Source organism: Oryza glaberrima, chromosome 5, assembly GCF_000147395.1.
Source record: "Oryza glaberrima chromosome 5, OglaRS2, whole genome shotgun sequence".
NCBI classification, from domain to species: Eukaryota; Viridiplantae; Streptophyta; class Magnoliopsida; order Poales; family Poaceae; genus Oryza; species Oryza glaberrima.
Genome location: NC_068330.1, coordinates 4,922,300 through 4,994,388, shown reverse-complemented (window position 1 = coordinate 4,994,388; position 72,089 = coordinate 4,922,300). Strand labels below are relative to the sequence as shown.

Sequence of the window (72,089 nt, the reverse complement as noted above, 5' to 3'; positions counted from 1 at the left end):
AATCATATTAAATAAAAAGGTACTCCCTCCGTCCCAAAATATAAGTATTTTTGGACTCTGACACGGTCTCCGAGATGTTACCTTGACCAACAATATCTATGAAACTAAGATTTTTTTAAATAAAAAGAGTTGCATATTATGATAGTTTATTTAATGATAAATCTAGTAACATCAATTTTACATGATTGATCTTTTTTGTTCTTTTGCTATTAATAATCAAAGTTAAAAATGTTTGGCTTGTCACTATGCTAAAATGCTTATATTTTTGGATGGAGGGGTATGGGATACATTGGTACTAGGGTGTACGTGAGATTGTAATAATGAAACAGGAAATAGAGATTTTTATACTAGTTCAAGCCCCTGAGATGGGTAATAGCCCTAGTTCAGCTTATATATGTGGCTCTGAGATATATCACACCAATTACAAAGAGGGAGCAAGCTAGCTAATTTAGCCTATCAATTAGTATTCGTCGAGAACTAACCCAGCGACTTGCAAACGATCGGCGGCTATAGCTATATAGGCTTTCTCCTAGTTGATCTTCAATGTGGCTTATGGTTATGGCTTGTAATTAAATGCCCTCGCCTCCTGGGGTCATTGTGTTTACATGGACAGACAACCCCTTATTCAAGTAGAACTCGAAGAATCCACGTGAGATATGGACAAATAAGATTTTGTAGTCCCTAGGTCAGAGTCTGACGTCTTTCCTTACCGGGGAAAGAGTTTTCATCTTTATCTGCAATATTCTCATATCTGGGTATAACTTTCCATATAATGTTAGGTATATATGTGGTATTTCTGCTGACTACAAATCAAGTTTTGGATGCATATCAGATCTGTAACAATGACACAACTTGGCTCGCGAGACATATGAGCTCGACTCAACAAAGCTCACGAGATTATAATGGGCTCGGACTCAGCTCATCAAGAGCTTGAGCCGAGGTCAAGCTCGTTAGCCTTGAGCTTTATGACAGCCCTATTTAGAACATAGGATTAGTTTTTAATTTCCTTGATCTCTAGTTCTCGACTTCGAAATTAACTGATTTTATTTTGTAAAATTTCTGTAAAAATCCTTTGAAATAGTTCGTTCCAACCAGTTCGTCACGTCGAAACACATGGCAGTTTCTCTCCATCTAAATTTCTCATCACATCATGATCAATATCGATATATTGAACTCTTCCATCCTTGCATCAGGTTTCCTTATTGTTTTCTAACCACGTGACTACCGCGAAAATCCATTATATTTTAAAAACTGTAAAGAAACTTATCTCACGAGATAATCGCGATAACTATAAGCTGCAAGCACACATTCTTCTTCAGCTCTTCTTCCAGTTTTGCACCTTGAGACAAAGTTGACATGAAATAAATACGATTTCGTGGAAAATAGTAGATTTTAAGAAGGATCACCAGTTGGCAACGCAAATTTAATATATAATAAAGGACACATGATCACGTGTGAATACTTAATTAATTACCAACCCCCAAATCGACTGCATGTCTAAATTAACAATTAATGTAACGCCTATGGGATCCAGTCGACAGGGGTGCAGGCATACGTACTGCATGCCGGATTTTCTTTTATGTAGTAATTTATTTATTTATTAGAAACACAGTGGGTTGGTCCTATTGTTTATATACACGTGGGATGTTCAAACCATCTTTAAAAGGGAAAAAATAGATGTATTATTACTCCTGCCTGCCTCGTTGATACGCTTATAAATCGGATGGTAAAAAATGGGGGCGTTGTTTCACTACGTATAGGAAATGATTTCATCACTTCGATCAAATATTTCAACTCATTTTATAAAATATTTTAAAGAAATATAACATAAAAGAAAAGAACACTGAGTATAATCCCTGCAACCTCTCTATAAGAGTCGCAACAACTGAATAATATTATTCAAAAAAAAAATCATAAGAACCAAACCTTAAAATATGAGAGAGTCAAAAACTACATACATATATACATATATATATATATATATATATATATATATATATTAAGATCATTTTCAAATCATTTTCACTATGAGAATATGCAATGTATGCACGCTCCCACCTCACTATGAGACGGTAGACTCTGAGAGGAGATCTATACATGTATGTCTTGTTTAGTGTGTAGTGATAAGAGTGCCTGATTTTTTTGGCTGTCCGGAGTGTCTGATGTTTTAAAGTTCCATTAATACATGTAGCCTTCTCACATTATAATTGTTCTACCAATTAATTTGGCAGCTGTAGCTGAGGCAAAAACCAATCAGCCCCTTTGGAGTAACTTATATGATTTCACTGAATTGTTGTTTCTTTTTTAGGTGTATTTCTTCGTTGCTGCATGCAAGGTTTGGAGAGTATGCTTTTTTTGTATATATCGATATGGTCTTTGAAATATAACCTTGATAGCTTATAATTGTAAAACATTTAAACAACCCGACAAAAAATGATATTTAGTCAAATTCGCTCATATGATTTTTAGTCAAAATACTCAAAAAGATATTGATATTCAATCTTTCAAGATTGACTTAATTTTTGTGACCGAAAGGAGTATTTCAAGGACCTCTTTCTTAATAATAAAAAAATCATCATGGCCTTTGATTAAAAAAAGCTACAACTAATTATATAAAGTTATAGATTGATGTAGGGACGGCCTCCTACATCGATCAATCAACAGTGTTAAGGAACATTCCAAGTGCAAATTAAATTATGTCTTTCTCGTTACTATATCAGTCCCAAAATATAAGGAATTTCTCTCTCATATCTAAAACTGTTGTGATATGAACTATCTTAGATTTTTTACATTTTTCTACCCCTTTTGAAAATTTATTTTATAAATGGACATTTTTTTCTCAGTGCTAGGGATATTGGAGTCAAGGTTCAATGTCCTCGGTGCCAATGACACCTGACGCCGACATCCTCGCCCTTCGTGGTAACTACGTCGCTATCATGAAGGGATCAATGTCAAAGAGACTAGCACCGGGAATCTATTTGTAAAATAAATTTTATAAAAAGTTCAAATGTATTTTTTTCTATTAATAGGCCATTGGCGCGTGACCCCTTTACATCTCGGTTGCTAGGGAACGAGGGTTTCAATGCCATTGCCATTGACACCGAGATGTTAGATCTCGGCGCTGTTAGGTGTATTCCTTAAATAAATTTATATATTTTATAAAATAAACTCTCATAAAAGAGCCGCAATATTGTAAAAAAAATCCAAAGTAAACTACCTCAGAAACTCCATGCACCATACGAGGACTGGCCACTGGCCACATCAGCTCAAATGGCCACAGGGAGAGAAGAAAGCCAAGTCAGAGACGTAGAGGCAGTAGAGCCGTACATGTCAAGTTGGAATAGTTGAAGGAAGCAAATCGATCTCGTCAGACACGACACAGAGCCCACAGGAAAGTTTGTAGTATACACATTTGCTTTCTGCAATAATCTTCGATCACAACAAGGACGACAAATTCAGTAGAGTTGGTGTCCAGTACTCCAGTAGATATGTACTCCCTCCGTTTCTTATTTTTCTAGTATTTAAAACAATTTTGTACACATTCCAAATATAAAGATTTCTAGTATTCAAATTCTATAAGCAATGTAAGTGTTTTTCAGATACTTATTTCAATACACAATAATCGAAGCGTTTTCAGCCAATTATGTTAGGTACATGAAATTCAAAATTTAAAAATTGACTAATGAGATAACTGAAAAGAAAATATTTTTCCTATATATCTTAATCTTAACTAATTGTATTAGGTGTTTAGGAGGGAGTATATAGCCTCGGCTGTTTTGTTTCACCTGGTAATAGGAAAAATAAATTTACCTTTAGTTTGTTACTGGAGTTTGTATCCAGTAGGGTAGCCTCCAAATTAATACTACAGCTATACTTGGAAATTAAGATAGTACACTGTGTATATGGCACCTAGTACAGCATTAAGCAGCTTTAAATGGCCGGAGAAATAATTTTGTGGAGATATGGATTTATTATGAATAGCTCTCTCTTAGCTTACTGTTGAAATTTGAGTGAAGTGAAGTTGAAGCTTGAATAAATATATGATCACGAAAGCAAAAAAGCATTACCCCCAAAAAAAAAGAGAAGCAAAAACCATGTTTTTCTAGTCGAACGATCGATACAGAGGTCAGGAGTTGTACTTTAATTACTTGTCTATGAATACCTGGCTGTGTAGAGAAGACTTGCAAAGTGCGAAATAATTGGATATCTATATCCTTTTTCTTTAAGAACTTGGGCGGTATATCAGAATGGACGGATCTTATTGTAGGCCCAATTTCTGTGTAATGAAAAGGAATAAGCCCATTTGACATCCCTTATCTTTTCGTCGAGTTTGAGATCCCTAAACAGCAATACCATCTTGGCAAAACCGTCCAAGTCAGGTAACATGGCAATATGGATGATTGTTTTCGCTAACATGGCATCCTTGTCAGAAAAATAAAATCAAAAAACATGTGGGGCCCATATGTAATTGAACTTCCACATCTCCCCACCTATTGTCTCTCCTTCCCACTCCACCTCTCCCCTCTCTTCCCTAGGTGCTTGCCGACGGAGAGAGGAGCGACAACTGATGGACGGAGGGTCTAATTTAACCTGGTTTTGTAAGTTGGGTTTCAAGATTCCTGGTATTGTAGTTTAGGGATGTCGATTAAACTCGACTTTAAGATGAGGGACAACAAGTGAACTTATTCCTAATGAAAAAGAGCCACTGTATCACTATCCCGGCCCAGCATTCATTTGGGCCTCCATGACAAATGCTTGGCAAATTAGTGGAGAGGATCAGCTCTTGGCCCTTGTCATGAAAATCAGTAAAGGCAAAATGGAAAAATGTTTTGGACACATGTGAAGAAACTGTGTCGGTTAATGCTCATAAAGTGTGCACAGTTCGTAGCATGGTACTACCGTACTAGTGCTGCGATCTTATCATCTCTTTTTCACATGGAACAGCCACGTTCTATTTCCCAAACCAAAAAAAATACATATACTATAGTATGTGCTTTGATTGCAAGTAAAGACCACATAGTAGCTTGACTTATTCATAGCTAGGACAAAATACTCACTGTGTGCATTCAACTATTTTGATCTGGCGTATGTGATGTTGCAATATACAACATGGCAAACTGTCCAATTCCCACTGTAACCTTGACTGAACATGACATAATTACATGACAAATTGCCTCTCTTTGGAGCACGCAAGGTTCCATAAGTTGGTGTAAATGCAGAGCCAATGTTTGTGGCTTTCTTGCAAGGTCAGATATACAGATGGTTATTCTTGCTGGGAGGTACATGTGCAGTAGTTCTACATTTGTACTACTGCCCAGCTTCAGTTCACCTTGAAATGAGGAATAATAGGGAATCCAATGAGATTGTCTGGCTGCAGTACACAAATTTGATGTCTTTTCTTGTCCAAACTGCAGACTTTGGAGCGACTGGATGAGCAGGGGACATACATATTTCTCTGGATCACTGTCTCATGCATTTTCTCACAACATATTTCAACACTGGGTAAATCTGAATCCTGAAAGTTGGAGCAATGTATTGAATATTCTAGGAAAAACCATTGATGTCAACATGCCTTGTGTAGTTTTTCGTTATTTTCGTCGAATGAAAAAGTAAAGCAGGCTATGGTGATTGATATTATACACCTATCCGACTGAAAGTTCTCGTCCTGCACAATTTTGTTTAATTTCTGTCAGTACTCAGAAAATGAAGTACTGACAGTACAGATACCACCAAATGGTGCAGAATTATGTCGCTGAATGTCTATCTTCGTTTCCTTTGCAATCATCCAAGAACATGAACCATATCCCCACTTGCCATCTGTTTTAGATTTTGATATCCCTCCTACTTAATATCTCTGTTCCTTTCCATCTTCTATAGTTGGTCATAATTCAGAACCAAGAAAAACCTTGTTTTATAGCAATCTTCAAAGAACATCTTGTGGCTTACCAAGAAGCTGGTCTGCTGGTGATGGCACCTGAATTATCATTAGTGTATGTTCATTCATCTGTGCTCAGGTACATATTATGCTTTGCCTTGAAGCGCAGAAGTAGGTAAAAAAAATCCTAGTTTTTTTTTTTTGAACGGAAAAAATATCCTAGTTAGAGCAATAGGCTGATTGTCAGGGCATACACTACTTGGTTCTTGACTCTTTTTTTTTTTCTTTGATGAATCCTAGTTTTGCTTTTATTTTTAAGCCAAAATTTCACATCTGTAACGGCTCCATGTTCTGAGCTGCAACAGATGAGTCTCCACATTTGTAACTGTGGGTTGTAACGACTGCTCTAACCATTATAGATGTGGGTTTTGAACCATTATAGATGTAGGGTTCTGTGCTAGTGTTCACTTGCAATACAATTGCAATTGCATTCCTGAAATCATATTTTCTTGTTAGAGAATGAAATGAAATTCATTTCAGCTTTTGTTTTAAGGAAACTACAACCAATTATTGAAGAGGTTGCAGGTTGAAGGACTCCGAATTCCCGTAATCAGCTAAAATTCAAAAAATATGGGCATCCAAATCAGTCATAGGATTATTTGAACCAGGTGGGTAATTGGAATGTTCCTTTATTGTTCTTCTATCCTCATGCTTTTTCCCGAATGTGGACTAGGCAGAATAACACAGTATCTAACCTAACCGATTTGATACTGATCTACTGTCCATGGAGAAGGAATGTAAGGCATAGGTGCACTTACTTTTGATGGTTCTGAATTTTCGTCCAGTCCAGGCATAAGTACTATTTTTGCTGGTCATAGTTGGTCAATACCTGGAATAGGTTTGGAAATTTCAGGTTTTCAAATAATAATTAGATTATCAAGTAGCTTTGCAGACGATTTCCGGTCATATAAACAACTTGTTAAATTTTATTTATCAGTTAAAAAACAAATATGGGTTTGAATTCACGAAAGCAATACAAACTTCTCACCCATTCCCAAACGGTCAGATTAGGTTGTCCAACAAACTCTAATTCTGTCCACTGATTTTTTTTTTTCAGTTTATGTCTCAGTCTAATGTTTTATCAGCAGCTGACATCCTTGATGTAATCCTCTCTATTTGAAACAGAGTTGCACCTCCACTTCCTATTTTCTACATGAAAAATCTTTCTATGATTGGTCAAGTGCTGTTGCTATTTCTCTGCTGATAAACATCAGTGATGAATCTTGATACTGACTCTTATTTATTTTTTTCAAGAAACATCCAGAAAATAAATATATGTGCCCTGCTTCTCACTGTTCCATTATCATCCTAGAATAATCATACCCTCTCTCTTTCTCCAAATGATGGTCACTTTGATAAAAAAAACAGGCCCCATATTTAACACATGCTTAACCTATAGCAACCTGATTGATTTACAAGTTTTTTTTCGGTCAATTTGTACTAAATACACGTTACCAAGGAGCATATCCTGTTGCAATCATCTGACTCTCTGTGATTGAAACCTTGTCTCTGAAATGCTTAAGGGCACAGCAATAAGTATTGAACAAATGTGTGATTCATGGATACATACGGTGTACTGAAAGTGACACCAAGCAAGAATTAGTATCATGGGCTCCAAAGACACCTGTGCTCATTCTGTTGGTTCTCTACACATGTTTTAGAATAAATAAATAAAATTAGGCCATATTTGCACTGAAATGTCTGCCATAGGGAGGTGATGCCAAGATGTCCATTTCATTCAGACAGGAGTGCTAGATGATTTCCCAAGTAGCCCCTACCACATTTTATTGCCCTCTTTATTAAGCCCTCTAGCTAGCTATAACACCTTACACACACCAAGATTAATTATCTATCCACAGGGACAGAGAAGAAGAAGAAGAAGAAGACTATCATCTTGAGCTTATTCTTCCATTTGCTCCATCTTGAAATCATCAGTAACCATGGCTAGGAAGTGCTCTAGCTGTGGGAACAATGGCCACAATTCCAGGACTTGCAGTGGCCAAAGAGTTCTTGATCACAGCATCAGCAGCAGCAACAGTGGTAGTACTACTGCTGCTGCTGCTACTGCCTGTGGTGGCTTGAGGTTGTTTGGGGTGCAGCTGCAGGTAGGAGGAGGCTCATCTCCTCTGAAGAAGTGCCTCAGCATGGAGTGCTTGGCATCACCAGCATACTATGGAGCTTCTGCCTCGCCGTCGGTTTCGTCGTCGTCATCTTCGCTTGTTTCGATTGAGGAGAACACTGAGAGGGTCTCCAATGGGTACCTCTCTGATGGGCTCATGGGAAGGGTTCAGGAGAGGAAGAAAGGTGAGCCTGAATAATCATCAGCTTGTGTTCTTAGTAGCTTCCTCATGGTTTTGATCGAGTAGGGCTAATTACAATTTACACCACAGATGTGATTTTTTTGTGTTACAACATTATCTTTGATGGTTTGCAAGTCCAGACTACTTATCTTTAGTTCTTTACCTTTGATTTCTCTCGTTATTCACTGAATTTTGCACTTATCAAATGATTGATTGTTGCCACTTGTCATTATCAGTTGCTTCAGGTTTACTGAATATTTAAGTTGACTCTTAAAAGATCAGTTCAACATAGGAGTTGCTTGGCATTTCAACAAGTGTATGATGATCTGTAACTTCTGAATCTCAGGAGTTCCATGGACTGAGGAAGAACACCGGATGTTCCTCGCCGGCCTTGACAAGCTCGGAAAAGGCGACTGGCGGGGCATTTCTCGGCACTTCGTCACTACCCGGACTCCAACGCAGGTCGCCAGCCATGCCCAGAAGTACTTCCTGAGGCAGAACAGTATGACACAGAAGAAGAGGAGGTCCAGCCTCTTTGATGTGGTACATGACAGCTCAATTCTCAGATATCTCATCACATGTGTCACCTTTTGTTCCATGACACTGTATCTGTCATGTAATATGACCACCCTGTCATGTGCAAACTCTTCAGGTTGAAGGTAGCAAGAGGGCAGCAGCAATGCCCATTTCAGGATCTGCATCTGAACTGCAGATCCCCGGCATGTCGATCGGTGTCGGCGTGGTGAAGGAGGAGGTTGTCCTGCCTCCATGTCTGAACCTGATGAGTAACAGTTCATCAGCATCACAGCACTCACCTTCCCTGACATTGCTGGCAAATCCTCAGGTGCAGCTCCAGATGCCTGACCTGGAGCTAAAGATGTCCACATCCCGGTTATCTGACCAATCCGGTCCGTCGCCGAGCACGCCTTTCTTCGGGACCATCAGAGTTACCTGATCTTCATCTTCAGTGCTCCTCATAAAAGTGGAGTTCAGAAAAGGATGTTTTGGAGATCATGTACCTCAATCAGAAAGTTAGGTGTTACTGTAATGTTAGAATGACAATCAGTGATCAGCCCATGCACAAAATAAGATAAGAAAAGCAAAGAAGAAATGGTTTTTATCATATCATACCATACTTTTGCAATCACCTTATAGCTTTATGTTGACACAAAGGCATGGCAAGGGTGGTTGCTGGTTTGGATTTTCAGAGCCTGGAGAAGGTGAAAGATGAGCTCACAATATTCAGTTTGCAGTGGGCAATGACAAGGACAGGCAAAAACCTCAGCTACCAAAAATTTCTTCTTTCCTTTTATTCACTGCATACACACACATGATCATCTCCTTGTACAGCACATGAGGTTAATTAGCTATGCATGCATGCATGGAACCAATTACAAAAATGTCTAAATTAATTGGTTTTTCTAGTACAAGTTAATTTCTTCTCTTTTTCTGAAAGTGAGGTTCTTGTTCAGGTTGTGATCGATGTTTACCTGTCGTTTGGTGTGCTGCCAATAAAGATCTATTAATCATTAATCCCCATGTTTTGTCATTACACATGCAAGGAGCTCATTGATCACATACACACCTAACTGACTAATGCAGAGGTCAGGAGATGTAACAGTGGATGTCATTTTCAGAAGAGATTGGATCAGATTTGGGTGAAACATCTTGACAGGCCACTTTTAGTACAGAACTAACAGATGGCAGGCATCAGTTACTTGCGTAATGAAGCAAGGATAAATTATGCAAGTTGAGGGGACATATTCTCTTTAAATTGCATGACCATGATCCTGCTCCAAACCTAATAAAGCAGGTTTTGACACTAACAAACATGATGGCACCATCATGAGGGGAGTAAAGCAAGCATCGAGGAGAAGATTGGGATAAAAAACAGACAGGGTATAATATATACTTCCTTTCATATTATAAGTCGTTTGACTTTTTTTCCTAATCAAACTTTGTCAAGTTTGACCAAATTTATAGAAAAGTTTAGCAACATATAAAATATTAAATTAGTTTCGTTAAATCTAACATTGAATATATTTTGATAATATGTTGTTTTGTGTTGAAAGTACTATTATAATTTTTTATAAACTTGATCAAAACTAAAGAAGTTTGATTAGGATAAAAGTCAAATGACTTATAATATGAAACGAAGGTAGTAATACTCATGCAAAAAAAAAAAAGAAAGCATAGGCAGAAGGAGAAAGCATGACTTCTGTTTACTGAATTTAACATTTGAATCACTCACTGGATCCCTGTGCATCAATAAAAGATGAAGAAAATTGTTATCATAAAAATGTGATTGAGGAAGAAACCTGTTTTTTCTGCACTGTCATCTTATCTTTTGATCAGTTCAATTCGTGGTGGATATGAGAGGATAGGATTCTGAATGATTTAGTAAGTTGAAGAAAAAGTAATCTGAACATTATGAGGGAGATGAGCCCACACATCTGGAGACAAACAGCAATTCCGAACTACTATGACTACAAAAATTAGGGAGTAAAATTAAGATAGAATTAAATATGTGAGCTAGGTTTATCATGCGGTCAGTCATGGGTTACCTCATTTTTGGTCTAGCTTTATAAAGTCAAGCATCTCGCTTTAGTTGCTGAGCATTCCAAATCCAGGACAGGTACCAAATTAAGATTGGGAAAATTCTTTATTTATCATTCAATATTACCATTTTTCTACACTGATTTGATTGTTACCGTATTTTCTTTTTCATCGAGGATTGGCATGCCCCACCATATATACCATTGGTACAAGTATTTTTCCTCCTTTTGTGCTATCCATGTCACAGGATTTTTTTAGTTTTTAGTCTTTTCGAAAACTTGTTTTACAAATAATGTCCTCGGCGTAAGTGTCATTGATGGCTTAGTGCCACTCCCTTCACATCAGTGTCTTAGCTTCCGCGGGAGAAGGGGCACAACACCAATGTCATTCGTGCCGTCCTATTGGACCATGAATGGCGCCAATAACACTGGCGTTAAGAAATGGGTTCATTCTTGAAATAACTTTTTTCAAGGATCTATTTATAAAAAATAGTTCTAAAATATAAAAGATCCAGATCCATGTCATATATATATGCCGTTGTACTAAACTACCCTTCATCTTCCTCTACTTTCTTCTTCGACCAATCTTATCTAGCAATGTCTCTCCTTTTTCTGTTTTATTTTTTCTTACTATAGAGCCTTTGATTTGAAAATTTGAACAAAAATAGCAAGTATTGAGGGCAATCTAGAACCTTCCGTTTAAATTTGCCCACTAAGGTTTGTTTGGTTAGCCTCTTTCCTAAGGAGATTGGAGTAGATTTTGGGAGAATCGATTCCACACCTATTAATCCCCTCTAATTTCTCCCAATCTCTATATGAAAGGGATTAACCGAACATGCCCTCTGAAAATAGTTTTGGTCTCGAAGTAGAATAATAGAGAGGAAGAGTTGCAAAGCATCGACGTGATAGAGTTATGGAAGGACTTAGTGCTTAGGTCAAGCACAACGGAGCCCTCTAGAGACATGTGTTTTGGAGGTTGGACGCTAATGTAAACAAACCACAAGTAGCTGGGAATACATAGATCCACTGCCCACTCCTCCATCCAGTCTTGAAATTCATGTCTCAATGAGCAAAGGATTTGCTTTCCATACTTTCGATTATAAACTGAAGCATTTTAAAATTTTAGATTATGATTTTTAAGAATGGGACATATCCGGTGAAAACGAGCTAAGTGTTGGAAACTCGTGAAAATTATATCTAAAAGTTTTGTAAATTCATGAAAAAATACTAGAGATAGGTGTAGATATGAAATACATTCTCACCAAATCTCAAGTTCAAACTCAACTCCATTTAGGAGTAAAAAAACAAATTTCATATGAATAGTAATAGGACACTATTCACCAGAAATTTGTCTTTTTTGTTTCTCTTAAACGAAGTTGAGTTTGGAGTTGAGATTTGGTGAGAATGTATTTCATATCTACACCTATCTCTAGTTTTTTTTATGAATTTATAAAACTTTTAGATATGATTTTCACGAGTTTCCAACACTTAGTTCGTTTTCATTGGATATGTCCTCTTTTAAGAATAATATTATGTCACTTTTGTTACACGCAATCTTTTCTTTCCTTGATAATGGAAAACACATTTTTTTTATTAATGTAAGTTGGCAAATGATGAAGAAACCCCATAAAAATCAAATTTTAAAAAATCAAAATCAATAGAGTTTAGCCCAATAGGGGTCCAAGTATCCTGCAGGACATCAGTGCCATGTTAGATAAGGTTACAAGTGACCTGATAAGACGGTTGCCACCATGTTGTAGGCTCCTTAGCCTCCTCACCTATGCCATTCTTGAGGTTGTAATATCCATTCAACCTATCTTCTGATGTAAATAGTTTGTGTAAATAGTTGGTGTTGTCGAGACACTTTATATGGGACTAACATGGGGATATGCATCTTTTTTAAAAAAAATTACACAGCACAACGCATGCATCTCCATTTAACAATAATTATTCGACAAATATACAATAACGATGGGACCAAGAGGAAGTGGACAAACAAATAGAGAACGATAAAAACCATTGGACTCCTTGGCCTATGACACTGACATAGCCCAAGGGAAATATTGTCATTTTATTATTTATGTATAAAATAGACTTGTAAAAATTGCATTTTTAATGTATAAAATAGACTTGTAATGGTTGCATTTATTTTATAAGAAAACACAATAACACACACGTACACCCTATCCCTTATAAGCACCTCTCACCAGGGCACCTAGCTGTCGACTTGTAAATAATTAGCCGTAAATATGAACCGATGTCAGCTAGGTATATAGGTTTCACCATAAAACATCTAACAGTTAAACTACACTCACCTCGCGTAATGGTTGCATTTTCACTCCACGGTAACATGCCAAATAAGTTGCACGTGGTGATGTGGCAAATACCATGCATACATTTTTAATTAGATGTCATATAAAAGACGGTCCTATTTCTATTTCTAGTGCCATATATCAAAACAGGGTAATATTGAGTGGAAACTAAATATTCTTTTTCTCAATTCGTAATGGTTGCATTTTCACTCCACGGTAACATGCCAAATAAGTTGCACGTGGTGATGTGACAAATACCATATACAAATTTTTAATTGGATGTCATATAAGAGACGGACCTATTTCTAGTGTCATATATCAAAACAGGGTAATATTGAGTGGAAACTAAATATTCTTTTTCTCAATTGAATTTGGGAGACATTTGATGAATATCTTAGAACTTCTCAATATTTATCGCAGGGACGTACGTTGTGCAGGTAGGAAAGAGGCCTAGCTAGAAAGGCCCATTCATGGGCTGTGCTGGGCTCTCATGTCATACACGGCAGTGATTTTCCTTTCCTTTTTCTTTTCTTATTTTTTTAGAAACACATAAACGTGCGCATACTCACCCCTATGAGCACCTCAGTTCATCATCTACTATTAAAAAATACTTAATCATAAATATAAGCATCCGTGTTAAGTCTAGAATTTAAACTCAGTTGGATCCGTTTCACCACAAGAAATCTGTTGATCGAGTTACGTCCTTACCAATGGTTTTGGAATTTCCAGACGGCACATGATTGTCTGCATGGCACATGAATATTAGAGTACTTTTGTCTTGTTTTTTTTTTCTGCAGCAATCGGGTTGATGTCTTAAGACGTACTACCGAATAAAAACACCGATTCACTACCGACGAATAATAAGGTGTGACATATGTACTAACTAAGGTTAAATTCTGTTGTCTTTGAACTAATTAAAGTTTAAATTGTTGACGGTATATTTCAGTGTTACAAAACTAAAAACGTGAGCTTTCGATGTTATATAACCAATTTTGCCAATTAATAATACGCATATGCGGTACGCTTCCATCATAAATTAAGATTTATTTTTGACATTTCATAAATTAGGCTTCGATTATGTTACACCCTGAACCAATTAACTCGGATGCATGGTCATGTATTATTGTCATGGAGTGTTATCTCGTAATCAAAATCAAAGTAACCATAAATAAAGCGTGAAATCATCAAAATTTTCTTTTTATATGTTAGGGGTCACATTCACGATATGTCGTAGTGTATGTGTTCTTACATTTATCGTGTAATAGAAAAAATGAGAATACTTGATCAGTTGTTCTCGTGGACCTACTAGCTCTCATCATAATAAGCACATACACTCGTTCAACCCAGATCTTTCGATCTCAATAATCTAAAGGCTTGCATTCAGGTATGGCATATTTGCGAAAAAACGCTCGCCGTTGCGGAAATTTCACAGAAGAACCCTTCCAAGGTTCTCTTCTCACGTCTTCTCACATGACCCTGATGACTTTTATCTTCCATGCACTAGCCTTTCTCAACCTCATGTAATAACATGTAAACATGTACCTTGCATTAGTTATATCTACTATACAATGATATTTGGAAAATTGTCTTTACAAATGTTAAAACGTCTTCACAAAATGTCTTTGTATACAAGACAAATTTTAAAGCGCTGAAAAGATACCAATACAACATAAATTTAACAAAATATTACAAAATATTTTTAAAGTGTTTTTACTATAAAAGTATACTAGGCAATTTTAAAAGTGCTTCTAAAAATTGTCACTCGACTATAGAAAACTGCTTCTATAAATTTGCCAAAGTACAAGCTCTATATAAGATTTTTGTTGCAGTGAAAACTGTCAAGACACAGGAAAAGAAAATTCGAGGGTTTATTCAAGAAATTACCGATGAGTAAGCAGGTTGTTTCTTCAAAAGAAATGCCCTACACAAGTCCAGCACTTTAGATTGAGATCTGGTGGTCTAGAGTAATTGAGTGCATAGGATACGTTGCCCTTATCATATATACCGATATAAGACCTATATGTACATAGCATATCCCTGATTTTAATGAGTACATAAAAGATGGATGGATGTGTGCATAGAATATGTTACCCTCATCATATACCGATGTAAGACCTATATGGATGTGGCACATCTCTGATCTCACTGAAATCCTATAAAAAGCCCGCATACATATATTGTAATATTTGTAGGTATCAGGATTTTAACCCTGACAAGTGGAGTTATACACCCACGACTCCACCACCACGCCACACCACACCACTTGTGCTTTCCTAATACCTATACATTGCCACGACATATCCATGCATCGATCATCCCAACCATATTACAGTAGCATATTCATTGCCAGCCACATAAACTAAATAGGCCTCCCATGCATGCAGCTGAAGATGGTGATGTGATCATATATGAGTTAATTCCCAGCCACACATTATTAGAGGATTGATAACCCCTCTCACCAACCAAACTAATTAATCATTCTTTGCATGCATATATAGCGGCTAAGCTGGCCTCTCCGGCGGCGACCTGGCGCCTCGCGGGGCGCCGGTGGCCGTCGTTCGATCGGCCCCTTCCACACATCCGCTGCATCTAGATCTAGTCCTGGGCCGGCGATCTGCAGATCGATTTGCTAGGTAGGTTGGTAGCTAGGTAGCCAGATCAGTTTCGTTCCGTGCTAAGAATCAATTTTAGTTTATAAGAATCCAAACATTTTCAATATGACAACTATTAGGTAATTAACTAGGAGAATAATTCAAGCTATTCTAAATTTTACTAATAAAGTGACTGAAAGGGAACCTTTCCCTGTTACCTTAATCTTTACTTAAACCATCCTACAAATGTTTAGAGTAGCTAAGAGAGAACATAGAGCTCTATGCACATCCATATATATCACATACTGATCGAAAACTATACCCTCCATCCTAAAAAAAAATCTAATTCTTAGTTTGAATCTTGACATAAAAATAACCAATTCTGTGTTTGAATCTGAAAAGGATTGATTTTTTTTTTTTTGGGACGGAGGAGTATCTATAGTGTACTTTCCTTTGTATAACTGCCGGCCGGTTGAAACATCGATCGATCGGTAGACGTGTCCCTCGATTAATGAGCTTGATAATAACGTATACTTAGCTAGCTATAACTAACTACGTACATGTGCATCTCCTGTGTAAGAATCTCAACAAAAAAAAAACCGCATGCTGGTGCATCCATCGATATGGCTTCTATCATCAGGCGCCGCGTGTGCATGCAAATTAGGAGTACTAGCTAGCTAAGAGCACCCGTAATATTTATCTATAAGCTCTCTACAAGAGATCCATATCAGCATATTTTTCTACTTGGAAGAGATTAAATGAAGAGAGAGAGAGCAAAGCTATCTACTAACCTGGAGATAATCTATAGAGAAAAATGAGGCAATAGATTAGAGAGCTATAGATACACATGTAGACATACCATTAAAGTGGTTTACTATTAATCTAGCCTATTGCTGAGATGTACATGTTTTATAGATAGTACCTTACTTTACCATTATGGGTGCTCTAAGCTTAACAGACAAGAGCGCACTAGCTACCTTAAAACTGATATGGATAGATCGTGATCTGATCCGTCGTACATACGTGTCCCAAGAACTTAATTATGTTCACCCATGTGACATTGTGACACGGCAGGGACAAGCCATCCTATACTTATCTTTGAAACATGCTACAAACACATGCGCTCATAACACTGCGCACACTTACCCCTATTAGCTAGTCTAGCTAATTAGCTGAAAGGGTATAGAAAGTAACCCAGATTATAATTTCTTTAAATATAAAGAGCCAGCTAGATTAGACTTTATAGATTAATAGATATTTTAGTTCTTCAAATATAACTCTGTTTAAGGAGCACAGGTGCTTAAAAAAAAGAGCACAGATGACGTGGTACATGTTAGTAGATGCTAAAGTCATGGATTCAGGGTTCCACTTGAAATCCATTATTGTGCTCACGAATATATATAATATTAGTGAGACTACCTACTATGTGTTTGATTGTGATATGTGCTCGGGTGTATCTTCCATACACAGAGAATTGCGAAACATAATAATTGTAATTTTGCAAGCGTAAAATAGAAGATTGTAGAAGATATTAAAAAAAATACAAGAATAATCATTTGATGCCGTATAAAATACAGAATCGGATGAGAGAAATGGACACAATGAAACTTTTTTTATATAGGTTGAAGCTCTTGATAACTTTTCCTCGAAATCTCTATAAAATTATTGAATTTCAAAAGAAATGATGATTCAATCCGTTGTTTTTAAGGTCTTTATAGTATTTTTCCGATATATTAAAATCCTCAAAAAATCTTATGTATTTTACCAGTTATAAATTAAAGGCCTAAATCTGTTTTTCCTTGTCCGATTTATATGACAGCTCGTATGCCCTTAGAAGAAAAGAAACGGGTGATCTCACTTTGTTTCAAACCCCGAAATAATATGAGCAAATTTGCTGTGTACCCCTGAAAACTCACTCAATCATTTTCATACCCTTGAAATTTACCAAATCCCTTCTATACCCCTGAAATTTCAATTTGATCCCTTCCATGTCCCTACCGTTACATTTTCCATCATTTCACTATTACGTTTGGTTGCAAATGTCCTTTTTGCCCTTGATGCTTTAGGTTTAAATATAAGCTTCAAAAACAATTAAAAATTTTGTTTGAGTGTACAGTATGTGCATTTTATAAAACTAAAGAGACTAAATAATTAGTGCAAAATATTTTGACATAAATTTTGAAAATAAAATAAATGTAATAAATTAAAATTTTTATTTGAAATTTTAATAGGACAAAGGATTTTTTTTATCGGGAGCATTCATTAAAAGAATGTTGTGAACATTGGTAGTTCTATTTTTATATGAATGCTCCTCATTTTTATGACTTTTTTTTTAAAAAATAAATATGTATTTTTTATTTCATTATCTAACAATATTTTTTGGGATAAATAATGCATCGAACAACAAACTCATAACTATAACAGTCTCATGCGAGAAGCTTTTATATTTTTAATAATGTAATTCATGAATTTCTTTGTTCATCCAAGGGTAAAATGGTCATTTTTATAGAAAATAGACGGTCAACTGACGAGAGGGGTATGAAAGGGATCAAAATCAAATTTTAGAGGTATACAAAGAAGTAAGCAAAATTCAGAAGTATAAAAGGGATTAGGTAAAATTTAAGGGGTATACAAGGGATTTTCTCAAATAATATAGTAATCGATAAGTAATTAATGCCGTAGATCAATGAAGATCTTTCCTTTCAACTCCTTGATCCTCGGATCGATTATGATTAGTCAAAAGTTGTGTACGAAAGCTATTAGTTAAAAACCTTAATTAGGAATGATCATGATCCATCTTCCACGTGTACGTCCGTACTCCTATAAACTAGTAACCCTAGTTCTTCCTTTCCAAATATTTGGAAGTATAAACCAAAACGATGGCGACATCTGTCACCAATGAGGAGAGGATCTTTCGGTCGTCTTCCTCGTCACTGATGCCTTCATCACCGCCATTGTCGCGCATGCATGTGCTTGCATATTTGCTTATTATGCTGCGTCGTCATCACCTAATTAATTAACTTAGCTTTTGATAGCCATTGCCCATTGCATACCACCGAAGAAACCTAACCTTGTACAGTAAACATTGCTCACTTTCGGAAAATGTTCTCGTGATCGATGCAATATATATACCTCTTAATTGATTTCGTTCAGACTCGTTTGACGGTCGAAGGTAATTAATTAATTGTTAAGCCAAGAAGTTGATTGGAAGAAATAATTGAAGACATGTTAAAATTAATCATAGCTACTACTCCGTCCCAAAAAGAATCCACGTGTCCAGATTCGTTGTTAGGATTAGGTTTTTTTTGGACGGAGGGCCGGAGGGGGATGGAAATATCGAAGTTATGCAGTACTGCAAGCACTTATAAAGTATTTCTATGAAGATTATATTAATTAATAAGATCATTGAAATTAAATTGAATATGATTGTGATTGATTGAATGTTGAAATAGCTATTTTCTACAATAAGATTAATGTTAAAAGTGGCTATATTTTGAGATATAGATATAGGGAGTAGAACTTATATCATGAGAAGTACTCTTGGAAATGGATTGGTTTTGCAAGATCACAAAGTAAGAACTAGGCCAACCAAAGATGATGAATGGTTGGAGTACCCAAAACCAAAACTCTTAGCGGAATTAAAAATTACCTATGTAGCCAATAGAACTCGGTCTGACCGGAGTTCTTGCGCCGGTCTGACCGCGCCTATACCGCCGGTCTGATCGGTGTAGATCAGCTAACCGTCCTTCGCTTGATGACGTCGCCTATTGCAGCCACCGGTCTAACCAATGTAGAGACGCCAGTCTTATCGGGTAGTAGCCGCCGGTCTAAACCGTCGTACACTCATCGGTGTGACTGCTGAAATACGACCAAACATAAATCGAAAATCTCTCAAAGTAGATTGAAATTTATTACTTCTATTTGTGTTTACAAAGTGCAACAACAACACTCTCAGAAATCTCGACTAAAACTTGAAACCCTAACTTTTCTCTAAACTCAACTCTCACAAAATCAATATCTAGAGATCTTAGCACATCTACTATTTATATCAATAGATAGGCAAACTAAAGCCATGAATTCAGTTTGTACAAGAAGTCCTAAACCCCTAACAAACCTTCTCGTACAAGACATAAACTTTAAAAAGTCCAATCGTACCAAATTTGGACTCCTTCCAAATTCAACTCCTTATCCCATACGCATACAATCTCCCTATCGTATGCCGCATGGAATTTTCACCAACCACATGTATTGATCTTTAGCCTAAACATTCCTCATGATACTCTGATCGTCCGGACGTCACATTCTTCCATGTTGACTCATGATCCATCACTGGCAATTCTCTCTTGAGACATCAAGACACGCGTACACATGAATCAAACAAGAAATCATATCCGAGCAAAAGTTCTTGTCCAGTTTAACTCAACATTAGCATCCAACAGTATTGCATACATATCGAAATCATCTGGAAGTCATAAACATGAATTAATCACGAGTATCCAAATAAACAACCCGAAACTGAAATCGACACAGAATTAGTTGGTCATCATCGGGCTGACTGGTCTGACCGCCCAATACGTGCGGTTTGACTGGCACTATCCACTCAGTCTGACCGGTCACACAGTTAGCAAACCACTTCGTCAAGAATCACAAAATATCAAAACTCAATGATCTCATGTGTCAATTATTCAACACAAAGTAATAATCAAAAGGCACCTAATCAAAACATACTTTGACTTCACAGGTTTTACACACCAAGACCAAAAAATGATCGCGTGGATTCATGGTTGAGTGATTGCGACTGATTTCTACGCACAACATTCTTTTAATTTCCTTTTGAAGGTTCTTTGATATTCTTTCACAAATAATTGAAAATTCATAATCTGGATCTTTAATTCCATTAGAAACAAAAATCGAACAAAGAACCCAAACTTAGTACCAGTATATTAAAAAGGTACAAAACTCACTAACTAGCTAGATCGAGTGACCTGCAAGGGAACCAAAAAGAAAAAACGTCCGTACCCTAACTAACGAACGATCGATTCGCCGGGCGGCTGGCCGACCGGCCGACGTCGCCAACCGACGACGTACGGCGATGGCGACGGCGCGGCGCCGCTGCCCATGCAGGAAACCGAGAGGCAACTTCATTTAATGAGCAAGCCACGACAAGGGCACATCTAGTTATTCACCGTACTCTGTCCCAATTAAGGCCTTCTTTAGTTCTAAATTTTTTCTTTAAACTTTTAACTTTTCCATCACATCAAAACTTTCCTACACATATAAACTTCCAACTTTTCCGTCTTATCGTTCCAATTTTAGTTAAACTTTTAATTTTAATGTAAACTAAACACACCCTAATCCGTAGGGGCGCCACAGGTGGCATCTACTCTATAGGCTACGTGGTGCGCGCGCCGTGGCGGCGAGGCGAATCCGGCCGGCCGCGCGCGGCGGGGGAGGAGGAGAGCACGCCGTACGGCTGGGCCGGCGTACGTGGGCACGCATGCACCGCGCGGCGCAGAGGGTGCCACGGCACCCCCTTCTCTCGCGACGTCCATGGCTTGCCTCCCCGACCTGCCGCCACCGTCGTCCTTGCCTCCATGACGTGTTGTTTCTGAGTAGTACTTCGTACATTGCTACCGCTGTTGTGTCGTCCAATTATTATAGTTTCTAATGATTGAACATTTGTATAACCATGTAATGGATCGTATCATCGCTATATACTCTCCCTTCGTTTTGATATACGTTTAAAGTTTAACTATTCATTTTATTTAAAAATTTTATGTAAATATATAATATATAAATCATGTTTATAATATATAAATCATGTTTAAAGATGTGCTATAATGCATCCTAGGTGTGTAGCAACTAAAGTGCGCATCTCACATGGTAAATGGTTTACTACGTGTTATATGTTCTCATATATCTGATAGTAAAAATTTTACTATTATACTTAATACAGTGATTTGTGATGATTACATTCTCAATAAAAAAAACAGTAACATTGGATGCGTTTTAATTATAAAGCACCCCAGGTGCGATGTAGTTTGTCTTTCATATTTAAAGTATTCACCAGTAAAAAATCTCTCATAGCGCCCAACCTTATACTTGTCGGTTCATTTAAAACTAGCACCTATAGGCCTTTTTTCACCTTTGCACAGTGAAAAAAAATAAAGAACCGATACCTTTAAGAAATATAGGTGCCGGTTTAATAGTCAAAACCACTTGCACTTATAAAATATTATATGTGCCGATTCTTTTAAAAAACCAAGACTTATACCCAACCGAGATGAGCCAGCCGCCTATATCCACTCGAGTATGTCTCCTCCTTATCCAGTATCCACAATCCACTTGAGAGGCGCGTCTCTCCTCTTCTCGACTTCTCCGACACGCTCCAACCCCGTCCCCCCTCTTGTCCCCCTCCGCCGCACTCCCCTCCCCCTTCCCCTCCCCCTCTGCCAGATCCGGTGGGAGGGGAGGCGACAGGCTGTTGGTGACAGGCGGCAGCGCCCTCCCCTCCCCTCCTCTCCCCAATCTCTATTGCAGAATTTTTTTAGATGTTTTTTGAATTTGTGGATGATTTTGTTGTTAAGTATGTTCATTCAATCTATGATGTCAATTTGACATGGGGATTTGGAGATTTCAATTTGATGTGGGAATATGTCGGTAGCAACCCGATGTGGGGCATGGCGTGGCGCGGTGACAGTGTTGGTGGGTTCGGCTTGATTCGAGACAGCACTTTTTTTTTGGCTCGTGCAAATCCATAGGTGCCGGTTTCTTCTATTGGTGACATCTATGAACCCTTTGCAAACCAGCACCTATGCCATATTCTATACTAGTGATTTAAAGTTTTTTTACCAAAATAAATCACTAGTATAGAATATGGCATAGGTGACATTTATTTTGGTAAAAAAACTTTCAAGTACACACCTAGGTGTATCTTGAAAATTTTGGTTCATCAAGATTCTGACATCTATGGTGCAATCTAACCCTAATTTCCCTTTCCCTAGGTCTATAGAGGGTTGAAAGCCCATAGACAGGACATTTTTTTTCATCACATGCTGACCAAGATGATGAAAAATTAGTATAGACTAGTCGGGATCCTTTTTTTTTCTAGATTCATCGGTACGAATCATCCGTATTAGGCATTAATTGTAAACGAGAGTGTAATAGGGTAGCGCATGAACTTGCTCACTTTGCAAAACGGACGGCTCATTGCGTTGTTTGATATGATCATCACTATACACAAAGGCTATTTGGTGCCGGTTGCCAACATCACATAGGTGCTGGATTTGATAACCGGCACCTCGCAGGCGGCACCTTTGAGTTCTCTCAAAGGTGCCGGCTTCAAGAACCGGCACCTTTGAGGTGTACGGACCGCAAAAAAAAAACGGCTCGTCTCAAATTCGAGTCGATGCCTCCAAGCAAAAAAAAAATTCGAAAAAAAAAATCACAAATCATACATTCACATCACCCACTTGCAGCAATCACAATCATCACCAACAAAAATCACACAAAACAATCACAAATCATCAACAAAAATCACTCAACAATCACAAAAAAATCACTCAAAAGCACCGCCGCCGTGGGGAGCCTGCCGCTGTTGTCGTGGGGGAGCTCGATGCCAGCTTCGGGAGCCCACCGCCTCCCCGCCCGTGGGGACTTCGTCGCAGGGGCCGCGGGAGCCCACCGTCTCCCCTCCCGCCAGATCTAGTGGAGGGGAGGCGCCGCTTGCCGCCGCCGTATGCCGCTGCTGCCTCCCCTCTCCCCGCCGCTGCCGCCGCTAGGCTGCACCGTCTCCACCCGCGGCCACCTCCCGTCGCCCACCGCCTCCCCTCTTGCGCTGCCGCCTGCCGCCTCGGCTCCTCGAAGAGAGAAGAAAACGAGAGAGAAAAACAAGACTGGGAGAGAGAGGAGAGGAAAACGAGAGAAAAAAAATGGATGGATAAGACTTGGGCACTCGGCCTTATCTCCTCGGTGGGCCCCGCTGGCTCAGCTCGGCGCTGTGGATGGATGGATAAGACTCGGTTCTTTTTGCCGGCACCTATAATTTTTTAAAGGTATCGGTTTTTTACGATTTTAATCCGAGTAAGTGGGAAAAGGCCTATAGTGATGACACATATTTGATGTTTTGTAGTAGTGATACTCTGTCTTTTGTTCAACATATATTGCACTAAGTGTGTAATTCTGTGGTCTAATCAATAAAGCTCTCGTTTCCTTAAAAAAAATCTTAATACGAACATGAGTACATGACAGCTCCAATGAGGCCGTGATCCAGTCCAGGAATAAATTCAAGATTTCTATAAAAAAAAAGTTACTCCCTTCATATTTTAATGTATGACACCGTTGACTTTTTAATCAACGTTTGACCACTCATCTTATTTAAAATTTTTATGCAAATATAAAAATACTTATGTCATGCTTAAAAAATATTTGATGATAAATCAAATCACAATAAAATAAATTATAATTACATAATTTTTTAAATAAGATAGAAGGTTAAATATTTATTAAAAAATCAACGGCGTCATATAAAAATACGAAGGGAGTACTGTACGAAACCCCGAACTCGATTGCTGCAATGAGGCCGTGAATCCGTGATGGTCCAGTCCAGTCCGGTCCAGTCCAACGCAATACCTACCTGCCCTCCAATTCTCGTACCCGGTGGGACCCACCCCCACCCTCCCACGTCGCGGCCAGAAGCCGCTCTCACCTCGCGTCCACGTGGCGAGCGCCGGGGAGCGGTGTCCCACGTGCGAAGGCGTGGTGCGCGGGATGGGCCGCCCGCCAACGTGGCAGATAACTAGGGGCCCACATCCACGGTGTGGACCCCACTCCCCCCTCCACCTCTTCCTGCCGCTGTCGCCTAGCCACTGGGGCCCACCACCACCACCACCACCACCGCCGGATCGGGTGCATTGCACCGTACAAGGGAGCGAGCGGGCCGGATAGGGTGGGGGCCCAACAGGGTCCAGCTCGATCCGTGGATGAATACGAAGCATGCAACACGCAGTGGTGGTACACTGCACCCTGCGCGTACGGACCACCACGCGTCCTCCGCCAACAGTGGGCCGCGACTTGTGCCAGTGAGTAACTCCGGGATCGTGCCACAGGATATGCTTTTGTCCATTTTATTCATAAATATACTTTGCCAATTTAGATATCTGACATAAGTAGTAATATCTCGATCTGGTCGATCGAAATACGTTGGCTTGCCTTAAATTTAAATTCAAGTGGTGTACTCAGTATTTTTTTTAAAAAAAGTATAGTATAAATATAGGTTGCAGTAGAAATAGGAACCGACCCTGCACGAGGTACCCATGGACATGCTATCAAGATCATATGACACACGTGATGTGAGTATAGCTCAATTGGTTAGGTTCCTTATGGTAGAACGAGTCCACTCGGGTTCAAATCCTTGATTTGATACGGGTGCTCGTATTTACGGCTAATTATTCTTTTAGTGATAGGCAATATACCCGTCGATAGCGAGGCACCAGGGGTGACTTTGTCAATCTGAAGATATGCCAGCCCAATCTTCCGGAGGTGCTTATAGGGGTGTAGGGGGTGTGTGCGCGTTCATAAGGATGAGCGTACGTGCGTTGTGAGCGCTTGTATTTGTATTGTGTTTCTCAAAAAAAAAAAGAGATCATATAGCACACGTCGTCGTCAACTAGATTCAACTGACAGTTGGGATACAGCTGAAGAGGAATCCTCCAAGAGCCCTGGACACGGTCCTCCGTGAGCTATGCTCGAGATGCATCAACCACCAGCCCCAAAAGCATATGCCCCTATGGGCTATGCTCGGGGCACATTTGCCCCCACGCTTGGGCCTCGAGTGCTTGGGGAGCAGTAGTGCATGGATCCTACCAAGACTCGCATTCAATGTGAGGCAATGTATGTTAGCCTGGGGTGCGATCGTTACAACACGGGATAAGACATCACACGCCAAACATGTGATAAGCCTTCATCATCCCAATGTGGAAAAAACGTGGTTGTCAAGCGGCACGGTTGACTGCCATGCCACTAGGGATGGCAATTTTCCTGCAGGGTCGGGTTCGATACGTGGACCCATCCTACGAGGCCAAGGCCGAGTGAAGTTTCTACCCCGCGGGGAATCAAGGCTGAGGCCCAGCAATTGGGTGGGTGAGGGGACGGGGGAGGCATTCTACCCTTGGGGCTTCGGAAGGGGTATAGTAGACTTCTTAATATAGTGCTAACTCTACATATAAACCCCATTAGGCCCAACCCAACTTGGTGAAAATCCTAACCTAATACACCCTCACCGCCCCACCAGTCCTCCAGACAGACACGCCACCACCACACCCTCTCCCCTCCAGCCCACCCCTCTCCCTCCGGTCGCATGCGGCCACGAGCCCCTCTCCCTCTCCCTCCGGTCTTCACGTGGCGACATGAGGGCGACGCACAGGCGCGGCAAGTCGGTAATCGGCAAGCGGGAATGCACATGAGCCTTCCTTAGGTCTCCCGACAGTCACGCCACCACCACACCCTCTCTGTGTGTGTGTGTGTGTGTCTCTCCCTCCTCACTCCTCAGCCATCGCCAGTGCGCCAGTGCGTCCCTCCCGTACCCTCTCCATCTCGCCCTCTCCCCTCCGGCCCTCCTCTCTTAGTCTCCCTCTGGTCTCCACGCAACGATATGCCAGCGACACAGGGTGACGCACAGGTGCGGTGAGCCGGTGATAGGCGAGCGGATGGCACACCCGAGCCTCCCTCAGGTCTCCATGTGGCGGCATGTGGGCAGCACGCGGGCGGCATGAGGGAGGTGCATGTGAACCTCCTGCCTTTGTTCCCGGCGACTGTGGGACCCCAGAGGCCGGAGGGGCCGAGGCCGAGTGTTGATTTGGCCCCTCAACTCCACTCGGGGCCGGAGCCGGGTGGAGAAGTCGAGGGGTGGGGACGGGGCCGTTCCATCCCATCCCACGACGTTGCCAACCCTACATGCCATGTGTCCGGTCAATAACCATTATGTTCTTTCTTCCGACAGTTGATGCATGGCCTATTGACCAGGCCTACTCGTCAAGAAGCGTCAAGACCAAACACGCCTAACTCCTATACTGGGAGCTACTTGAAAGAAACAGGCCACTGTGCTATCCCCTTGCAACAGTAAAAGGAGGACCAATGCCACGAAAAAAAATGTGGGGACAAGAGAAATTCATACGGTTAGACTAAGTTAGGTTCTAGCCACAATATAGTGAAGAAGAGATCATCATCTCCAACTTAGAACAACTTGAACCCAAGAACACATTGTAAATATTTTCTTCATCATCATCCATAGCAAGATCACAGAAGTAGGGTGTTATGGTTTCGAGAACCCAAACCTATCTAAATCATTGTATTCTACAACTTTGGTTCATCTACGTGACGCTAATCGCTTTATTTCCGTCCACCTATTCCCTAGCCGAATCCCAAGAGGGCTATCTTACCTTTCAGCTAGATAAGCTTCCCGCTCCCACATAGGCGTTTATAATGTGCGCACACTCATATATGTGAATGCATAGACACACACCATACTCATATGAGTTTCCCCAAAATATTAGGCCGGCGTATCTTAGATTGTTCTCCATATTATTTGTATCACTTAATTGAACTTTCCATTATTTTCTTATAGCCAACTGCTCTATTCAATATTAAAAAGAGGTTAAAATTCACTAACGTTTAAATTTCAATGATCACGAATATTACATAGTACTAATATAATTTCAACACAATTTTAGATTAGTTAGGGATTTCCCACTTGATTTTTATCTTATTAAGCATGTGTGAAGCCAAAAAAACAAATGCACCAGAGTTTTTTTTTTTTACATTCTAATGATATGACTATATTTATCATATTCCTTTGCTGAGATTCGGTTCCCGTGATATCACTATGGATTCATGGCATTTCGTATCTGAATTGACCTTGCATTAATTATATTATTAGGAGGTAAATTGTAATAAATAAAAACACAACCTTGCATTATTAGGAGGTAAACTGTAATCAACAAAAACACACCATTCAGTAAATATGTTGCAAAAAGGATTGTTAAAAAAGATATGTGGAAAGTATAAGGTGATTGGAGAAAGTTGTTGGGGTTCACGATCACAAGTTGTGTCACCTACTAGTACAGAGAACGTTTGTCCAGATGATCCATAAGCCGTTTACATGGGTCATTTTTGACCTGCCTCTAGCCAAGGGCCTTAAAAAATAGGTGTTTTTACAGTCACATTAAGGCCTTGTTTGGGGAGCTTAAGATTCCGAGAATTTTGCTGGTTGGTAGCCAGCTTCTGAGAATCTGGAGAAGCTGGGTTTTCTAGCTTCTGGGTTCTAGTTCATTTTCTGGATTCTACAACTACAGATTCTCAGAATCTGGGTGACAATCTGGACTATTTTGGGAGAGTTGGAGATTCTGGGAGAATCTGCAGCAGCTAGAAGCTCCCCCAAACAGGCCCTAAGAATCGTCCGAAACATATATTTATGCAGGCGGATATTTTTAATCTTCACCTATGAAATACATTTTATACGGGACATTTCTAAACACATCCATCCTAAAAATTCTTTTCACACAGGCGGTTATAACTTATGAACCGCATACCTTGTTGTATTAGCAAAAGATAAAAACAAAAATCCAGCCGTTATGTAGTAATCAATGTACATACAAAATTGGCATATTTCTTATCAGCACACATGGATATCATCACATTACAAATTCACGGTCACATTCATCAGCAGTAGCCCCACAAAGATCTACAGTTGCTCAAGCCCTTACAGGGGCACACGGTTGGGGGGGGATCTTGAATCCCCTACCCCGTTCGACTCTATGAATATGTGATGGAGGAGAGAGGGGAAAAGAGGGAGAGGAAGAAGAAGGCTAAGCCCCCCTCTGCTCCAAATCCGGCATTGCCACTGAGCCCTTATAGTCATCTCACCAGCAAGAACTCTCACCACCAACCTAAAATTCAAACTCAAATCACCATGGGAGCTCAAGAGGAAAATGAATAGTGAAAGGAAACCCTAAGAGACACAAAAACAAAAGTGAAATTACCAAAAGATCACTGGAAATGGTGAGAGAAATATATACATCTTTGAAGTAAAAAATGTACCTAGAAGTTTTAGCCAGAAACGCTTGGGCAACACTTAGACACTGGTAGAAACTAGTTAGCTTGGAATTTCCGGTCGAATTGCTAGAAAGTTCCGGGCATGGTTCTCTATGGATACCCAAGCCTGTGCAAGTGTTGTGCAAAAATGTCTTTCATCTATGAATGTGGACTGTGAGCGCTTTAGATCAACATAGGCATCTGATTGGTACCCTCTGGATAGTATGGATTTCCTAAACTCAAAAGCAATATATAAAATTAATTTAAATGAAGCTTTGAGTCCTCTCACCATTATCATTTCTTTCTGGGGTCTACATGAGCATCTAATCATCTTGGACTAATTATCTGCATTGAACTTGATAAATTCATTAGTCTCATAACCGTTTTTCCATTAATCAACCAAAACACACTCATGCCTTGCTCGTTTTATCCCCCACCCGAGGGGTTTGAGAGGGATTTGGAGGGGATTAATTCTATAAATATTATGGTGTGGAATTATTCCCCCTCAATACTCTCCAATCCCTCTCTTATGAGGATTAAACAAATAAGTCCTTATGGGGCTAGATGCACTTTTAGCTGTTAAAGTATAAAAATATCAGTAGATCATGGAAAAACACCATTACCATTCAGCCTCGACGGTGTTGTTGGCTCCACCAGTGCTCTTCAAATCAATTGACATATTCCATTTCTCACTGAAACTTCCATAAAAGCCAAGCAAAGCATATTTCAACGACAATCCTGAAGAAAATATGTGGCATCATATTTTGACTTATTTCGGTCACTTTTGTTACTTGAGTATGTTGATTTGAAAATATGGCAACATTCATGAAAAAAGTTATATTTACTCCTCTGGACTAATTGAAGGACCACTTCACCCTCTAAACTATACTTTTTAGCTTATTTTACCCCTAAACTATTAAAAATTATGCCAGTTGTATTGTACAGTAAACTTTTTTAAGCCATAGATGACGACGTTATTAAAGTTCAAAAACATTTTAAAATTTTTCATGGTGTTTGCTTGAATTAAAAAATGCAATCGTAAGTTCTAAATGCATCCATGTTCTACCAAATTCTCAGTGCAACCTATGATTTATAGAAATAAAAAAAGAAAAATAGTGTTTGGAAAGTGAACTGAACTGTTTTCAATAATTCGGGACGTAAAATAAGAGAAAAACTGTGTAAGGTTAAGTGATGCGATCAAATAGTTGGGGAGTACTATTTTTCTACTCCATCTATTTCAAAATATAAAAGAATTTAGAGAAAAGAGGACGAATCTGGACGAATCTGGACAGAACGAATATGCCATATCCGTTTAAAATCCGTTATAAGGAGTAACAACGAAGGGAAAAAACAAATTTTAGGCGTCCGGATTCATCCTCATTCTATTTTTACGGAGCGTGCAGGCAACAATCAAACAAAAACCGGATAAGATCTATTCCTCCGCTAAATTAGGCAACACAACAAAGCATTCCCCTAAAATCAAACAAAGAAGGTAAAAACAGGAATAGATTAACGCAATCTACGTGGTGCGCGTAGCAATTTTCGCCTTGGGCTGTACGCCTCCCCCCCATCTCCCACTCCCACGACGTGTCCGCACCCGCGGTCCACCTCCCGATGCGCATGTCCTACGCCGCCCTCTCCCCTCCCTCCACGTGTCCCCCATCCCCGATGCCCCCCACGTGGGACTGACCTGTGGGCCCCCACCCTCCGATTGCCCCCACGTGTCAGCCTCCCCCCTCCCCACCCCGCGCGAGACGGCGTCCGTTTGCCACCGCGCGGCTAACCCAACCATGGTTCGGAAGCGTCGCGACACCGCGAGGGTTAACCCAACCGCGGTTAGCGGAGGGGGCCTCTCTGGTTTATATAGCCGCGCCTCCTCTTCCCCTCCTCTTCACCACGGCGGATCACGGCGGCGACTTCGGACGAACACCTTGCCTCGCCGGAGTTGGAGAAGAGGAGAGGAGTTAGAGAGCAAGATGATGATGATGGGTGAGGGCGCGCACGCGCCGCCGTGGCAGCAGCACGTGGCGTCGCCGGTGAGCGGCGTGGAGGGAGGAGGTGGGAAGGAGAGCGAGGTGGTGGCCGCGCCGTACCACCTGCTCGACGCGCTGCGGCATTACCTGCCGTCGAACGAGGCGGCGGCGGCGGAGGATGAGGAGGAGGCCGCGGCGGTGGCGGCGGCGGTGGACGCGTACGCGTGCGATGAGTTCAGGATGTACGAGTTCAAGGTGCGGCGGTGCGCGCGCGGGCGGAGCCATGACTGGACGGAGTGCCCCTTCGCGCACCCGGGGGAGAAGGCGCGGCGGAGGGACCCCAGGCGGTACTGCTACTCCGGCACGGCGTGCCCGGACTTCCGCAAGGGCGGGTGCAAGCGCGGCGACGCCTGCGAGTTCGCGCACGGGGTGTTCGAGTGCTGGCTCCACCCGGCGCGCTACCGGACGCAGCCCTGCAAGGACGGCACCGCCTGCCGCCGCCGCGTCTGCTTCTTCGCCCACACCCCCGACCAGCTCCGCGTCCTCCCGCCCTCGCAGCAGCAGGGCTCGAACAGCCCGAGGGGTTGCGGCGGCGGCGGCGCGGGCGCCGCGGCGTCCCCGCTCGCCGAGTCCTACGACGGCTCGCCGCTCCGGCGCCAGGCGTTCGAGAGCTACCTCACCAAGAGCATCATGTCGTCGTCGCCCACCAGCACGCTCGTCTCCCCGCCGAGGTCGCCGCCGTCCGAGTCCCCGCCATTGTCGCCCGACGCCGCCGGCGCGCTCCGTCGCGGCGCGTGGGCAGGAGTCGGCTCCCCGGTCAACGACGTGCTCGTCTCGCTCCGCCAGCTCCGCCTCGGCTCCCCGAGGTCGGCGCCGTCGTGCGCCTCCTTCCTCCCCGCCGGCTACCAGTACGGCTCCCCCAAATCCCCCGCCGCCGCCGCCGCCGCGGCGCTCTACAGCCTCCCGTCCACCCCGACAAGGCCATCGCCGGTGACGGTCACCACCGCCTCCGGCACCACCGTCACCGTCGAGCCGCTCGACCTCGGGCTCATCGAGGAGGAGCAACCCATGGAGAGGGTGGAGTCCGGGAGAGCTCTCCGGGAGAAGGTGTTCGAGCGTCTCAGCAAAGAAGCCACCGTGTCCACCGACGCCGCCGCCGCCGCCGCCGGCGTCGCGCCCGACGTCGGCTGGGTATCCGACCTCATCAACTGAGCAAACCCAACAAGGCGGCAGCCATGGCTGAGTAAGAATCTTCCTCATGCCTCCATAGTGGAAGCAGAAGGTAGCAGGAAGAGAAGGAAAAAAAAAAGAAAATGGAAAAGTTTTTCCAACCAAAAAAATTCTATTATTTTTTTATTTTAGTTTCTTGCTTGTTAGATTCTCCTAATCCTTGTACATATGTTCATCATCATCATCTACCATCCTATGTGAATATTCTTGGATGGATGTTGGGGGGGCCAGGGAGGCAGGCAAAGGCAAAGGCAGGATTTGTTTTGGGGTTTTTCTCAGTTCAGTTCAGTTCAGTCCAGATGGTGGTGGCCATGGCTGCAGCTGCAGTACAAGAAGAAGAAGAAGATCAGAAATGGATCAAGATATGTGGTTAAATCTTGTTTTGTACATAGTGTGTGTGTCAAGTGTGTATTTTTACTTGAGATCTTGTGGAGAGATGAAGCATGCATAGAGCATGATCTGATGATCTGATCACAACAACGGCGATGATGAAGATGAAGAACAAGAAGGTGGTGGTTTGGCCGGATTCTGCGCCAGTTTCTGCGATTCCAGAACGTCGTCATGATGATTATTATTGTTATTGCTGTTAATTAAGTCTGAAGAATTTAAGCTCGTTTTCGTCGGATGGTATAGCCAGCCGATGGTTCAGCTAGCACCTCCATTATTATCATCACTATTGTTCCTCTTTTTTTTTGTTCATTTTGTTTCTCATCAAGATGGATCGATCCGGCGACATATTATTGCTCTGTGTTTTGATCATCAATGTTATTGTTGTTTACCTACTGATCTAGTACTGCTTATGAATGAATTAATGGATTATTAAGCATGTATACGTATCTATCGACTTTGATTCCTTTTTGCCAATGCTTTGTTAAATAATGTTTTTTTTTAGCTTGGATAAACCTTGTCCCAAATCGAGGGGTTTGTGGTGCGTAAAGTAGCACTTGTGCTTATCAGCCGTCACCGTTGCGCGTGCGGCGAGTGTTTGATAGTACAAGTATAAACCGTGAACTGAATTTTGATGGCACCTTCTGAAATTGCCCATTCTTCCTCTGAAAACAATGGTTTTCCCTCGGAAATTTGTACAATTTCTATTTTGTGTATAATTTGTAGAAATAGTACAAGTATGTTTTGTCTTATGTGAAATAGTACGAGCCTGATTTTGAAGGCTTCACCTTTGGTGACCTGTTCATTAGAAGTACAAAATATTTTAATGGTGTTAGCTTTCTGTAAATATTCTGTGGAATGTGTCTTTTCCGATATGATTTTTTTTTCATTTTTAACTTATTTTTAGCGAGAAGTTTCTACCGCTGTCACGTCATCAATGACAGCTTTAGTACTGTAGCTAGCAGGAATAATGGAGCATGGACTGTTTCTTTTTTTTTTCCGCTATCCTTAGCTTAATTACACTTAAAAAGTTAACAAAACTGTCAATCTCAATAGATGGCTTAACTATAGTTAAAATTTTAATTTTTAGAAATCATGTCATTCTCAATGGGTGGCTTTGGAACAGTAAGAACTGTGAGAGGAATAACAAGGAATGATATACATGCCAGCCAAATCCAATGGAGAGGAATGAATGAGTGAAGAGAAAGATGATAGAGATGATAGAGTTTGAGTTCCTTTTTAATGTGATGTTCACATCATGGTCCATAGAGGAGCTCCAGCACAGCTCTTCTCCTTTCTATTCATGGAGCTCCTAGATGCATCTTTCTTTCACTCATCTTCATCACCTCCATGATTGTGGCAGAATGTGGGGCCCACATGATGGTAGAGAAAAGAAAGAAGAAGAAATAGAGGTAATCAAGGCATGTTGGGTTCCCAGAGACAGCAAGCAAGTCTTTATTAACCACCTCCCTGGCCCAGGTCCTTCCTCTCTCTTTAACCACTCTACTCTTCTCTACTCATCTCCTTTGCATTGCTTTGCTTTGAGGAGTTTGCATGCAACTTGCAACTTGCAAGGAACACCCTCTCCAAGCATCTTGGTTGGCATGGAAGCTTCATGTGGTAGCTCATCTCTTTTGGAAGCTTTCTCTTGCTTCCTGGTCTTTTGGTAATTTGCTAGAAGTAGCTCACAAATTAGTACCATTATTATATTGTGGTACTTTTTACTAAGCTTCGGCTGTATTTAGATCCAAAGTTTGGATCTAAACTTTAGTCCTTTTCCATCACATCAACCTGTCATACACACACAACTTTTCAGTCACATCATCTCCAATTTTAACCAAAATCCAAACTTTGCGCTGAACTAAACACAACCTTCATGGGAGGTTCAAATATTTTGTCATGTGAGGATGAAATGGGTATGGTTTAGTGAAAGTTAATGCTTATATTTGAATAGCTCACAAATTAGTATCGGTCTGGTTGTCTATGAAAAACTCGACAGACGGGTTTAAAATGATCCGCAGCTTCTACTAGTGTCTGTCGAGGGAGAGATTTTTTTTTTTCAAAACCTGAGTTCGGCCTATCCTATACCAGAGGCTCTATCACCATGTCAATATTGAAGTCCTTTGAATAAGACCACATCACGAAGTTTATTGAATAGTAGTTACTTTTTTTAGAAAAATAGCTCTATTAATTAATAAACTAGTTGTTTCCCATAAAAAATGGTACTATACACACATACACACACAGACTATGTTATGAAGGTTTTTTTCCAATTCTTTTTCTCAGCTATAAACCCCATAATAAGTTCTTATTTTGGTACCGTGCAAGGACTATATGGTATGTGAAGTTTGCGTCATAAAAGAACTTCTATGAACACAGCAATTTTTTTAAACAACCCTCGTAAAATAGTGCAGAGTTTTGTATTGAAAACACACCAACGAACACGATAAATTGAGCTGACTACATATGGATACATGGTTATTAGCTAGGGCAAGCATGCATGCATCTCACAAAAAAAAAATCTTGCAAATACGGATGGGATGAAGTTGCAGTCGAGTACTCCTACAAAACTTATCTTAAGCATCGTACAAGTAGATGCACTGTGGCAATCCAGTACAAGTACATGTACATACAGCACTATGGATTGACAAAGTTAATTAAAGACAAAGGGATCCATCATCCATCATCCGGCCATGGCGCCATCGCCGGTGGTTTTTTTAAGGTGCAACAGTAGCTAGGGCACAGTTGTTTGAGCCAGAAAGTCATGGAGCTCTTGTGAAGAGGGAAGTAAGGGTGTGTTTAGTTCACGCTAAAATTAGAAGTTTGATTGAAATTGGAACGACGTAACGGAAAAGTTAGAAGTTTGTGTGTGTAGGAAAGTTTCGATGTAATGAAAAAGTTAAAAGTTTGAAGAAAAAGTTGGGAACTAAACCAGATCTAAAGGAGGAGAGGATGAGTAGCTAGGCTAGCTGGGGCCATATGGTCCGGCCGGCCGGCATGCGGCAAGAATGGGAGAGGTAGATGAAGAAAGCAGGCGACCTGATCGACGGTGGAGCACGTACCGCACTTCACAAGGATTTGTAGTTAAATTTCAATTTTGTTGTTTCAAAAGTGATTTTTAAATACTCCAACTAATGTAAGTTGATAAGATCGAGTATCTTGCGATTTTAATTTTGTGTGGGTAACTGTTTTACCCATGCAGGCTTGCTCGAAGCCGTTTACATGACTACAACAATTTATTCATTAGGCTTAATAAATTCGTCTTGCGGTTTCCAAGCGAGTTGTGAAATTAGTTTTTTCATTTGTATCCGAAAACCTCTTCCGATATCCGATCAAACGTCCGATGTGACATCCAAAATTTTTATTTTCACGAATTAAACAAGGCCTAAGGTAAAGGCATTACCTAAAAATTAAATTTAAGAAATAATATGTTTTTACTATTTAAGTTCCGAAAGATATGGTGGAAAATAGCAAAAGGCCACTAATTTAATTCTGAAATTTACTCCCTCCCTAACAAAATATAAAGTCACCTAGTATTAAAAATCTAGACAGAACCATCTTATACTATGAATTTGGATAAGATGTTATCCTGATTCGTAATACTCCTTGTCCCAAATTATAATACTCCTTCCAGGTAATCCAAATCAGTTATCTGAAACGTCAAACAAAAATAACCGGTGGTACTACTAAATATTCATATTTTCGGACAAAGGGAATAATTCTAAAGATCAACAAACGTTAAAGTATAGAGGGGATTTTCCCTATATCCTTTGTACATTTCTTGTATGAATTGAAGAAAAACTCCATGCATCTAAACGATTTCATGTCGTGAATCCGGAAAACAACCCTCTGCACCCGATCGGGCCACTAAATTTTGGCCGGATATTAGATCGAGAGACGCGTATCCGGATGAATGGATATGGATATGGATATGGATATGGATACGGATTGGATGTATGCATTGCATCCATGGATCGATGCATGAATGCAGCAGCAGAAAACATTATCCATGGACAGATCGATAGACGGATGCAAACAGTGGCAAAGGGAGACGAACTGGGTTGGAGATAGTGCAAAGGCCGGGGCCTACGGCAACAGAGGAATTATTACGTGGCTGAGTTCGGGAGATGGAGTTGGAAACTGCAAGTATGAAAAACGATGTTGCTCGTTAATACGTGATTAATTAAGTATGAGTCTAAAACTTTAAAAAATAAATTAGTAAATTTTTTAAATAAACTTTTCTATATAAAATTTTTATAAAATATACTCTGTTTAGCCGTTTAGAAAATGTGCGCGTGAAATAAAAGAGATGAGTTGGGAAGGAAGGGGCAGAGCAAGTAGCTGCTGCTCCCAAAGGGGCAGAGCAGCCCTGGAAGCTGCTGGATCTGGTAGCTAGAACCGGACGCAGTACGTGTCTCTTGCTGTCACAGTGCTAAATAGGAGTTCTAGCTAGCTACCTTTTTCTTTTCTTTGGAGTGCAGATCTCATCCGATGGCAAAAGAGATCTGCCAGCTAATGCTTGTAGAGAATGCAAGGATATGATTGGATAAGTTATGGAAAATTGCTTATATGGGTAAATTAAATATTAGATTATAAACCTAATAAAGAAAGTAAAATTTATTTTTCACTCCGAACTATCGAAAACGATAAAATAGTTTAGAGTAGTAAAATGAAATGCTCCCCCATCCCAAAATAGTACATGAGCTTATGTCTAGATTCGTGTATAAAAGCTAATTAATTTTGAGATAGATGGAGTAGCTTAGAATAAGTTAAAAAAATACATACATAAAATGCTCTTTTATGAAAAAAAATACCTTTAAAAATGTGGCATGAATAACCCACGCACAATCCATCATCCATAATCTACGAACAAACGAGCTCTTACTTGTACGACTTATCCTAGCTAGTTGTTATGGTGCAATATGTTATGACTTACTTTCTCCGCTTCTAAATATAAAGGATTTTGATGATAAATTGGATGTAAATGAATTGTACTCCTTAATATAGGTTAATCCTCAAAATTTCTTCTATTTAGGAACAGAGAGAGTAACATATTTTTTTATATTGGTCTTTGACTACTGCATTGATATGAATGTATTTTTGTAGCTTTGGCTTATATGCCGAAAGACATGCGACCAATAAAAAAAGAATGGGACAAGTCTATTTGTCCCATCAACTATTACGTCTATCTAAAAAACGTTCTTAGTTTGAAAACCATGTATAAGACTCCTTTCAACTCTTCACACCATTTAATTTTGTCCTACTCATTCAAAACATGTCACAAATTATCTGTCTTGCAATTCAAGCAAATCTAGCACAAGCTTAAAGCTCCATGTCCCATAAAAATACAAAATAGTCACCTTGTCCTCCCATGCACTATATAACCTTAGCCATAGATCAATCTATCGGCTAAATCGTACAGGAGGAGACTCGAATGGTTGCATCCTACACCACCAAAGATCATGGAAGATGATAAGATGATGTGATTTGTGGCTTGTAGTGTGAGATCGATAAAGGATGGTGCATGTAGACCGAGGGCATGGTGATGGTGGTGGCACAATGAAGAGGGAAATGGGAGAGAGTGAGTTTTCTTAATAGAGGAGAACGGATGAAAGGGGAATTGATATTCTGCTAAGGTATATATATAGACTTTTTTTGGAGTACTTTATCTTAATAACAGCAGGGAAATAGGTGTATTTGAAAGAAGTTTAAATATGGTGATGGGTCCAATTTGATAGAGTATTGACCATATCATTATAGTGGATTATTTATACAATTATAGATATAAATTAAATGTTTAGATAACTAAACTTAACAAATAACTTAAAAAATATAGGATAATTACAAGGAAAAGAAAGTCTATTTAAAGAAAAAAAATAGAGATTCGGAGTAAATAATCCGCGATGATAATCTGATGGAGTAGCTGAAAAGGACATGCCTATGATATGTCAGATATAAGAGAAGCCCTACTGGAGATCTTAATTTGCTAATAGTGTCCCTGAAATAGATCGAACAACATGATATATGGACGGCTCTACATCGTCGTCCAATTGATCATGCATGCATTCGATACGCATCAATCTTACCATCATACTAGATCGAACAGTTGACAGGGCATGCAAGTATGAAATGTTGACTCTGGGTGTGTTCGGCACCCCTTTTCCCAACCCATCCCCCGTTTTCCGTGCGCACGCTTTTTAAATTGCTAAACGGTGTTTCTTTTTTGCAAAAAGTTTCTATACGAAATTTGCTTAAAAATCAAATTAATCTATTTTTTTAAAAAAATAGCTAATACTTAATTAATTATGTACTAATAGATCGCCCCGTTTTTCGTGTGGAGGGATTAGTTCCCATTCAGTGAATCCAAACACAGCCATCTATAAGCTGCTAACTAACTAGCTGTCCTTTTAATTCTAGATCTTTCTGAAATCTTGACTGCGATCGATTTTTGTTTGTGTATGAACTGGATTGAATGCTCCGGAATAACAAATTAAAAGTAGCCGAGTAGTCGTTCGCCATCAGGATTGGACGTCAGGTGAGGAAAATTTGGCTCCCTATCTTGTCAACTAATAATCCACCAATTCTCACTCGTATTCGAGTTTCACCCGGGTGCATGACTACATCACAGTGCATACGTGTACCATGAAGAAGAACTATTCGTCCTGGCCATCACAAGTTGCATATGTGCGTTCATCACTTCATCTTGTCAGCGACAATGACAAAAGATGCATATGCATGAGAACACTAAGGTGGTGTTTGAATATTCTGAGGATGAAGATGAAAATTAAGTGTTTCACGCAAAACAAGATTGTAATAACATGTGATTAATTGAGTTTTAATTATTCCAAACTTAAAAAATAGATTAATATGATATTTAAGAACAACTTTCATATAGAAAGTTTTCACACGAAATGCACCGTTTAGAAGTTTAAAAAACGTGCCATGAGTATCCAAAATTTAATCCGACTTTTGTTAGAGAAAAAAACAGGGTCTTCAGACTTTGGACGACATATATGAACGTATGGGTTCTTTCGAGTAAAGGGGGACTTTGTCAAAGTTGTACAGGATTAGATCTAATCCCATCAATCTAAACTCGATGAAAAACAATAAGGTACGAGGTCATGGGCGGATTTACCCATTAGGCAAGGTAGGTCTACCGATCCAGCTATGACTTGTGTCGCCCCACACCCCAAGATCCTTATACCCCTTATAGTAGTCATGGTCATCAAAATTAGATATAACAAGGTGTGAATGTCCAACAGATCAGTCCGTCTCATCACAACGCACGCACTCCACAAACAATGATCGAGACAGTTATCCAGTTGAACTATAAATACAATATGTGTTGTGTTCAAATGAATGGTCTTATCGAATGAACATCTTCGTTTTCCTCCCCATCTATGTTGCGTAGTGGGCTCAAGGGCCAAGGCCTCCTAGCTAGTGTTTGCTAAACAAATATACATGCTTCAATTCTCAACATGTTTATGCTTGGCTAGACAAAAGATAGAAGTCTAAATAAGTTAAAGATAATTAGTTTTTCCAAACTTTTGAGTATTGAATAGATGTTTACACAATATGTTTATGCGTGTATTTTATTTATCTTGTATTTAGTTGGGTTTATTCAATGGATACCCTCTGAAATTTATTTTGTGTTCGCCATTAGCTATATAACTATTAAAGTTTTAAGATTCACGTGTACATCTAAAAGAATTTGAGGGTGCGAGAGGATTGTGAGAGAGCAACAACCGATTATACTTTTCTTATTTACGCATAAGAAGCTTCAAAGAATACATATTTTCTCCCTTGTCATACTTGCTTTGTAGACATAATTTTGGTTGTCTACAGAATATTGTATCTATTTTGTTTCTAGTTGTTTATGACATACCCTCAGGATATATACTTCATCAAATCCAGGATATCTACTTTTCTGAAAAGATATATTACAGCTGAGAATAAGCAAACAAAAAAAACAGGTCATGGATGACTTAGAACTATTCTCGGACTGCAATGTTTCCAATCTTACAGACCAAATCCAATGCCCTGAGTTTGACATTCACAAAAACAACTACCTTGACCGGATATTATGCAGGAGACAGCATCATGGTAGGGTCAATCCCTTGAACAACTACATGTTAACTATTCACAAATCACTGACCTAATGGCACACTCACTCACACTACTGATCACAGTCACAAAGAGCCTGTACTCCACTGACCTTTGACTCTCTTATGTCCAAGCATTATCCTCTTACCCCACAAATCAATTAAAGCCATGCAACGTACAACAACTTGCATTACTTTAACAGCATATGAACTGAGGCTATGTTTAGTTGAGGAAAATTTTTAGGTTTGATTTTCACATCGGATATATGAACACACATTTGAAGTATTAAACGTAGTCTAATAACAAAACAAATTACAGATTCCGCCAGAAAATTGCAAGACGAATTTATTAAGTCTAATTAATCCATCATTACCAAATGTTTATTGTAGCACCATATTATCAAATCATGGCACAATTAGGCTTAAAAGATTCGTCTCGCAATTTACACGCAAACTATATAATTGTTTTTTTTCCACATTTAATACTTCATACATGTGTTCAAACATTCGATCTAATGGGTGAATTTTTTTTAACTAAACAGCCCCTAAGGATAGGATTGTCACTAATCCGAACCATTAAATATCTCAAAAAATCTGCCAGGGAGATGTTAACTAATCACTGCATATGTCTGTTGTTTTTTTCCTAGCCTGACAGTGATCCCCATCCTATGAACTGCAGTTTAGAACTGTAGCTAGCATGCATTCCCAATGGATAAGGTTGTCTCCATCTCCCTTTTTTTCTTCTATGAAATAGTGCGACCAAATTGGTCCAACTGCATATTGAAAATGCTATATAAAAGTAAAAATTAATTACACCATCCTAAAAAAAGGAAAACTAAACCGAGCTCTGAGGATTATAAGGTAGGGGTCACTTGTCAATACTGGAGCAGATTGTAGTCGAGAGCCAGTAATATTTATGAATTAATTATAAAAAGATGTGTGTGTATATACAATGATTTAAAATATAAAGATTTATGTGTGTTTCTTAAAATGTATCAGGACGTAGGGATGTTCATATATTTTTTGAAAAATACGCACAAATTCTTATATTTAGTTTGAAACAGAGGGAGTAGGTAATAAATTGAAATAATGAATTCAGGGGCAGTGTAAGATTGAAGAATTCTTCGAACTTTCCTAGGTGCAAAGCTCTCTAGCTAGTGGCCTTGTGATTTAACTGGGCTGCAATGATTCATAATCATGGTAAGATGCAGCAAGCAGCATGCTTTGTTAGACGTAAAGGTAACACCTCTCAGCTGGTAAAAGCAACCGCGCATACGTCTGAATCTTGTTATGCTCGGCAACACTTTCAGAAACAGTGATTGGAAAAAAACGTATGGTTTGCCTACATTTTGCTTTAAATTAACTTTAAATACTTAGAAATGAATCTCTTAGATTATGCATCTGATCCATTGGATGGAGCTAATAAAGCTCACAGGAGACACATCTGATTGGATTGCTCTTGGCTTTTGTTAGAAATGCGTCACAGCTTTGAAAAAAAATGTTCTGGGTGCCAAAGCTGATCACAACTCACAAGATGCTAATGATGTAGTCAAACTGCAGTTAGCACACATGTAGTTGAGAAGCTGTGGGATCAAATTGGGATACTGTTTGCAGCTTTGCATTATATATGGGGCCAAACTAACAAAGCTCTTAGTAGTCTAAATGCCAAACTATGGATGCTTTTCCTTAATTATTAAAGCTTGTATATATATACTAATGAGCTAGCTAGGAAAAGTTAGGCCGATGATGAGCTGCATTTTGGATTATAAGCCACTCCAAGGGGATTTTTAACTGCAGCTATAGCTACTCAAACGGCTATGGCTCGTCACAAAAGGAACTCCATCAAGAGCCCACTTGAAGCCTATACTTCGAAATCCTAGATATATTGAGGGGAACACAAATCGAACATAGCTAGGTTGAATCGTGATGTTAATTTTAATCTAGGTGAAAATATGTATGATCCTATTCACAAAATACAAACACGACTTTCGATTATAATAACTACTTTCCTCAGTCTATATATATATACACTGCTTTTTCAATCCATCCAATCACTGTATTATTTCTCACTAGTAATTTCCATTGCTAGAAGTGATCTTTTCCAATCAAGTAAACATAAAAGGTATCGAAGTAATTTCACCTTGACTTGAAACTACGGTAAACAACCTAGAATAATCCATTATATTTGTGGACGGAGGGATAGTCACAAACCTATATATATTATCTGAAATTGTATATAAACAATTTTTGAATATTTGTGTTTATTTGTACATATTCACATACAAATAAACTTCATTCAAAATTTTAATATCTAATAAGTTTGAAGTTTGAAACTAATTAAATTAAGTTATTAATGGTTCTGACATTTCAAATTAGTTATTAAACATTTACAGTTGGCTTCTAAATAGCGTATGTATAAATCCATCCTAATATATTTTTTATTAATTCTATTTTCGTTCTATGTACATCTAGAGTTAATAAATAAAATTTATACTTCAATTGGAATCTCAATTTTAACATTATGTGATTTAGTGATTGTGAAATTTGGAAATTTAATAAATATAAAGCTGCACTCATCTTGGAATATTAATTTAGAATTTTAGTATTTTAATTAATTTTAATATACTAATCCTAAAATATAAAATTACCGTTAGCGAGATGTAACTAAAAGACTGACTCATAATTAATACATACATTGTTGTACTGTTTTAATTTCATTTATTATAAAAAATAATTCTTACATTTAGAATTACTTCCTCCGTTTCACAATGTAAGACTTTCTAGCATTACTCACATTCATTTAGATGTTAATGAATTTAGACATATGTATGTGTTTAGATTTATTAATATCTATATGTATGTGGGCAATGCTAGAAAGTCTTACATTGTGAAACGGAGAGAGTAATTAACAAGCCGTACTTGGAATAGACTCAATTTTTCTTCTTTCCAATTTAGTTATTAAGCGGTACTCGTCTTGGTATCTTCAACACCATCTGGTGCACCTCCTTATATATCTTATATATACCTCTCTGCAAAAAAAAAAAGAAGGTTGTAATCATAAAACTATAAGGACTGGCCAATGTTTAGACATACAATGAGGGGAATTACAAGTCCATAAAGTGGTCAACAAATTTCATATTTAAATTCTTTGTAAATGAGGGGAAGAAGGGAATTACAAGTTCACGTAACAAGGAAAATGCAATGATCAAAAAACAAAAGGACGATACGTAGTATCATTTTTTTTCCATTTGCTAATTGGAAAGTCTATGTACCAAAATGAAAGATATATAAGTTATTGTACTAAATTGTACTTCACATCACAAGTTCATGTACTAGTAGTGCAATTTGCTCATTATAGTGGCTATAACAAATATCTTCATGACACAAAACAACACCTTTCTGCACTTATGTAGTCTATACATGCAAGCCAGCTCATCTTTTGAAAAATTTAACCCGAAGAAAAAAATTTCTTACCCAGTGGATCAAGTTGCAGGAATCTTGTTTTCTCTCCCAATCATCTCAAATTACCCATCACCATACTCAACTGCAACAATAAAAAGTCATTATCATGTAGTGGAGAGATCTTGGCCGCAATAGGTGAATCTAGTAGGCAGGTTAAAAGTCACTAAAGGTAATTAATTAATTTAAGAGAATTAGTTTTCTACACTTGCATGCAAATATGCAAAATTAATTACAAATATGCCATTGCAATAGATGCTCTTTGCCAGATAGAATACCTAGAGACCTATGTTTGTTACCACTAAGAAATATCCACTACTGGAGAAGAGGTCTTTGGAGGGTCGACCGATTTCCATAATAGTCCCGGTTTCAAAACGAACCGGGACTAAAGTGGCTTATTAGTCCCGGTTTATTACTTCAACGGGACGAAGGGATCTTTAGTCCCGGTTGGTAGCAGGGCATGTCAGACCTCTGTCGGGGGGCTTGGGATCTTTAGTCTCGGTTCGTGTTACCAAACGGGACTAAAGATCATATCTATCTTTAGTCCCGGTTGGTAATACAAACCGGGACTAGAGTGATTTGAGATCTTTATGCCCGGTTGGTGTTACCAACCGGGACTAAAGTTGCACAGCTTTATATACCCCTTCTTCCTCCTCCATCCCGAGCCATTGCTTCAAAATTAAGCTTTGAGGGAAGGAGGTGCTGTCAAAATTTTAAGCAAATTTTTTTGGTGGTAATATACAAATTTGAGGTCTTTAAAAGGTTAGCAACTTCATCCTACTCTTTGTTTTGCTTAGCATCTACATTTGGAGCTATTTTTTTTTACATATTTTTCCCTCTAGAAAATGTGATGGAAGATGATGAGAGAGAAAGTGTGTGTAGGGAATAAAGAAGATTATAAATACTTGTTTGAATAATTACATATAATTTTGTATGAAATTATAAAACTAAGCTAATTTAATATTAAAATAAGAAAAACATATTAAATATTTGTTTATAATGTAATTAAAACATGAAAAATATGTATAATGAATTTAATAATAATGATTAATTGTATGAATAATTATATTCAATTATTGTATTATTATGTAATTACCTTGTAAATCTTGGATTTTGTATAATTACGATTTATATGTATTTCATATAGATGGATCGGCAATGGATGTACGCAGATCGGCGGTCGAAAGAGTTTATTGACGGCGTGCATTATTTTTTGGGTGTGGCCAATGATAACAAGCGTAACGGTTTTATAAGCTGTCCATGCGACAAGTGCAAAAACCAGAAGGAGTATTCCACCACACGAACTATTCATGCCCACCTGTTTCAGTGGGGGTTCATGCGTAGCTACAATTGTTGGACCTCGCACGGAGAGGTTGGGGTTGCAATGGAAGAAGATGAAGTAGAAGATGAGAACATTCCGGACTAGGCTCAGTATGGCGGATTTGAAGAAAACACAATGGGCGAGGCGGAGCTGGATGTTGAAGGGAATGACGGTGATGATGAACTTGGTCAAATATTGCGGGACTTACAGGAGGACTGCAAAAGTGAAAAGGAGGTGCAGAAACTGGAGCGCATGTTAGCGGACCACAGAACAGCGTTGTACCCAGGTTGCGAGAAAGGCTACAAAAAGTTGAGTACCATCCTAGAATTCTTGCAATGGAAGGCTAAAAATGGTGTGAGTGACAAGGCATTCGGCGAGTTATTGAAACTCATAAAGAACATTCTTCCGGAGGGGAACGAATTGCCCGAAAGTACGTACGAAGCTAAGAAGACAGTCTACCCTCTAGGTCTGGAAGTACAGAAGATTCACGCGTGTCCGAACGACTGCATCCTGTATCGCGGTGAGTACGAAAACCTGGAAGCATGCCCTGTTTGCAAAGCACTACGATACAAGATAAGACGAGATGATCCAGGTGAAGTTGACGGACAGCCTTTGAAGAAGAGAATTCCTGCTAAGGTGATGTGGTATTTCCCTATAATACCAAGGCTGAAGCGGTTTTTCAGGAACAAATCTCATGCTAGAATGATGCGGTGGCACGCAGAAGAACGTAAATAGGATGGGATGCTGAGACACCCCGCTGACGGGTCGCAATGGCGAAATATCGATAGAACATTTAAAGACTTCGGCGAGGATGCACGAAACGTGAGGTTTGGTTAAAGCACGGATGGAATGAATCCGTTTGGAGAGATGAGCAGTGGCCATAGCACCTGGCCAGTCACCATGTGCATCTACAATCTTCCCCCTTGACTATGTATGAAGCGGAAGTACATCATGATGCCGATTATTATTCAAGGCCCGAAGCAACCTGGTAACGACATTGATGTGTACCTAAGACCATTGGTTGAAGATCTGAAAGTGCTGTGGAGGAAAGAGGGCATCCCCGTGTGGGATGAGGACAAGCAGGAGCAATTTAACCTACGAGCGTTGCTATTCGTTACAATTAACGATTGGCCTGCACTTAGTAACCTATCCGGACAATCAAACAAGGGGTACAACGCTTGCACTCACTGTTTGGATGAAACTGAAAGTACTTATCTGAAGCATTGCAGGAAGGTTGTGTACATGGGCCATCGTCGATTCCTTGCTGCAAACCACCCTGTACGGAAAAAAGGCAAGCACTTCGAACATAAGGCAGACCATCGTACTAAGCCTAAACATCGCAACGGGAAAGCAGTGTTCGAAATGGTGAAGGATCTGAAAGTAGTATTTGGAAAGGGGCCTGGCAGCCAACCTATAGAGAGCGAAGATGGTCACGTGGCGATGTGGAAGAAAAACTCTATTTTTTGGGAGCTACCCTATTGGGAGGTCTTGGACGTTCGCCACGCAATCGACGTGATGCACCTCACTAAGAACCTTTGTGTAAACCTGCTGGGCTTCTTAGGTGTATATGGGAAGTCCAAAGATACACTCGAAGCACGCAATGATCTCAAGCATATGGAACAACGCGAGGGCCTTCATCCGGAACCGAACGAGAAAGGAAGCCATTACTTAAGTCCGGCGAGCTACACTCTAAGCAAGGAAGAGAAGGAGAGTATGTTTCAATGCCTAGAGAGCATCAAGGTACCGTCCGGATACTTCTCGAATGTAAAGAGAATAATAAGTACGAAGGATAAGAAGTTCACAAACCTAAAGTCTCATGACTGTCACATGCTTATGACACAGCTGCTTCCTGTTATAATTCGTGGTATCCTTCCTGATAATGTGCGGGCAACAATAACGAAGCTTTGTGCTTTCATGAACGCAATTTCACAGAAAGTCATCGATCTAGAAAGTTTAGCTGCCCTTCAGCATGACGTGGTGCAATGCCTTGTCAGCTTTGAGTTGATCTTTCCACCGTCATTCTTCAATATAATGACGCATCTTCTATGCCACCTTGTAAAAGAGATCGGTATTCTCGGTCCTATGTACCTACACAACATGTTTCCTTTCGAGAGGTACATGGGCGTTCTAAAGAAGTACGTTCGTAACCGTTCTCGTCCGGAAGCAAGCATCGCGAAGGGGTATGGAACAGAGGAGGTCATTGAGTTCTGCGTAGATTTTATTGAAGACTTCGAGCCAATCGGGGTACCCGAATCAATCCATGAGGGGAGACTACGGGGAAAGCGCACACTTGGAAGGAGAGCAATTATGACTGTAGACAACGATTTATTCCGTAAAGCACATTTCACGGTTTTGCAACAATCTTCGTTGGTTGCTCCTTACATCGATGAGCACCTTGCGATTGTTCACTCAGAAAACAGTGGCAAGTCCGATGCCTGGATTACACGCCATCATATTGATACTTTCCCCGCTTGGCTGCGAGAACACCTCCTGGGTAACGAGACGATTGACCGACAACTAGCCTTCTTGGCTAGGGGACCCTCCGGCTCGGTAACTACATTCCAAGGTTATGAAATCAATGGATACACTTTTACACGAGAGCCCAAGACAAAAAGAGCACGAACCAGAACAATGGTGTTCGTATCGATGCCATAGGACACGATGGTCCAACTAGCACGTATTACGGTGTCATCGACAACATTTGGGAAAACAAGAGTATGGACCCCTGAAGGTCCCTCTGTTTCGGTGCCAATGGGTTAGGCTGACTGGTGGAGGCGTAACGATTGATGACAGCGGGATGACAACGGTTGACCTAAACAAGGTAGGATACTCAGATGAACCATTCGTTCTAGCCAATGATGTAACGCAAGTTTTTTATGCGAAGGACATGGATAGCAAACCAAAGAAGGGGAAAGGGCTCGATGAGCCAAGACGCCATGTTGTTCTCCTAGGCAAGAGGAAAATCGTTGGAGTCGAGGATAAGACTGACGAAAATTACGATCTGTTTGAGGGGCAACCTCCGTTTGCAGTGATGGTTGACCCGAGCATCATACTATCAAAGGAGGACACGCCGTACTCACGCAACGATCATAGCGAAGGAACAATAGTGAGGAGAAAGTACGTGAGGAAGACAGTGACCTAGGTTGTTTGATGGAAGATGTAAATTATTTGTATTGTATTGAAGGTCGAACAATTTGGATCAATATATTATTCTCAACTGCTTAATTTGTAATGTATTACTATTTTTCAACCATATGATATTTATAAATGGTTACTTCCATTTATTTACACTTTGAATACAATTAATTAGGCAATATGTTATTTATAACTGATTATTGGTATTTATTTCCACTTTGAAAACAATTAAGTAGGCCATATCTTAATTATAAATGATAATTTCTATTTATTTACACTTTGAATATAATTAAATTGGCCTTATGTTAATTATAAATGATTATTTCTATTTATTTATACTTTGAGACCATTTACTTAGGCATATCCTGTTTATTTCTATTTATTAAAATTTTGAAAACATTTAATTCGGCCATACATAAATTACGTACGATTTTGGTATTTATTTGGACTTTGAAACCATATAAATCGGCCATGTGCTAATTATATTGGATTTATTGGTATTTATTTCGACTTGTAAGACAATTTAAGAAGGCCATAAATCGGTTTTGTGTACACATCTTTAGTCCCGGTTATTAACAGTATCCGGGACCAATACAAATTTTGGAATAGCGGCAAAACATCTTTTGTCCCGGTTCGTGGCTTCCACCGGGACTAAAGATATCTTTAGTCCCGGTTGAAGCCACGAACCGGGACAAAAGATTACCGGGTATAAATATCCACTGCATCGGCTTCCCCGCGCCACACTTAGACTTCTCCACGATCAATATTCTTCCTCCCGCGCCATTACCGCCCCAGACGTCGCCGCCGTCTCCGCCATCGTCGTCGTCGTGCTCGCCGCGCTCATCCGCCCTCGCGAACGCCATCGGCAGCGTTGCCTCCCTCAAGGTGAGGGGCGCAAATCTTGCGCCTCCGATCTCGCATTCTCTCTCTCGATCGATCGATCTTGACACGCGCCGGCCGACCGGACCTCGCCGCCATCGTCGTCGCCGACTCCACCGCCGGTCGCTGCCGCCGTGCGCCGACACCACCGCCGCCATGCGCCGACTCCACCTCCACCGCCGCTGCCGCCGTCGCGCGCCGATTCCACCTCCGCCGCTGCCAGCGCCGCGCGCCAACTCCACCTCCACCTCCACCGCCGCCGCCCCCGCCGCCGCCGACTCCACCGCCGCCGCCACCGCCGCCGCCGCCGCGCGCCGACTCCACCGCCGACTCCACGGTGGAACGTTTGAACGAGAACGTTTTAGCGAACGACGACTTAGCGACTTAGCGACTTAGCGACTTAGCGAGAACGACGACTTAGCGACTTTGACGGACAACGACTTAGCGACTTAGCGACTTTCACGAACGACGACTTAGCGACTTTGACAGACAACGACTTAGCGACTTAGCGACTTTCACGAATGACGACTTAGCAACTTTCACGAACGACGACTTAGCGATTTAGCGACTTTCACGAACGACGACTTAGTGACTTTGACGGACAACGACTTAGCGACTTAGCGAGTTAATAACTTAGCGAGAACGATGACTTAGCGACTTAACGACTTAATGAGAACAACGACTTAGCGAATTATACATGTATATGCAACTTCTTGAAAGATACGGGACTGAGTATGGAGCAGTTGCTAGAGGGGACGCACCTATCGAAACGGCTCCGGTCATGTACACGTTTAAACTCGGTGAACCGCTAGTCACGCCTGATAAGATCAGAGAGCTACCTACACAGATGTACCAGTTCCATCAATGGTACATGGACAAATCAGCGATGCGTAGAGAGATGTTCGGAGCTAGGGTGTGAAACTCAGATTATTACCAAGGAGAAGATGTTATTTGGATCCGCTACAAAGAAGTCTTTGACTTATACCACCTGAAGGCCCTCGACGTCTCTATTCTCAACGCGTGGACTTTGTAAGTACTATTTATAGTTCAATTTTGTTCCTCCTTTGAACGTTGCTCACACACATTCCTTTTCCCTGTTGTAGAATGAAGATTCAGTTGTGCCGTCAACACAACAAATTCAATACTGGATTCATGGACCCACGCAAAGTGAACACGCTGATGATACAACAATACGAGAAACAAACCGAGGACAATATCGTCCATTTCCTAGTGCAGCAGCATTATAAGAGGTTCATACTACTTCCCTACAACACATCGTGAGTTCCTACAATCATAATTAACTTCAATTTTGTTCCTACAAAGTTCCTACAATCATACTATGTATCATGTAATGCAAATTGCAGATTCCATTGGGTCCTTCTTCTTTTCGACCTTGAGAAATCCAAAGTTCATGTCTACGATTCAATGGATAAACCGGAGAAAACTTTCGCAAAGATTTTCGAAGTGATAGATAGGTATTGTCATATATTGCACTGTCATTATGAATCATTGTATAACTACTAGATCTCGGATAATAAATTAATCCTTCCTAACAACTCTAAATAGAGCATGGATTCGGTTCCGTACATTGGTCCGCGGGATCTGGAATGAAAAACTCACCCGGAGGTTCAATTTTCCAGTTAGTACATACTAGCTCCAATTTTGTATTGAATCACTTCTTTGTTCTAAATCAGATATGCATACTAAATCTCTCGTTGTTTATCTTTCAGTATGCAAAGCAGGAAAAGGGGACTAACTTGTGCGGCTACTACGTATCCCATTACATGCACTGCTTAGCACACCAAATCAGGACTGGCCAGGACCTTGAAGTACGTAAATTTATTCTTCCGTCAATTATTGCTTACTGGTTTCATATATATAATCCCCTTTTTTTTTCCAAATAACAGATGATTTACCTGATAGATAACACCACCCACGATGATTTCATAAGGGCTGTTCAAGAACAGATAATGGGATTCATCAACAAGCATATTCTCCATCCCACAGGAGAATTCTATTACGATGGATCGACTATTCATAAAGCCGGTCCTTCTTCTTCCGATGCCACCAAGTCGTAGTAGCAGAAACAAAGATTACAACGTCCGAACGAATTGTAATATATATCTATATATTCATATATGCACACATGCATTTACTTTTGTGTACTTGGTTTGGTAATATATGTGTATATTTACTTACTTGCAAACTCATATTTTGTTAATATATATATGCATATGGCCTCTAATTACTTAAGTGCACACATATTTGTATATACATACATACATACATACATACATATATATATATATATATATATATATATATATATATATATATATATATATATATATATATATATATATATATATATATATATATATATATATATATATATATATATATATATATATATATATATATGTATATGTATATATTACACACATGCATATATGTGTGCACTATATGTATATCTATACATATATATAATGTATTGCACATATTCATATATATATATATATACATGATATATATTCATATATATATATATATATATATATATATATATATATATATATATATATATATATATATATATGTACACCAGGCAGCACAACCAAATTAAAAAAAATAAAAGAAAATTCTTTAGTCCCGGTTGGTGTCACCAACCGGGACTAAAGATGGAGATTTACTCCCGGGTATTTGAACCGGGACTAAAGACCGCCATCTTTAGTCCCGGATTCTCCCTCCCGGTTCGCTACCCGGGAGTAAAGGGGGTTGCGAACCGGGAGAGATGAGTACTTCTCCGGTAGTGATCCACTTTACCCTCATCGTTACGTTGAATCACCTTCAACATTACTACATTAATTGAAGAAAGAAAGAAAGTGTGATACATAGAGGTTTAGATTTGGAGTGTACAAGAAAAGAAGATGGTTTTGTGGGATGACCACTTGTAAAAGTTGGTGAGACATAGAGAGTAAAAAGAAGGGCAAAAATGTCAATTGCAACGGAAAACCTAAGACAAAAGAAAACTTCACACACATACACAACATGCTAATTTCTGGCCCAATACAATGGTAGAACTTTTTAACTTGAAATCTTTGTCGTGTTACATTTGCCACAATACAATGGTATTCTTTTGCGACCATATTTTTTAAAATTTACTTAATTAAAATGAACATACATAGTTATACCACTGCAGTAAATATTTTGTCATAGTCCACTATTATGTATGATTGTTGGCGATAATCAGCTCCAAAATCAACATTTTCTAACATATGTTTTACGAAAAAACATTTTCCAAAAAAATTATAAAAAATACAGATTAGAAAGGTTCAAAATGTGCAGCCAGAATTGATTAGGGTGAAAAAAGGAAGAAGGGAAAACTGAGAAAGAGTCACAGCAATGTACACTGAGATGTATATACGGGGAGAAAATTTGCACAATCCCCTTTATAGTTTATAACCTTGAGTTTTGCTCATTCTCTTATATACCTCTAAATTTTAGTTTAGATCTCTTCAATACCCTTTTTATTAGTTGACAGATAAATTCCTATAAAAATAGTCCATTTTACCCATTGGTATAAAGAAACATATAATTTATGGATATATTGTTAGAGTGTATAAAATTTTTACATGGGACTATTATAAGTTTGTGATGCAATATATTATTTACAACAATTTATTTTTATAAAAAATAATATTTATAATTTTTTGGTTATTAATAATTATTATGTAGCAATTTTTTTAGTAGTATCACGAATTCTTATGTCTTTTATGTGTGTGTGCACACACATATACATATACATACATACATACAAACAATTTTTTTCTTATACAACAAATCTGTCATACTATAAAAATATGCTACATATACAGTTTTGATAATTAAAAAATAAATAATATTTTTATATCATATCTACAAATAACTTTTTCATACATAATATCCCATCTAACAAACTCATAAATATACAGTAGCCTTATATAACAAACTTCTACACTAACAATATACTCCATAAATTTATATGTTTCTTCATACCAACGATAAAATAGATTTTTATATGAATTTAACGGTGACTTAATGGTAATCTAACTAAAAGGTATGAAAGTGATCCAAACTAAAATTCTAAGGGTATATATATAAGAGAATGAGTAAAACATCAAAAGGTATATAAAGAATTGGGTAAAATTTTAGGATACATAAGAAATTTTGTCATACACGAGTGGTTCCATGTCTTCAAATGGACCAGCACCTAGGATTGAACACGTACATGAAGTGACCTGCCAAGCAGGCAAGGGTCGATCAATGGAGAGTTCCAATATCTAAGATCACCTTGGCAGAATTAAAATAGAAGGAAAAGTGGCATAAAGTAACTAGCACGATGACTTGGTTAGATCTTGTGTGTAGTGTGATCTACCGGCAACCTCGATATCGACAACTAGTGGTAGAAGAATAACTGGTGAAGGCGACAATCGGATTAGAACACGTATTATCATGGACACCAAAAGAAGCTACTGATAGATAATGTAGGGTTATAGGCCTAGCTAGAGATTAATTTGAGGGCATGATACAAATAATCAGCGTTTTGCGTGAGTCTCTATCCATGATGCAAATACCAGTAACGGGCACCAACTATATTATACGTACATGATATAGCTTGGTACAAACTATATTATACGTACATGATATAGCTTGGTACAGATGGTTGTAATTTGTTATATCTTCTATGTCATCTTGCGATATCGATAAATGTATGTAACATCTTCTATGTCATTTCGATCTCACCTGCCGATGACACACTACAGACATATCATCTCTACAATAAGTTAGCTCATAACACGATATCACTATCCAAAAAAATGATTTTTCACTATGAGAGCCATGGATCTTCGCATAGCTGTGGACAAATTGTATTTTCGACCGTGATGACCCGTCTACATAGTTGTGGACGGGGGTTCCCATGGTCATCCGCCGCTCGCTTAAGCATGCCACCTACGATAATGCCCCACGTGCGATAATATCCCTATTTTCGCAAGCGGACGGTTTAAGTGGGTCATCTGTGACTATTTATTTATGCAAACAACATCTTAAGCGGGTCATCTAAGAAAATGTCCACCTATGAGTATATATACTCTTCTTTCCCGCAAGCCCACCTATAAGTATATATACTCTTCTTCCCCATGAGTTACTCATTTTGCCCAAGTATTCTCTCTCCTAAGACACAAAATATATAGGGAGAGGTTTTGAACTCAAAATCTTTGGTACTATTTTTAAGCTTTGGATACGATGGATCTATGTATGTTACATGTATATATATACCATGGACATGTCCTATAGTTACAGCTAGCCTATAAAGATCAACTTTTACAGGCGGACGACTTGTAGACGGCCCATTGCCCCGCAACATACATAGATCAACTACCCATCAATCTAACCGCAAGCTAAAACCAACAAATCACCACGTTGTCTTACCAGCCGTTAAACAACCGAAGCACCATGTCTGGTCATCTGCCTATTGAATGTAGCTCATCCTCGAGCCACCCGACCTAGAGCGTTTAACTCCACCGATCAAGAACATCAATCACCTCCATCTTTAATACATCTTGTATGTCATGTCTGACCATCTCCTTGAAAGCAGCTTATGGAAAAGTCCGAATCACTTGCCCAAAGTGGTCGATACCACCAATTAGATCGTCAATCGCTTATGTGGTCAACAACCCAAGCACCACTTCTGGTCGCCTTCCTATCGATTGCAGCCCATCGAATAGTTCATGCCAACACCCAAAGTGCTTTGAATGCACCCAAAGTGCCATCGTGCTCCAGTTTACGTCAGTGTCCCTCCTCCGACATTAGGTGTAGTAGTCGTGATGTGGGGCACCTACATCGCACTTCTACATGGAATCTCCTGCAGACTCTGATATCATTCATATTGATGATCACACTGGTAACATAGTTCAGTTGCAGCCTACATCTCTGAGACAATAATTACATATGTTCCTCCCTGATCTAGCATAGTTACAACGTATTATGGCATTAATGACCTTTACCGGCTAGGTCACTGGCCAGTTGTCCCTTACCTATGCTATAATCGCCATACGATTACAATATGTATGTTTCTATATTTAATATATTTAAGAGAGCCGAGTATGGACTCATACTCCTATAGCTGTAAAAAAATCCTGATTTATAACCGATTACATGCATATATTCAATACAAACGGTAACATATTACTAATGAAAAAAATAAGATAAATCATAGATAAACTGTGTGCTACCATATATTGGGTGGCTTATCCATGTTTATTGCACAGTGAGGTTAATCAATTTGTATATTTTGAATCATAATGCTTGTTGTATTGTACATTGAAAAGTTCCTACATTAGATCAAGTTTTACTACTACTTTCTAATTACTACTACTATTAATTAAGGTATCACGAGCGTGTCATTCGTACATTTGGTGATCGACATGCATGGCGCACTTCATCGGTATTCTAGCCCAGTCCCTATCTTAATCCTCCGTACACCCCTATATCTTGTTAATCAGTTAGCCTGCATTGTCTTGCGTTGAAGCATGATAATTAACAAATCATCAAGGATGTTAATTAACGAAAGGCTAGCTGCCTGCAAGTGGGTTAATTAGCTAGGGTTGGCAGATTAGATCATGCATATCTCCTTCCCCCATGTTCCTATGCGTACGTATTATATATCTTAGCCTCTTACTAACATTTGTATGAACACATATATTATAGTATTATTAGCTAATTAATTTATAACTTTTTAATTCCCATGTGCTTAACTTAATTGCTGCCATCGTTTTGATTAAATTAATCACTACTACCCCCAAGAATCTGGCACGTACCCTCTATCACATTTTAAGCTTAGCCATCATTTTCCGTGCCCAAATTTAATCATCCTTCTTATTTAAATTTTTTTAAAAAGAAAAATAAAAACATAAGTTATGTATAAAATATTATTCATGTTTTATCATCTAATAACTATAAAAATATTAATCATAAAAAAATTTAAATAAGACATACGATCGAAGTTGACCACGGAAACTTATGGTTGTAATTAAAATGAGGCGGAGGTAGCAGTATTTACTATATAGGCACTAGTATGTGGACATGGAGCATCAAATTAACTAGTCAAGTCATACGCAGCCGGCTGCTGTTTGGTTAATTAATTTGCCATCGTACACTGCCACGTACTTTACTATAGTAGCTATAGTCGCTACTACTACGTAGGACTACCACATATACTTAATTAAATTAAGTTGGAAAATCTATATATTTGTTTCATGCGACTGCAAAAACGTATGATCCCACGGTCCTAAAATATAGCATATTCTAGCTAGCATTCAAATTTTATTTTAAAATATCTTCTCCCAACTAATAACGATCATTCTCTATTTACTTTTCTCTAACTTTTTTTTCATCTCAACCAATCACAACCATTTTTAATTTAAACTCACTTACTTTCCTCCATGTTAAACTTTAAAGTTGTTTATATTTTGGGACAGAGGGAAGTACTCTGTTAGCTAGCCAGCAAAGGCGTGTGTGATGTCACCATTCTTTTCATGACGTAATTGCGTTCGAAGATAAATTGATAAATAAGTATGGTTCATTTGTTGACAACGTATATATAATTAATAAGCAGTGTCTGGTCACGTGAACACGTACTCTAGCCTTGCTCCAAACCTAACTAACTATGTCTTCATTGATTATTTCAAGTTCATGCACAATGCCATTCTAGACCGGATCCCCTTTATACCCATAAAACTAAATGACTAATCATCATCCTAGATCTGCCTAAAAAGCAGGCTGATTAGGTGCAAAAACGTACAAATTAATTAAAGGAGTTGCAGTCAGATGCAGATATAAAAGGAAGAAAGAAAGCCATCACACATGCATGACATTAACCATCATCAGTTCAGTTAGGTTTTGCAGGCCACTACCTCCATTTTTAGTATCTAGAATTAGATGGAACATTTTCTACTGCTACAAATCTAGTATTATGAATTTGAACAGAAAACCTATCCAGATTCACAGTGTTAGAAAATATCTCGTCTAGTTATAGATTCTTATGTTCCGGGACAGAGGGTGTAGTATTAATCAGGAGTTCATATCAGCATAAAACACTAGCATTGCTACGTATACCTGTGATGACTACTCAGTCAAAAAAAGAACGAAAAAGAAATTATGTTGTGCTATGAATAACACTGATAGCTCCGTGAAGATAACATGAAAAATAGCCAGGGGGTCGAAAAGTAAGGTAGTGACAACGTCAAGCAATACTAAGAAAGCATTAGATGTAACACTCACCAGATCTGCCACTTCAGTTGTTGCCTCTCTACTTTTCCTCCTCTATCAAAATATCGCACTTGTTGACTAAGAATAAATCACAAAAAAAGAGCAGTTTTTATTATTTTTTTCTTTTGGAAAAATAATGCAGACAGAGTATTGTTTCATGTTAGTAAACTTTTTTTTTTGACAGGGGAGTAAACATCACCGTGGCAAATATATGTGCATCATAGTACTCCCTTCGTTTCACATTCTATCACATTCTAAGACGTTTTGGTCTCTTCATCCCTCATTTAGATTCATTAACGTTGATATAAATTTAGACACGTATGAAGCACATACATGAATCTTTTCAAAACTCCATAACGTCTTTTAATGCGAAACCAAGTATGAGGTAACAGTTTCATGGCTGACCAATCATTCTTTCCCCAGAAAAGTTCATGACAAGCTTCATGCATCATCTGGTACGCTCGGCAACACCACCAAATGAACTTATCAGAGCACCGTCGCGCAAGAACCGGCTTTTTTCAGCTACCAAAAACTGTATTTTCGCTGAAAATTTTTAGTGCCAAACAGTGAGGTCTGAATAGTCTCTCAGACACTTAACCTGGCCCATCCCCAAGAAAACGACGATCAGCGCGTCTTCTCAAGTCTGAACTCCAAAGAAACAGGCAATTAAAGGCACAATAATCTGCCACTTGGGGTTGCAACCAATGGAAGGGATGGTCAGTCAATTATGGGTCTGAGCAAACACTGCTGCTGGATCCTTCCCCCTCTCGTACACTCAGATTCCAAAGATGCCCCTCCTCTCAACACATGAGGTCGTACTCCATAATGTACTGCATTATTGCTGTGCTACTGCAACTGCACCGGCAAACGCAGGTGTCACCTGACGATTCCACAAGTTTTTGCAGCCGTTGGGGAGCTCTAATGAGTCCATGGCCATCGCTTTCGGAGCAAGGACTCTGCATTCTGCAAAAGAAATAGACCGCCACAGTGCTAAAACGTTAGCGATCTGGCTCCGTCCATCTGTGGCACAGCTAGAGGGCAGCATGTTTCCCAGTGACCCGGTGGGATGTGAAATGCCACATCTTTCCAATGGTTTCAGTCCCTTTCCAGGTCAGGTGTAGCCATCGTTGATGCATCACATCATCAATGCAGAAATAAACTAGGTCCTGCATCCATCTCCATTTTCACTTCGTTTTCTAGATGCTACTGTACATTGTTAGGATCCATTCTCTGCAGTGATCTCTGAAGGATTTTAACACAGAAATGGATGGGGAACGTCTTGCAAATCTTTATTCTGAAAAATCTCAAGGTATCAAATTCTAGCAGGCTATAAAGCATATGGCAAAGCAGAGCTTAAGCAGCAGAATAAGAGAAGTCATCAAGGACGGTACGAAATGCATGATTCTGCTAAGGGGAGAGGGGAGGAAGCTAGCACGGTGGCGTGCCTACCTTGAAAAAGAAAAATCGCTGCCGTACTAGATGTCCGCATCGAACTTGCCACACTGCTTTCAATCGGCATCACCACCCCCACCATATGATATGCACCATCTGTTCACGAGTCGCGACACCTAGCACACCAGGAATCAAGGAAGTCATCACTAAACAACATTAACGGAAGCAAGTTATCATTTAATGGTAATCAATCAACCTTGCGCCAAAACCAATAATAGCAAGAGAAACTAATTTCTTTCACAGCAGTAAAAATTTGCAGAAAACATATGGTTGAAGAACAGCAGCTAAACAAGTAGTCAAAATTTATGACAGTTTTTGTACTACTTTATTTCCTGTCTTCGTCATAAAAGTTAAACATGTATCACGATTAGCCTGCCAAATAAACTGTAACAACAGTTATTTTTGTTAGCAAATCAAGGAACAGTCTCCCTGTAATTATGCAAATAACAAGGGAAAATGATGGACATGACCCCATCATTCTTGGGAGCATCATAACAAGTACAAAAAAACAAATATAAGCAACAGTCTGATTATATTGTTCGTCATTATCCTCACCATTGTGCTTTGGACTCAAAGATCTCTCCAACACTATGTTCCCGCTTCCCAACACTTGTCACCCACTTTATTCTTCATGTACTCCATTATCCTCACCATCTATGTTGCTCCAATATCAGTGGGCATGTGCACCTACAAGCAACAAGGAATAACAGAATTATATACTTCCAAAAAGTATGATATTAGTCTGTTGTCTCAAAGGGAAAGTGGATCATGATATATTTTGTCACGCCCGGAATTTCTATCCAAAATTCCAAACGCTTACATGTGTGTGAACCCTCGTCCAGGAATCAGCCGAGGCACACAATAACAAATTGATAATAGAGTACAATTATTACTCTAATTAATAAGCGAATAAAATGTCATTACAGAGGTGGATAGTTCCTCTCAATCAATAAAGATCTAAGCAGCGGAAAAATAAGATAAACGGCGCAGACGACTCCACTCCACAGGCAGCTTGACCAGGGCTACACCTAATCCTCCACACCATCAGCATCACTCTAGAATTCCTCCTCTGATGAATGATTGCAAGGTAAGTATATGACATACTCAGCAAGCCACGTAGCAAATATGCAAGTGCACAGGATAACAAAGAATGCTATAGTAGGGTTTCATTTGCATAAATAGCATTTAATAAACATTTCAGAATTTAATAAAATAGTTAAGTAGGAATTAAACAATATTAATCCAATGCTATACAACATACCCTGTTGCATAGGCCCAACCATTCTGAACAACCATCCCGGCTGCACAGTTCTATCTCCAAACCAGGAATATACCATTCCAAACCAGGAGCTAATCAAATTATTACCAGTTATAGCATCTTTTATTATGGTGAGAAGTGTGAAACTAATCACAAAAGACATTGTTAGACCCGCCCATAACCGCGGGCACAGCTATTCGAATAGTTTTACTCTGGCCAGAGGTGTACCACTGTACCCACAAGACACAGCCCCACGACATGTCACCATGCGCCTCGATACCACCACGGTACCTCGGAAAGGAGCTGTGACAGTACCTCTCACACAACACAATCCACCACAGCGCACCGTTCCTGGATCATAATCACCCCCTTATAAACAAGGCATGGACTCCCCATCGACCCCCGTGGGCTTATCTCCGCCACTTCTCAATCTGGTGCCCCGCAATGAACCATGTTATACAAAAAGGTAAAGCCGTTGCCCACGCTGGCTTGTGGTTGGCACGGTTAATGTTTCACAACCGAAAATCGTGAACCGGTCCTTAATTGTCATGAGCACGACCATCAAAACCATGTGCTCACAACCCACCATTATCAGGTTTTAGTTGGCAAATTAATTAATTAACCAATCATGATTAACCATCATGAGCTATCATTAAGCTATCATTAAATAATAGTGATTCATAAGTTATCCCAATAGTGTGCTAATGTTTCTAAGCATGGCTAAGCAATCATAACTAACATCTAGCTGAACCAATATATAAAGCCCAACTAGTCAAGTTATAATAACCCAAGGTATCAAGGAATAAAGTAATCAAGTACAAAAGGGCCATAACAAAGAATAGGTTAATTCCACCCAATGACATTTGAAAATAAATGCAATAGTTGAATAGAAACAATAGCTTTAAACGGGATCAACATGCTCAAAGGGTTGTTTGGGATCTGTGTGACTTGCCTTGCTGGCCTTGGAACTCCTCAAATTCTTCTCCTGTGAAAACGAACTCTCCGGAAACGTCGGAATCTAAACAGAAAAGAACAAAAACACCAAAACAGCACATAAACAAGCATGAACAGTACATGTGGATATTTTTAATAACATGTAGATCTCAATTTTAGAAAAATTTAGAGACTTGAACCAACTAAATCCGAGCTAAGATGAATTAGTTATGAATTTTTAGAGATTGAATCGGATTAAAACACTTATATGGATTTTAATTGAATTATGACGCAATAATGAATTATTTTTGAAAAGGAAAAAGGGAATTATTGCGTCAGCGGCTAGGGTTCGCGGTGAACCGGGCGCACGGCGGCGGCTCACGGAAACGAACGGCCGAGATCGATCCATCCAAAACGGACGGCCAAGATCCAACGGTCCACGACCGGTCTACGGCGGACGGCAACGATGACGTCAGCGATGACGTCACCACCGGCGGTGGCTCGGGCGCGCATGCTCGCCGGCGAATTACGGCGCAGCGGTGCAAACGGATGACACCTACGCGTAGCGGGCGACGCGGCGAACTCACCGGTGACCAAAGCGACGGCGGACGAGCAACGGACGGCGACGGCGTCGAAGAAGAAGCGGCGGCGACCTTCGGCTTGACGACAGCGACGGTGCTCCGGCGGTTGACAGCGACGGCGAAGGGGCAGACGAGGACGGCAACGCGACGGCGACCACGATGGCGACCTCCCCGAGCGACGGCGACGACTGGAGCGACGGCGGCGCACGGCTGGAGCGGCAGCGACGGCGGCGGCGCGAGGTCTCACGGGGCTAGGGCTCTACGGACGACGAGAGACAAAGGCAAGGGTGGCGACGGGTAGCGGAGGACCTGGGGGTTCTTTTATAGGGGTTGGAAGGTGGCGGCGAAGGCCCACGGCGACCGGCGACGCGAAGATTAGGGTTCGAGAGAGAGACGAATCCGATTCGAGATCGAATCCACGGATTTCCAAAGTGATTTAGACAATGATTCCAAAAGGGAAAAGGTAGAGTGGATCACGGGGATCCTTTCCCCTCAATCAATTTCACCGGAACGGAAAGGGACGGCCGGATTTGGAATGGCGGCGGCGGCGCGGCGCAGCTAGGGTTTCGTCGGGAGGAAGACGACGACCCTGACAGGCGGGCCCCACCTGTCAGCGGGCGGACGCGCGCGCGAGCGGCGGTTGCGGGCCGGCTTGGGCCGAGGGAGAGAGAGATGGATTGGGCCGACTTTTGGCCCAAAGCCAAAAGAGGACTTTTAAAACCTTTTCCAATTTAAATTATTCATGAAATGCAATTCCATTTATAAAAAAATACTTCCTTAGCTCAAATAAATCCCAGAAAAATCTAGGAATTATAGAATTAAGCAAAGTATTTAATGAAATTTTATCTGGCCCACTTTTATATTGGGATTTATTATTTGAAAATTAGATCTTCTTTTCTAGGCTTTTAAAATCATTTCTAATGATTCCAATTAAACAACAATTTATATATTTAGGATTTTTAGGGTGTGACATATTTAGTGCTAACAGTAGAGGATGGTACTAAACAATCTGCTAGAGTGCCTGATAAGCCACACTTCGGTTAATTTGATTTGATGGATTAGTGCTGAAGATTTTTATGGTTTATCTGATTCCAACTTCAATGTAGAGCTGAAGAATTGGATATTTCAGGGGCATGGTAACCATCAGATTGAGGAAGTACACGAAAGAAGCAATGACGAAAGGAACTGCTGACTTGTTACAGCGCAAGGAAGCTGACTAATATAAAATTTTGTCCATTAATAGATATTGAAAACTTCACTGGTTCCAATAATTTACTATATGCTTCAAAAGTTTTAACATTAAGCATAGCTTTCTTGTGTGTTATACATGCATCGCCCCTTGCACAACATTCACATTGAACATGATATTGGGAACTCAGTAAGATCAGCTTCCGCAAGGTTCTTGATCAGTGAACTGTGGCACTGTGCAGTGCTCAATCTTTTCTCTTTTGTGAAGATGGAGTTGTATTGAGGCCAACGTTATGGAAGGTTTTCTCAAGGATTACAGATATGCTGGTCAAGGATAGTACACTGTTAGTGATAATTCTCGTGCCAAACAGTAGTTAAACTACCACTTTGCTAACAACAAGATAGGTGTTTCTTTTTGTGGAACAACTCTACCTATGTGCCATAGATTTGTAATGCTATCAGCCTATCATAAAGGTCAATCATACCACCTTTAAGTTTTCAGATTCAACTAGGTAGGTTTAAGCCAGAATTTCAAGGATCATAAGTGCTGTATGTGTCTCTGTGTTGGCAACATCGCTAGGGCTGCATTCGTTCCTGCTGCTTCCCAACTCACCCCCCCCCCCCCCCCTCGTTTTCCACGTGCAAGCTTCCCAAACTACTAAATGGTACGTTTTTTACAAAAAATTTCTATATGAAAATTGCTTTAAAAATCATATTAATCCATTTTCCAAAAAAAGTTAATACTTAATTAATCATGCAATAATACGTGCTTTGTTTTGCGTGCTGGGGAGGAGGGGTTCCCAAACCCCTCCCGAACACAGCCTAGAAATGTTTCAATTCAACATGGTAAGTGTTGCAGAACCTAACTTGGGCTTTGCATAGATAATTGTATTAGCATATGCCGCTGTTTTCTTTAGATAAATTTTGGTTCCGAAAGATTAAACTAATTCTGAAATATTGTCTGTATTATCATTTTATTATATTATTTCTAATATCGATTAATGAGTTAAGAAAGCTTACAATTGGAGCTGCTTAACTGCTTGAGATCTTTCAACAGCAGCAAAAGAGAGTTTATAGAAATCAGTAAGTTCTTGAATTCAAAGAATTTCTTCATCTATTTTACATCTGGGTCTATTTGGACTTTTTTAAAATCTACCATTATTGAGATTGGTAACTGACCCAAGAAATTTGATTGTGCTGCAAAGCAACTCGATTAAGCTTCACACATACCATGGTGGTCAATCACTATAATCCCCCATGTTACCTACTGGATTTATCGACCCTATATTTGGCAAACCCCTTTGATCCAGCACTAATTTTCTGTATCAGGAGGTAAGATGCCAAGGTGGCAAAGTCGTGAACCACGCACTGAATGTTTGCATACAGATCAGAATCCCTCTGTGGGAATCACCAATTGTTAGCAATTTTCTCTTTAGTAAATTATGAAGTACTGAATACTGAAAAAGGCGCAATTTGCATTTATTTTCTTAACCCATGTTACTTTTTAGCAATATGCAGCCCAAAATAACAAGCTAACATAATCTGAATATCCATAATAATCCCGTACTGGAAAAAAGGAACTTTGTGTAACTTTTTTTTTTCCTAATTTGAAGTCTAAATGCTCACAAGGAAAATCACCCCTAATGATCACGGCGAAACACGCAGCATCTCACGATAAGTAGCATCGAACAACCACACGAAAGAAGCGAACAGGATTTCATCCCCTGAGTCTAATTGTTACAGCATCACTGCAATTTACAACCAGAATGGAGAGTGACATCATGCTAGGTGCGACCAAAGATTTTTTATAAATCAAAGAGATCGCCATCGCCAAATGCTAAAAACCAAGCCACCACGCCAGCGCCGCCAGGCAATCTGCAGCAGTTGGGATTGGGCGTGGCGTGCGTGATGCGAGGTACATCTCGCCGAGGAACAAAACATCCCACAGGGGATGGAGCAAGAGAGGGAGAAGAGATGCGCACCTTGCGAGCCGCGCCGGGTGGGGGCCGAGAAGGAGGAAGAGGGTGAGAGCGAAACCCTAATTTGATGCGCCATTGCCGCCGCGGCCGCGCCCCGCCGCGAGGCGAGGGGAACCAGTAGTCCCCGTACCGTACGCCGGAGGATGGAGGAAGGAGAAGAGTGTGGATGGCTTGCTCGTTGCCCGATGTGGGCCACACGATGTAGGCCCAAAATGAGGCCCATTCATCCAAGCAACGGGCCCGCGTTTCGTAGGCTCGAGTTTTTAGTTCTGAAAATAAGTCTACTTTAACTCGCTCGATTATAGGTTGAATTTAACTATGGGTCTGTTCACTTTGATGCCATTTTCAACCTTACCAAATTTTGGCAAAGTTACTAAAAAAAAAGTAGCTACATTTAGTTTCCTACCAAATTTTGGTAACTATATAAGAAATCATGCCAAAATTTTGGCAAGTTGTCAAATTTTTGGCAACTATACCAAAATTTTGTTAATGCCAAAATTTGGTAAGGTTTTTTTTAGCATTAAAGTGAACAGGCCCTATATCTCAACCATAATACCAAATATCTTGAACCCTACAATTTATTAAAACCAGTGTAATTCGACTCTCTCGAAAATATTGACGATGGGGCTCGTTGACCTGATCCAACCAGTTAAGTCAGCATGCGGAACCCACATGTCAGCCATATCTCTCTTCCTCCTCCCCTCTCCTTTCCTCACACCACTGCACCAGCACTAGGGGGGACGATAGTCGGCGACGGTGCAATCCCCACCGGCATCAACATGTGTGTATAACTTGGCATGAAACTCATGTTGAAAAGTGGTACTGGTAGTCTCTGCTGCCTAGCTGGCTAACTCGCAGAATATGGTGAACGTTTTTAGCTATCTTGAGAAACACAAAGATGCACATACGAATAGACACATGGTATTTCAATTATTGCGCCGGATCTTTTTGTTTGGGCCATATTATCCTATTCTTTCTATAAAGGATAAGTACACCTGTTGTCCCTCAACTTTACACCAAGTCTATTTGACATCCCTTATTCTCAACACTAGAAATTCACCCCTAAACTATACAAACCGTACAATTTATGTCCCATAGCAATATAGATGCCTGCTTTCACTGACGTAGCATCCTAATTAGCCAAAAAAAAAAGTATGTGGGGCCCACATGTAAGTGAGAGAAAATAATGTGGGCCCCACATCTCTTTTTTATTTTCTTTCTTCTCTTCTCTCCTTGCTTCTCTTCTTACTTCTCAGGAGGTCGCCAGCGGCGATGGGGGATAGGCGGCCGGCGAGCCTAGTTGAGCTCGGCCACCACACCCGACAACAATGCACACGTGCTAGTGTGGTGCCCATGTGTTGACGTAAAACACGAGGCCTGGGAGATCTGCTTAACTCCAATGTAGGTCCAAAGCTCGCCCCCGCTGCCGCACCCAATGATGACGACGTGTGCATGTGAGTGTGCTCCACCGCCCGACCAAGCACCCCGCCTCTGCTCATCGTCAGCTATCGGTATCATCTCGCCACCAGCGATGTTGTTTTTTTGTTGTTGGCCATCATCCATGCACCGCTGTCGGAGCCCAGCCCCATCGGCGCCACCGGACGCCACACCTCCTCCCGAAGACTGCGTTGCCAAAGCTGCTACCGACCGCCGCAGCTGGCTCTGTGGCAGCATCGACTTCACTTCATCATCATTGTCGCTCGCTGGATCTACTCTCCCCCTCTCCGCCGCCGCAGCCGATTCCCGCTGAATCGATTAGTCGCTCGCGTGGATGGGTGGATACTGAATATTGCTAGTGTTTGATGGGAGGTGTGGGAGATAGGTGGGTGAAGTGCGGCAAGATCGCCGGCACGACGCCTTCCTTGGCGGGCGGCGGGATCCATGCGGCGGCGGCGGCGAGGAGGAGGGGAGGCCGAGAGGGGACCATTCCATGCTGGCATAATGCCTTCCTAGGCTAGCAGAGGGATCCATGTGGTAGTGCCTTCCCTAGGCCGTAACGAGATCCATCTGCCGCCGACGATGAGGAGGAGAGGCCGAGTGCCTGAGAAGAGAAGAAAGAAGGGATGTGGAGACCACATTATTTTCTCTCACTTACATACAGGCCTCGCACATATATTTTTCCTGACTATGATGCCATGTCAGTGAAACCAGACATCTATACTGCTATAGGACCTAAATTGCATGGTTTTGTATAGTTTAGAGATAAAGATTTTTGGTATTAAGGATAAGGGATATTAAACAAACTCGGTGTAAAGTTGAGGGAAAGCAGGTGAACTTATTCCTTTCTATAATTTTATTCGGATGATCCATTCAACCCAGCCCAGAAAGGCCCAACAAACTCTAGGCCGGTCTTAGTCTAGTGGGCCAGTCCCTAGAAGCTTCTCATGTACTGGTCTGCTTGCATTTATTCACCATGAATTTGTTACGAGGTTGTGACGACCTTGCGATGCACATATATGTTGTCTGATATGTTGATGATAATAGGTTATAATATGTTCTTGTTATTATCTGTGAGATCGCCTTCTTAACATAAGTTTAAAGAGGCAGAAATTAGTGATACATCTTATCGATCTGTATCTTAAATGACATCACTGAATTCGTATGGTCATCATGATTTAAACGTTAGGTGTGAAATCATGCAGCACGACTTCATCACCACACTTATGTTGATTTGATAATTAAAGGTTATGTAAAATCTTGGACTTGACTTGTTATGGATGCAAATTTCGGGAATACATACCTCTAAATAAACAAACAAAATTTTTGCAAACAATTGTCACATAAACTTTCAATTATTCTCATTTTGTCAATACTTCCTCTATACCGGCAAGCCGAAAAATGAATGAGCAAAAAGAATCTAAAGAAAAAAAATATCCTACAATTACATAAACATTTCTGTGAATTTCGCACTACCAAACATGGCCGTGTGATCGTCTTCTTCGTGTAGCTACTTCAAGCTTCAGGCGGCGCCGTTGCAGAGGGCGGCGCCATCGCCGGCGTTGGCCAGCAGCGGCGGCGCCTTGACGAGCGAGTTCTCGCCCTCGACGAGCGGCACGATCGGCTCCTCGTCGTCCTGCCCTGCCTTCTCGACGTCCTCCGTGCTGAGGAAGCACGGCTGGTTCGTCGAGCAGAGCACCCTCGCCCACATCCTGTCCGTGATGACCACCTTGTTCTGCTTCTCCGTGATCCTCTGCAGCAAAAATTTCCCCAATCTCAATCAGCTCGAATTCATGGCGAAAGAAGAATTAATGGAGGAGGAGGAGACGAAGCTTACGTAGAAGGGGATGTAGGCGTGGCGGCCATTGACGGGTGCGACGGTGAAGCCGGTGTACCCGGCCATGGCGCCATGGATGGCGCTGTGGGCGAGCAGCGAGCAGTAGACGTTGTCGGAGGCGTTGGACGGCACGGCGCGGATCATGTACGTGGGGTCGATGTACTTGAGCGTGATGGGGAAATTCGCCTTCTTCTTGAAGTGATCCTTGATCTTGGCGCACAGCCAGAGGCCGACGTCGAGGAGCACCTTGTTGCCCGACGCGTCGTGCGCGTCGGCGAGGCGCATGCTCCTGGCGATCACGTCCTGGCCGGCGCCCTCGGCGACGACGATCACCATGTGGCCGTTCTCGCGCAGCCGCTTCTCGGCGAACTCGAGGAGGCCGCCCTTGCCTTCGAGGTAGAAGGGGGACTCCGGGATGAGGCACAGGTCGACGTCGCGGCTGGCGAGCGTGGCGTACATGGCGATGAAGCCGCTGTTCCGCCCCATGAGCTTGACGACGCCGACGCCGTTCTCGGCGCTCTCGGCCTCGACGTGGGCGGCGTTGATGGCGCGCTGGGCCTCCTCCACGGCGGTGTCGAACCCGAACGAGCGGTCGATCACGGCGATGTCGTTGTCGATCGTCTTGGGGACGCCGACCACCGCGCACTTGAGCCCGCGCCGCTGCACCTCGGCGTGGATCGTCGCCGCGCCCTTCTGCGTGCCGTCGCCGCCGATGATGTACACCTGGTTGATGCCACGGTCCTGGATGCTGTCGACGATCTTGCCCGTGTCCTGGCCGCCGCGCGACGTGCCGAGCACCGTGCCGCCGCGCTTGTGGATGCCGTTGACGGAGCGCGGGGTGAGCTCCACCGTGTTGCGCGCGTAGAACCCGCGGTACCCGCCCTCGATGCCCACCACGCTCGTCACGCCGTACATGTCGTGGAGGCCGCAGACGAGCTCGCGGATGACGGTGTTCAAGCCCGGGCACAGCCCGCCGCAGGTGACGATAGCCGCCGACACCTCGTCGGGCTGGAAGAACACCCGCTGCCGCGGCCCGGCTCGCCGGAAGTGCGTCCCCCGCGCGCTCCCCTTGTGCACCACGATCTTCTTCGCCACCGTGTCGTCGGCGTTCACGAAGTACTGCCTGCAAAACGATCGAACAGTTACAAACCTGGAATAATCCGAAAAGGGAAAAAAGATCGCCGGAGTCGGAGAAGAAGAAGAGGGGAGGCTCGCTTACTTGACGACGGAGTAGGCGGGGTGGTTCTGGAGGGGGTTGGGGAAGGAGGGGAGGTTGGGGAGGTAGTCGGTGAGGTGGGGCACGTCCTCGAGGACGTACCCGCCGGCGCCGCCGGCGAGCTTCTTCTTGGGAGCAGCAGCGACCACCTTGGCGGCGGCCTTCTTCGCCGGCGCCGGGAACGGCGGCAACTCCAGGTCAAGGAGCTTCTTCTCCAGCGCCTTGGCGGCAGCATCCGCCGCCGGAATCGGAGCAGCGACAGCCGTGGCGGCCTCCATTGATCTTCGCAGCAGACGAGCAGACAACAAATCAAATCAAATCAATCGAGAGCGAACTGTTTCGATGGATCGATTTATTGGGAGGATTTAGAGGAGAGTGTGAGATGATTCCGATACTGAGATTGTGGTGTTTGGTGTGGGATGCGGTTAATCGGGCGCGGAATTTATATCGCGCGCGCGACGCCGAGGCGAAGGCGGAGTCGGGGTGGGACAGAAACGGGGGGCTTCGCTCGAGGGTGCGGCCGTGCGCGTGGGTTTCTTCAGCCATTGTATTCTCAGATTCTCTTTAAAGTTTTGTAATGATCCTTTTTTTTTTTTGTTTGAAGGGAAGATTCGTTTTTGCTCACTGTTCCACGCGCATCGTTTTTTTTCACCTACTGAACACTCTGAACCTGTTCTTTTTTAAGCGACGGGTGGTTATTTTGTATTCGGTTTAGTGTGAATTTCACTTGAAAATTTTGGACCATGGTCCCTCTTTGGTTTTTTTCCTAGTACACGATCTAGTTGACGATAGTTGCTACCCTGTGTCACTAACAGTAGATTGGCTGGCATCAACTATTTTCAATTGGAGGTGGTTCTTGAGGTTTTCTGCTCGCTAAATATTCATACTACTTAGTGTTTTAGTTCTATGAGAATAACAATATATCTGACTGACACATAATTATTAATTGGCAAATTTTATAACAGGACATCGTGACTTCGCGGTTTTAGCCGTAGAACACTACGCGGAGTGACTTTTAAGGAAGACACATTTAAAAGTTGGATATTTGCTGGTGGACACCGCACCCATTAAAATAATAATTTCCAGACGAGGAGGAGAGAGAAATCATGTGAAATGTCAAAAATATAATTGGGCCCACATGTCAGCACTCTTATCTCTCTTCTCTCTATCCGGCGGCAACAGTGCCACAGCCCCCGCGCCCGTGCCACCGTGTGGTGCCGCAGCCGCAGCCACGCGGCCCTCGCCGTCCTCCCGCGCAGCCCCCGGCCCCACGCCGCCTTGCGGTGCCGCCGCCACAGCCACGCGGCCCTCGCCGTCCTCCCGCGCAGCCCCCGGCCCCGCGCCGCCATGCGGTGCCGCAGCCGCAGCCACGTGGCCCTCGCCGTCCTCTCGCGCCCTATAAACGGCCTCCGCTTACACACACATGCATTGCAGCGTAGGAGCGCACCCAAATGCCTCCGCTGCTCATCGCCTCCTCCTTGCCGGCGCGTCAGGGTCACGGCCTCCATCGACGATGTCGGTGCGAACGACAACGCTAGGAGTAGAGGAGGTTTCCCGGGGTTCCTCCCCACAGCGGTGGAGCAGATCCACGACGAACCTGCCATTCGCCTCACCAAGCGAATCGAGCGAGTACCCGTCCAGGCGAGCTGTTGAATCCCCGCCAAGTGAAGCGCCGGTACCGTTTGCTATTGTCGTTGCCGGATAGAGAGAGGAGAGATAGGAGTGCTGTGGGCCCAAGAACATCTTAGACATTTCACGCGATTTTTCTCTCATCCTCACCTGACATTTATTATTTTAATGCGTGCAGTGTCCACCAGCAAATATTCAACTTTTGATAGTGTATTCCCTAAATGTCACTTCGCGCGGTGTCCTATAGGCTAAAACCGCGAAGTCACGATGCACTGTAGCAAAATTTTCCTTATTAATTTCTCCGTTTCACAATATAAATACATTTTCATTAGCCTATCCGTTTCATATTATATGTTGCTTTGACTTTTTTCACAGGCAAATTTATTTAGGTTTGATTAAATTTATAAGAAAAAAATTAGCAACATTTATAACAATAAATTAGTTTTATTAAATATAGCAGTGAACATATTTTCATAATACTGTTTGTTTTGAGTTGAAAATGGTGTTATATTTTTCAATAAATTTGTTTGACTTGTATAAATCAAAACGACTTATAATATGAAACGGGAGGAATACTGTAGATATATTTTGATACGGATGGAGTAGTATGTATTTTACACCACATTGATATTTGTGGAAAGTACAAGAATTAACTGATTCTAAGGTACAAATTGAGTATAATTAATTAACCCCTTGGGTGAAAATCATATTTACTCCACTATGGTAAAAAAAGATTCGAGGTTTGAGTGGCAGTAAAGAGCCGTTCAATGTTGACTCAGCTGCGTACGTGGTAGGAACGAGGCCTTGGTGGGCCCTACTCGGCTTGGGACTACATGCTTCAGGTGGGACCCACATGGACCCATCGGTCAACGACGCATGCAGCCATCGAAATGGAAGTTAAGCTCACCGTCACCGGATTGAACGAAGCGGAACGGCCAAGAGCGACGAAGAGAGTCGTGGCCGCCAAAGGACTTAAAATATTTTTCTTGGTCCAACCCTCCCAA

The 72,089-nt window shown here is 40.9% G+C and overlaps 3 protein-coding genes, 1 long non-coding RNA gene and 1 pseudogene across 4 annotated transcripts; 3 read left to right on the top strand and 2 right to left on the bottom strand.

Moving 5' to 3' along the window:
- Positions 1–7,634: 7,634 nt before the first annotated feature.
- Positions 7,635–9,768, top strand: LOC127772679 (transcription factor MYBS3-like). The gene is made up of 3 exons (XM_052298633.1): positions 7,635–8,239; positions 8,582–8,778; positions 8,888–9,768. Exons 1-3 carry the CDS (start codon positions 7,876–7,878, stop codon positions 9,188–9,190), a joined length of 864 nt encoding a protein of 287 aa, XP_052154593.1. The 5' UTR covers positions 7,635–7,875; the 3' UTR covers positions 9,191–9,768.
- Positions 9,769–30,685: 20,917 nt separating this feature from the next.
- LOC127774081 (zinc finger CCCH domain-containing protein 35) lies at positions 30,686–32,812 on the top strand. The gene has a single exon (XM_052300354.1). The coding sequence runs from the start codon at positions 30,759–30,761 to the stop codon at positions 31,965–31,967; it is 1,209 nt and encodes a 402-aa protein (XP_052156314.1). The 5' UTR covers positions 30,686–30,758; the 3' UTR covers positions 31,968–32,812.
- Positions 32,813–45,080: 12,268 nt separating this feature from the next.
- Positions 45,081–50,975, top strand: LOC127773418 (uncharacterized; annotated as a pseudogene).
- A 6,664-nt stretch (positions 50,976–57,639) lies between these two features.
- LOC127774643 (uncharacterized) lies at positions 57,640–65,088 on the bottom strand. The gene is made up of 4 exons (XR_008017798.1): positions 64,970–65,088; positions 59,583–59,714; positions 59,025–59,143; positions 57,640–58,869 (listed from the first exon to the last, which is right to left on the bottom strand). It is a non-coding gene; the product is annotated as an uncharacterized LOC127774643 (long non-coding RNA).
- Positions 65,089–67,704: 2,616 nt separating this feature from the next.
- On the bottom strand, positions 67,705–69,974 carry LOC127773015 (ATP-dependent 6-phosphofructokinase 6-like). The gene is made up of 3 exons (XM_052299027.1): positions 69,460–69,974; positions 68,241–69,363; positions 67,705–68,156 (listed from the first exon to the last, which is right to left on the bottom strand). Exons 1-3 carry the CDS (start codon positions 69,732–69,734, stop codon positions 67,926–67,928), a joined length of 1,629 nt encoding a protein of 542 aa, XP_052154987.1. The 5' UTR covers positions 69,735–69,974; the 3' UTR covers positions 67,705–67,925.
- Positions 69,975–72,089: the final 2,115 nt, after the last annotated feature.

Bases quoted from the DNA above. Each gene is read 5' to 3' on its own strand.
- LOC127772679 (XM_052298633.1), top strand. From the start codon at position 7,876: ATGGCTAGGAAGTGCTCTAGCTGTGGGAACAATGGCCACAATTCCAGG. The intron at 8,240-8,581 runs GTGAGCCTGAAT...TCTGAATCTCAG, and splicing joins GGTTCAGGAGAGGAAGAAAG to GAGTTCCATGGACTGAGGAA. The intron at 8,779-8,887 runs GTACATGACAGC...CAAACTCTTCAG, and splicing joins GGTCCAGCCTCTTTGATGTG to GTTGAAGGTAGCAAGAGGGC.
- LOC127774081 (XM_052300354.1), top strand. From the start codon at position 30,759: ATGATGATGATGGGTGAGGGCGCGCACGCGCCGCCGTGGCAGCAGCAC.
- LOC127773015 (XM_052299027.1), bottom strand. From the start codon at position 69,734: ATGGAGGCCGCCACGGCTGTCGCTGCTCCGATTCCGGCGGCGGATGCT. The intron at 69,364-69,459 runs GTAAGCGAGCCT...ATCGTTTTGCAG, and splicing joins CCCGCCTACTCCGTCGTCAA to GCAGTACTTCGTGAACGCCG. The intron at 68,157-68,240 runs GTAAGCTTCGTC...TTTTTGCTGCAG, and splicing joins ACGCCTACATCCCCTTCTAC to AGGATCACGGAGAAGCAGAA.